This window comes from Bufo bufo, chromosome 2 (genome assembly GCF_905171765.1).
Source record: "Bufo bufo chromosome 2, aBufBuf1.1, whole genome shotgun sequence".
Taxonomy (NCBI): domain Eukaryota; kingdom Metazoa; phylum Chordata; class Amphibia; order Anura; family Bufonidae; genus Bufo; species Bufo bufo.
Window position 1 is genome coordinate 330,690,506 of NC_053390.1, and position 72,089 is coordinate 330,762,594.

General features: G+C 43.6%; 3 protein-coding genes across 5 annotated transcripts; 1 reads left to right on the plus strand and 2 right to left on the minus strand.

The window, feature by feature from the left end:
- Positions 1-22,832: 22,832 nt before the first annotated feature.
- On the minus strand, positions 22,833-46,042 carry RMI1 (RecQ mediated genome instability 1). 2 transcript variants are annotated; one of them, XM_040417026.1, is made up of 2 exons: positions 45,910-46,042; positions 22,833-24,843 (listed from the first exon to the last, which is right to left on the minus strand). In XM_040417026.1, the coding sequence occupies exon 2, from the start codon at positions 24,833-24,835 to the stop codon at positions 23,294-23,296; it is 1,542 nt and encodes a 513-aa protein (XP_040272960.1). In that variant the 5' UTR covers positions 24,836-24,843; positions 45,910-46,042; the 3' UTR covers positions 22,833-23,293. The 2 variants fall into 2 exon arrangements, with proteins under 2 accessions (XP_040272960.1, XP_040272959.1); XM_040417025.1 differs by lacking the exon at positions 45,910-46,042 and adding an exon at positions 45,468-45,558.
- LOC120989122 lies at positions 36,570-45,759 on the minus strand. Its single transcript, XM_040417029.1, has 3 exons — positions 45,684-45,759; positions 38,325-38,642; positions 36,570-37,552 (listed from the first exon to the last, which is right to left on the minus strand). The coding sequence occupies exons 2-3, from the start codon at positions 38,639-38,641 to the stop codon at positions 36,667-36,669; spliced, it is 1,203 nt and encodes a 400-aa protein (XP_040272963.1). The 5' UTR covers position 38,642; positions 45,684-45,759; the 3' UTR covers positions 36,570-36,666.
- HNRNPK (heterogeneous nuclear ribonucleoprotein K) lies at positions 45,916-57,697 on the plus strand. Of its 2 annotated transcripts, XM_040417027.1 has the most exons (15): positions 45,919-46,051; positions 50,493-50,577; positions 50,682-50,779; positions 50,865-50,921; positions 51,794-51,837; positions 52,617-52,689; positions 52,765-52,878; positions 53,048-53,176; positions 53,259-53,566; positions 53,708-53,744; positions 54,097-54,112; positions 54,224-54,288; positions 54,389-54,558; positions 55,234-55,312; positions 56,659-57,697. In XM_040417027.1, the coding sequence occupies exons 2-14, from the start codon at positions 50,523-50,525 to the stop codon at positions 55,271-55,273; spliced, it is 1,206 nt and encodes a 401-aa protein (XP_040272961.1). In that variant the 5' UTR covers positions 45,919-46,051; positions 50,493-50,522; the 3' UTR covers positions 55,274-55,312; positions 56,659-57,697. The 2 variants fall into 2 exon arrangements, with proteins under 2 accessions (XP_040272962.1, XP_040272961.1); XM_040417028.1 differs by lacking the exons at positions 55,234-55,312; positions 56,659-57,697 and adding an exon at positions 55,335-55,465 and having other exon boundaries at positions 45,916-46,051.
- The last annotated feature ends 14,392 nt before the right edge of the window (positions 57,698-72,089 follow it).

Sequence of the window (72,089 nt, forward strand, 5' to 3'; positions counted from 1 at the left end):
GAGTATATCTGGCTGCTACAGTTCTGAACCCTGAGGCGCACCATGTACTAAATCACACAAAGCAGTTTTTTGACTGGTGCGTCACCCCATGGGTTGCCTGTGCCATCGTGGATTAAAGGGACCTGAGAAGACAGAGTTTCCCTTGGAACTGTATTAGGCCTTCCTGTATTTGCAGTCCCCCTTTTTTCATCCACTAGTCCCTTTCCTCCTTCCCCGCCTGGTTCTGTAAGGTCTTAAGAACTTCCAGGGAGACAGGAGGAGTTATTTCAGGGACCTGAACTGTGTCCACTAAGGCAGGGGTGTATCTAGGCAATTTGGCAGCCATTGTTGCCTCCTGATCTGCCTTGGCTTTTCCCTTTGACTCCTCTGAGTCTGTTTTACAGTAACCTTTGTTTTTATCACCGCCACCGAAGTAGGCAACATGAGGGCTTCCATCAGAGACCTCACTGCTTCCCCATTTTAATGGACTATACCTGGAATCAGCGTAAATGTTGGCTGATTTTTTCCTCTGCGTATCTGCAAGCCATCTCCAGACCCCTTAGCTCCGCTTCTTGGGCAGACATGTGTGGTGGTAAGGACTATGCTTTTTAGTGTCATGTTTAATCACCACTGCCCAACCTGTGTAGTACCTGCCATCCTGACCATACCTTGATCCACCCACAAAGAGCACATGATCTGGATTATCTAATAGCTGATTTGCCAAATCCCGCTGTCCCTTGTGACATTATCTGCAAACAGTCATGAGCCTCTTCCTCTGGATCTGAAAGAAAGTTTAAGTGCCCTAACTCTTCCCTCCCCCCTTGCTCCAGAGGCAACATGTGTGGCTGGATCCAAAATATTACATCTTCGACATTTCAGGCGTCATATGAATATCCTTTGTCAATAAAAACACATTACATTAATCAAATAAAGTGGATGATCATCCAGCAACACAATAATATCCCTGATAGGCACAATATTTTTATGAATAGGTTGATGGAACAAATTACAATAGCTGGAATTCTGTAATAGAGAAACAATTCTATCCTATATAATAAAAGCGCAGTGTCAGTGCGGTGTCCTTGTGTGTGTCACCACTTTTGCACTGGGCATGCGCGGAATCCAATCAGGACACATTGCTCCACACAGACACAGCGCTACACACAAGTTTCCCTGCAGCCTGACTGCGCAGCACCCCTCTCCCCCTTTCAGGATGACAGAGCGGCAGTGGGCAGGGTGTTAGCTATAATGTCCAGCTAACACTCTGCTTGAAACGGCCGACATTGGTGCTGGCACCGATGACGGTCGTTTAACCACCTCAGCTCCCCTAGCTTAAACACCCTTAATGACCAGACCACTTTTTACAATTCTGCACTACACTACTTTCACGGTTTATTGCACGGTCATACAACTTACCACCCAAATGAATTTTACCTCCTTTTCTTCTCACTAATAGAGCTTTCATTTGGTGGTATTTCATTGCTGCTGACATCTTAACTTTTTTTGTTATTAATCGAAATTGACCGAAATTTTTTCAAAAAAATGACATTTTTCACTTTCAGTTGTAAAATTTTTCAAATAAAACTACATTTCTATATAAATTTTTCTCTAAATTTATTGTTCTACATGTCTTTGATAAAAAAAAATGCAATAAGTGTATATTTATTGGTTTGCGCAAAAGTTATAGCGTTTACAAACTATGGTACAAAAATGTGAATTTCCGCATTTTGAAGCAGCTCTGACTTTCTGAGCACCTGTCATGTTTCCTGAGGTTCTACAATGGCCAGACAGTAGAAACACCCCATAAATGACCCCATTTCGGAAAGTAGACACCCTAAGGTATTCGCTGATGGGCATAGTGAGTTCATCGAAGTTTTTATTTTTTGTCACAAGTTAGCGGAAAATTATGATTTATTTTTTTTTCTTACAAAGTCTCATATTCCACTAACTTGTGACAAAAAATAAAAACTTCCATGAACTCACTATGCCCATCACGAAATACCTTGGGGTGTCTTCTTTCCAAAATGGGGTCACTTGTAGGGTATTTATACTGCCCTGGCATTTTAGGGGCCCTAATGCATGAGAAGTAGTTTGAAATCCAAATGTGTAAAAAATGCCCTGTGAAATCCTAAAGGTGCTCTTTAGAATTTAGGCCCCTTTGCCCACCTAGGCTGCAAAAAAGTGTCACACATGTGGTATCGCCATACTCAGGAGAAGTAGGGCAATGTGTTTTGGGTTGTCTTTTTACATATACCCATGCTGGGTGAGAGAAATATCTCTCTAAAAGACAACTTTGCCCATTTTTTTTATACAAAGTTGTCATTTGACAGAGATATTTATCTCACCCAGCATGGGTATATGTAAAAAGACACCCCAAAACACATTGCCCTACTTCTCCTGAGTACGGCGATACCACATGTGTGACACTTTTTTGCAGCCTAGGTGGGCAAAGGGGCCCAAATTCTAAAGAGCACCTTTAGGATTTCACAGGGCATTTTTAACACATTTGGATTTCAAACTACTTCTCACGCATTAGGGCCCCTAAAATGCCAGGGCAGTATAAATACCCCACAAGTGACCCCATTTTGGAAAGAAGACACCCCAAGGTATTCCGTGAGGGGCATGGCGAGTTCCTCAAAAAAAAAATTTTGGCACAAGTTAGCGGAAAATGATGATTTTTTTTATTTATTTATTTTTCTGACAAAGTCTCATATTCCACTAACTTGTGACAAAAAATAAAAACTTCCATGAACTCACTATGCCCATCACAAAATACCTTGGGGTGTCTTCTTTCCAAAATGGGGTCACTTGTGGGGTATTTATACTGCCCTGGCATTTTAGGGGTCCTAATGCGTGAGAAGTAGTTTGAAATCCAAATGTGTAAAAAATGCCCTGTGAAATCCTAAAGGTGCTCTTTAGAATTTAGGCCCCTTTGCCCACCTAGGCAATTCGCATCGATTAATGTGGATGAAAAAATCTCTGCCAAAAAAAAAAAAGGAGGGGAAAGGCGTCTGCCAGGACATAGGAGCTCCGCCCAACATCCAAACCCACTCAGCCCGTATGCCCTGGCAAACCCGATTTCTCCATTCACATCAATCGATGTGGATGAATAAATCATTGCCGGGATTTTTTTATATATATTTTTTTATATACAAAGTGTTTGCCAAAGCATATGAACACCGCCCCTCAGCTCATAAGCCTCGGCAAACGTATCTTTTTTACTGAAGAGGAGAAATCTCATCTTGCAGCGCCGCATACACCGACTTTTGTGTAATCTGACAGCAGCGCAATGCTTCTGTCAGAATGCACATCAGTGCTGCAGCTGGTTCATCGGTTGGTCCACCTAGAAGGTAAAAAAAAAAAAAAAAAAACAGGCCGCAACACAATCAATTTATTAACATTAACTTTATAACATTTGAAACAGAACATTAACTTTTAAAAACTTTTTGGAACTTTTGGAACATTAACTTTTTTGCTTACCTGTGATTTTTTTTTACCTTTTATAGGACAAACCTCTCCTTCCCCATGGGACAATGTGCAAAGCGCAAATCGCCCAGAGATGTGGCGAAGTACATTATGCACTTTGTCCCAGGTGAAAGGAGAGGTTTGCAGCAGCTGTGAGTGAAAGGGCCCTAAGAGCCCTGTGTAACGCAATCCCTATGCTAAGTGTACCTGTGTGTGGTACTTCCGGAAACACTCCCCTAAGCATAGAGCAGGGTGGTCAGGGCAGTCAGGAAAGAAATAGCGGGTGTCACGCCTTATTCCACTCCTGCTACGGACACAACATTTTTTTTGGGGTGGCGGTTGGTTTGAGGTACCAGCAACGACACTGGGGAAATGTCGCTCGTGTAGACGGCTCACTACACTGGTGGTTGGGGCCACGGAACCTCCTGGATACAGGAGGTTCTCGATGATCTCTTCCTGAAATTTGAGGAAGGATCTTGTTCTCCCAGCCTTATTGTAGAGAACAAAACTATTGTACATCGCCAATTAAATTAAATATACAGACACCTTCTTATACCAGCGTCTGGTTCTGCGGGAAAGTAAATAAGGAGCCAACATCTGGTCATTGAAGTCCACCCCTCCCATAAGCAAATTATAGTCGTGGACCGAGAGGGGCTTTTCAATGACACGGGTTGCTCGTTCTATTTGGATTGTCGTGTCTGCGTGAATGGAGGAGAGCATGTAAACGTCACGCTTGTCTCTCCATTTCACCGCAAGAAGTTCTTCGTTACATAAGGCCGCCCTCTCCCCCCTTGCAAGACGGGTGGTAACGAGCCATTGGGGGAAGCCCCAGCGACTAGGTCGCGCGGTGCCACAGCAGCCATTCTGTTCTAAAAACAAATGCCTGAAGAGGGGCACACTTATGTAAAAATTGTCCACATAAAGATGGTACCCCTTGCCAAATAAGGGTGACACCAAGTCCCAGACTGTCTTCCCACTGCTCCCCAGGTAGTCAGGGCAACCGACCGGCTCCAGGGTCTGATCTTTACCCTCATAGACTCGAAATTTGTGCGTATAGCCTGTGGCCCTTTCACAGAGCTTATACAAATTGACCCTATACCGGGCGCACTTGCTTGGGATGTATTGTTTGAAGCCAAGGCGCCCGGTAAAATGTATAAGGGACTCGTCTATGCAGATGTTTTGCTCAGGGGTATACAAATCTGCAAATTTGGTGTTAAAGTAGTCTATGAGGGGCCGAATTTTGTGGAGCCGGTCAAAAGCTGGGTGGCCTCTGGGACGAGAGGTGCTGTTGTCGCTAAAGTGCAGGAAACGCAGGATGGTCTCAAATCGTGTCCTGGACATGGCAGCAGAGAAAATGGGCATGTGATGAATTGGGTTCGTGGACCAATATGACCGCAATTCATGCATTTTTGTCAGGCCCATGTTGAGGAGAAGGCCCAGAAAAGTTTTAAATTCGGAAACTTGGACAGGTTTCCACCGGAAAGACTGGGCATAAAAGCTTCCCGGGTTGGTGGCTATAAATTGAGTGGCATACCGATTTGTTTCTGCCACGACTAAGTCCAAGAGCTCCGCAGTCAAGAACAGCTCAAAAAACCCCAGTGCTGATCCTATCTGTCTCAACCCGAACTCCAGACTGGGCGGTGAAAGGGGGAACTACTGGTGCGGCTGAAGTTGGGGGCTGCCAATCAGGGTTTGCCAGCACCTCAGGGACTCTACGGGCCTGTCTGTGCGGTCGCTGCGACGGGGGAACTAATGCACGTGCCACCGTACCAGCTTCAACTGCCCTTCTGGTGCTCGCCACTTCACCATGTTCTACGGAAGTGCTGGTACTAGGTCCAGGATGGGCTGCGCTGCTGGTGTATGCCTCACCACATAATCCAACAGCGCCCGCCCCACTCTGCTGCCCTGTGCAACCTGTGGTCTAGCAACATGGGGCCGGGTACGCATGGTGGTATCAGGGACCTCAACCTCATCGTCCGAACTTTGGGTCAGACTGCCACTGCTTTCTTCAGGTTCGTATTCTGACCCGCTGGATTCGTCAGATGAGGTTTCCTATTCCTCATCCGACTGGGTCAGAATCCTGTAGGCCTCTTCAGATGAATACCCCTTATTTGCCATTTGTCAACTAAATTTAGGGGGTATTCCCTGAGACTACCCAAGAAAAAAAGCAAACCTGTCTTACAAATGGGAGGCTAGCGAAGTACCGGAAGCCGCTGTGATTGCTAAAAAAATATCAAAACTGATTTTTTTTTATCGCCGCAGCGCTTGTAAAAAGTGATTGTGCAGTGATAAAAAAAATATATATATTTTTTGTCACTGCGGCGGGGTGGGCGTGGGTGAACGCACGTGTGGGCGACCGATCAGGCAAACACTGCGTTTTGGGTGGAGGGCGAACTAAGGTAACACTAATACTATTATAGATCTGACTGTGATCAGTTCTGATCACTTACAGATACTATAAAAGTACCAATGCTGATTAGCGTACGCTAATCAGCGAATCAGTGACTGCGGTGCGGTGGGCTGGGCCCTGACCGACGCTAACTACCTAACAAAGGGGCCTAAACTAACCTAAAACCTAACAGTCAATACTAGTGGAAAAAAAAGTGATCACTTTTTTCCCTTTCACTAGTGATTGACAGGGGGTTAATGGGGGTGATGGGGGGTGATCTGGGGCTAAGTGTAGTGTTTGGTGTGTACTCACAGTGATGTCTGCTCCTCTGCTGGGACCAACCGACGAAAAGGACCAGCAGAGGAGCACAGAAGCCATTTAACACCTTATATTTATAAATATAAGGTGTTAAATGGCTTCTGATTCGATTTTTTAAAAGTCACCAACCTGCCAGCGATGATCATTGGCTGGCAGGCTGGTGACGACCTTCTGATGCAACGATTCCCGGCCCGCACTGCGCATGTGCGGGCCGGCTCTGCCCGAAATCTCGCGTCTTGCGAGAGGACGCGCCGACGCGTCCAGGAGGAATAACAGGGCCGCCGCCAGGACGCAATCCTGCGTGCGGCGGTCCTGAGGAGGTTAACCCCTTCCATGCCGTGGTCCTTAGGGACCGCTGTATGGAGGGGCTAAGCATCGGGCTGCTGCTCTGCTGTGGCAGCGGCCCGATGCTTGAAGGGTAAATTGAGGGAGGGATCTCCCTTCCCATCGGGTCGCTGAGCGAAGGAGATGCAGAGCACGCAGCAACCCCCCTACACCCACCCCCCTTTCAGGATGGCAGAGTGGGAGCGGGAAGAGTGTTAGCTGTAATGTCCAGCTAACACTCTGCTTGAAACGGTCGACATCGGTGCTGGGACTGCTGTCTGGAAGGGGCTAACCATCGGGCCGCTGCTCTGCCCTGCCCTTTTTACATAAAACTGTATATCAGTCCTGCTCTATAACTTGTTGTCTGCAGATTACATTGCATTTTCATGGTGACTGATTCATTTTAATTATTAACTCTGCAGCAATGACCTGATTTGATTCCCCCTCTCCTGGTCCTGGCAGCTCTACTTTCTCGTGTCGGTGCCATGCTTGAAAGACTTGCCTAGCTAATGAATTGAGCCAGACCGCCAGCCCCTTTCAAGCACGTCACTGACACAGAGAACGAGAAAAAGCCCCCTGTCTGTGTTCTAACAGCATAAGCGGTCCTGCAGATTTCATAATTAAAGTACATTAGAAAGTTCAGTTCACTCTTATTTGAAAAACATCCAAGTTATATTTTAACCACTAATTCTTCATAGCTTCAAGATCTCTGTTTTTCGTCATTGAACTAGACAATGGATGAAAACCTTTCCTGCTGACATGTTGCTCACATAGCTGCATGGCCATTAAAGGGGTTATCTAGGAATTGATAATGATGCCCTATCCTCTGGCAACTCCGCTGGTGAGCACAGCGCTGTACATTGAACAGCAGCTGTGCTCGCTAGCGCAGCTCAGTCCCATTGACTTAAATCGGGATGAGCTGCAACTAGGCCATATGACCGATCTACGGTGATGTCACATGGCCTACGAAGAGGCTGAGGCGCTCAAGGAGCGTCGGCCTCTTCTAATAGATGATCGGCAGGGGTCCTGGATGTCGGGATCCCACGATCTGATATTGAAAACCTATTCAGAGAATAGGACATCAATATAAACTTCCGCGTAACCCCTTTAACAAAATAGACACAAATGTTCACTCATGATTCTTGCCCTTGTGTGAGCAGGACAAAGTCTATATAGATTTTTATTCTATGAAAGAATAAAGGTCTCCATTCAGTAACTGCAAGCAGAGATTTAACTGAAGAAGTAAAGGTATTTTCCGGGTCAGATTGGCGGGAGTCCGATTGCAGGAACCCTGCCAATCAGCTGTTTGAGGTGGCCGTGGTGCTCCTGTGAGCACTGCCGCCTCCTTGCAGCTTACCAAGCTGCCCCCAACAAACCTGCTGATCAGTGGAGGTGTTGTGAGTCGGCACCTGCCAATCTGATATTGATGATCTATCCTGAGGAAAAGCCATCAATACCAAAATCTTGGAAAACCCCTTTAATACAAAGGGTATATTTGAATATACTTTTTCTTATACAATTTATATATTTACTGAAACCGGAATACCTCTTTAGTTTAATGATCAGTGGTAATAATTACAGTATCTCACATATTTTATTATATCTTTTCATGGGACAACACTGAAGATATGACACTTTGATACAATGTAAAGTAGTCAGTGTACAGCTTGTATAACCGTGTAAATGTTGTGTGCCCTCAAAATAACTCACACAGCCATTAATGTCTAAACCACTGGCAACAAAAGTGAGTACATCCCTAAGTGAAAATGGCCAAATTGTGCCCAATTAGCCATTTTCCCTCCCAGTGTCATGTGACTCGTTAGTGTTACAAGGTCTCAGGTGTGAATGGGGAGCAGATATGTTAAGTGTTTTATCGCTCTCATACTGGTCACTGGAAGTTCAACATGGCACCTGATGGCAAAGAACTCTCTGAGGATATGAAAAAAAGAATTGTACATAAAGATGACTTAGGTCTGTGATGGCTAACTTCTGGCACTCCAGCTGTGGTAAAACTACAACTCCCAAGGTGCACACTTGCTTGGCCGTTCACAGCACTCCATAGAAATGAATGGATCATGCTGGGAGTCGTAGTTTCACCACAGCTTGAGTGCCGGAGGTTAGCCATCACTGGCATAGGCTATAAGAAGATTGCCAGCACCCTGAAACTGAGCTGCAGCATGGTGGCCAAGACCAAAAAGCAGTTTAACAAGACAGGTTCCACTCAGAACAGGCCTCGCCATGGTTGACCAAAGAAGTTAAGTGCACTTGCTCAGCGTCATATCCAGAGGTTGTGTTTTCAAAGTAGGTGCTCAGAACAATACGCCGCACACTGCATCAAATTGGACTGCATGGCTGTCGTCCCAGAAGGAAGCCTCTTCTAAAGATGATGCACAAGAAAGCCTGCAAACTGTTTGCTGAAGACAAGCAGACTAAGGACATGGATTACTAGAACCATGTCCTGTGGTCTGATAAGACCAAGAGAAACTTATTTGGCTCAGATGGTGTCAAGCAAGTGTGCCAGCAACCAGGTGAGGAGTATAAAGACAAGAGTGTCTTACCTACAGTCAAGCATGGTGGTGGGAGTGTCATGGTTTGGGGCTGCATGAGTGCTGCCGGCTGTGGGGAGCAACAGTTCATTGAGGGAACCATGAATACCAACATGTACTGTGACATACTGAAGCAGAGCATGATCCCCTCCCTTCGGAAACTGGGCCGCAGGGCAGTATTCCAACATGATAAGGACGCCAAACACCTCCAAGACGACCACGGTCTTGCTAAAGAAACTAAGGGTAAAGGAGCTGAACTGGCCAAGGATGTCTCCAGACCTAAACCCTACTGAGCATCTGTGCGGTATCCTCAAACGGAAGGTGGAGGAGCACAAGGTCTAACATCCACCAGCTCTGTGATGTCGTCATGGAGGAGTAGAAGAGGCTTCCAGTGGCAACATGTGAAGCTCTAGTGAACTCCATGCCCAAGACAGTTAAGGCAGTGCTGGAAAATAATGGTGGCCACACAAAATATTGTCACTTTGGGCACAATTTGGCCATTTTCACTTAGGAGTGTACTCACTTTTGTTGCCAGAGGTTTAGACATTAATGGCTGTGTGTTGAGTTATTTTGACGGCACACAAGATTTACACTGTTATACAAGCTGTACACTGACTACTTTACATTATATCAAAGTGTCATATTTTCGGTGTTGTCCCATAAAAGATCTATTAAAATATTTGCAAAAATGAGAGGAGTGTACTCACCTTTGTGAGACACTGTATAAAAAAACATATACAGAGGGCTCTAGACTAACTCTTTGACTCTTAGCCCTCAGTTACTAGATGTGATTTAGATAGAATTACAGCCATGGCCATAAAATGTAATATCTGTTATCTAAGTAAGAGTACAGGAGTACAGTATTGCATATGAAATACAGGCTAATTATTCTAAAAGCATTAATCAATTTGGTAAGAACCCTTCAGCTGTAATACCATCTCATTACAGTGGTCACAGTCGAGCTCATGAGAACAGTATATAGTTGTTAAAAAAAGAAAAAAGTATATTTTAAAAAAAGTATCTTCGTCTCATTGGTTATTTCCAAAAAAAAACATTTAGAAGTGCTTGGAACTGAAAGGGATGGTAAATACATTTTTTAGACTGAAAGCTGAAGTGGATTGATTAGGAACAATTTTGTTCTGTTTTATACAATAAAGAGAGATGAACTATACCGTGCCCTGAGCCAATTTGCAGAGCAACCTCTCCTCGCTAATTGCTGCTAGACAAATGTAGAAGCACACTCTTATGTAAGTAGAGAAATCCATTTACCAAACCATGACATTTAACTAGAGAACACAAAAGGTGGATTTTTTCCATTACTCTTCGTATTAGCCCAGCTACATTCCACCTGTGACCCTAGTTTTATAAGTACCATGCTTTTCTATACAATTCCATATTTATATTTACTAGGAAAAGTGCTCGGATTGTAAAACATTAAGAAAACCCACTTAGTACCATAACCAAACTCATTAGTTCCCAATAATGGTCCAAAATGTAGAAGCCATATTAAATTTAGTACAACATTCCAGTCAATCTTCCGCAAGAGGCAACTATTGTACTTTTGAACCAATGCTTATGAAGATGATGCTTACAAGGACATTTCACATATCTCTGGGCTCCCCATTACAGAACTTTACAGACGTGTATGCGCCCTTGCACTAACTCTGATGTCGTATAAAGGCATACAGAGCTGTTTTTTTCTGTTGGATTTTTTTATGGACAAAATAACGTGGTCATAAAAGGCAGGCAGTCGACCACATGTACCACAGAAACATTCTACACGGGGGAGCCAAATGTGTGGATGTAATCGGCTATATAAAGCAAACATTTATAAAGAAAAAATGGTGCACTACAATGGAAAATGCAATTGACAATATATGGCTAAACCCCCACACTGATATTAAAATGAGACTTTTGCCAATATATTCTTATATCAAGAACATACCGAAGCTCGCGCACCCCGTCAAGGTCTCTCAAAGTGGCACGGGACCTAACGCTAACCTACCTGTGCCATATGAGCAATTACGGATAGGGGCATAGATTCCGACACACAGCCAACAACTCCGAGTTGCCTCCAGTGTGAAATCACACATACAATGGGAGGAGGCTGTGAGTCCCACCGATCACCGGCTCATGTGCACCTGAATGTTACCATTAAATCAAAATCCAGGCACATTCAAAACTGGAGTTGCCACACCTCCAGGTACACATAAGACAAAATAACGTGGTAATAAAAGGCAGAAAGATACTCAAAACCCCATATGCTGTTGGGCATATATTTGGATTTGGTTCCCCCATGTAGGATGTTTCTGTGGTACATGTGGTCCGCTGCCAGCATCCGCCATTGTATGCATTATTGCTGGGGATTTCTGTTCGGATCACATGTGCAGTATTTGCTCCCCCGATTATATATGCGCAACAGCATATGGGGTTTTGAGCATCTTTCTACCTTTTATGACATTATTATGTTATTTTGTCTGTACATGCATGCCTAGAGGTTGGATTTTTTTATGGAAAGAAAATATTGCTCCATCAGATGGTATATCATGAAGCCTCTGGGAAGCACTTTTACTAATGTGAGTGCACACAAAATGGGACAAAATATGGCAAAATACTGGCACATGTAGCTTTGAAAAAATAGCCAGTGCGCCTAGTTTGCCAATGAGGTGTGGCTTGTCACAAGGGGTTGGAAAGAGGTGTGACTTAAAGTGCAACATTTTGCGCCAAACTTGCAGTGCAATTCTGGTGTAAATTTCTAACTCAAAGTAAGCCCACCAATAGCTGGTAAGAAGTTAACAAAAGTGTCTAGCCCTGAACATTTTATCATCCAGCCTGAGTCCCTGTGATAAATCTGGCGCATTTTTAGAGTAAACCTACTTCAATTTATAGGTGGTATAAACTTAGACTAGCTTTTTTGGCGTATAAATCTGGTGCAGGACTTACGATACTCCAAATTTACAAAGGTCCATGCGCCAGAATAGTAAATTAGTCTAACATTAAGATAGTGATTAAGTACGACACTATTAGTATATCTGTACTAAGGTGGCCCTGCCATCATTTACGCAATGACAACTCTACGGCAGCTATGAGCTTGTGATTTCAGTTAGGGCCTATTCACACGACCGTATGAACGGATCCGTACCTGTTCTGCAATTTTGAGGAAGGTCTGCGGATCCATTCATTTCTAACTGCCCTCAAAAGATGCGGACAGCACACTGTGTGCTGTCCGCATCAGTTATTCCGTACCGCGGCTACGCAAAAATAAACCTCTATGTCCAATATTTGTCCGCAGAAAACGTTCCGTGTACCCACACAAGTCTATGGGTCCGCAAAAATGCTGATTACTATGGAAATATTTCCATATGTAATCTGCATTTATGCGGATCGATATCCGCAATTTTATTTACCCAGCCCCAAATAAAAATTGATACTTTATCAGACAGGTCTGTCTAGACAAAATCAGACAGAGAAAATCCATTTTGTCAGATGGCAGACATGGCTTTCTCTGTAGAGCGTATGATTGTGCTCATCCAGGAAAGAGTGGAACTTTTGGACACTCCTTCCGAATTGTACCACGACCGTGTCCGTAAGGATAGGTCGTGGTACGAATTGGCAGAAATACTGATGCCAGACGAGTGGGCAAAGGGAGATGCCAAAGTCCATAAAAGAATTGGTAAGTAAACTTAAAACTTTAATATTTCTAGATTTATTTTTTACATTAAAATAGGGTTTATGATGAACAGAGACACTTGCGCTGCCATTAGGTATATCTCTGAGGCTGATGTTATCACCTTGTTTGCTGCTGCCTAGTATTGGGGTGAGTGTCCAACCTGCTCTCACCGATAATGGATGGCTGATAGCTATATATATATGTATAGGGCAGCGCGCTAGGTGAGAGTTAGAGCAAGAAGCGTCTCATCAGATCTATACAGCGCTTCCTGGAACAGCGGCTATTCATCAGATAACAGGTAGAGATCTCATAATTAGTGTCCTGTGTATATACATGTAATAATCCTCACCCTCCCATACCCTCTCTGTATGCCAGCGCCGGTATTATATACATATATATATATATATATATATATAAAATAGGGTTTAGGTTGTCTAGCATGTGCAGCATCCTCAGAGAAGTTTGCAAACTTCTCTGAGCATCCTGCTCTTATTTTCTAAGTGCACGAGCATGATGTCAGTTTTATCTAGTCTACATGTATGTAGGTTATAGCATGTACAGCAAACTTCTCTGAGCATGCTGCACATGCTAAATACTACATTAAAATAAAATTCACACAAAAATGTACAAAATTAAATAATTGGTTTTTAGTTATTTTTTTCACAGTAAAAAATCTTAAGACAAGATGGCATTCCTGCCGGGATCAGTTTAGAAGACAAGAAACTGCCCGGAAAGGGCGAAGTGGGGATAGTGGTGGGAAAAAAAGAAAAAACCTTATCTCTACACTCAAGTTTCTAAAACCAATATTTGAATTTAGACCGTAAGTTTTTTTGCAGGAAGATGAACCTGCAGAAAGCCAGTCAGCAGAGAGTATGTTGGTCATGCCCCCACAGGAGTCCTCCTCTCCGGCACCAACTTCTCCTATGCCTGCTACTCCACTGGCCTGTTTCGGGATCAAATACTGGAGACCTGGTAGACAGTCAGGTTCGAGTATTTATCCCGAAACAGGCCTGAGTGTCAGGAGGACTCGATAATGTTGGGAATGGGGCCTTTTTTACAAAGGGTCCCAAGATCTCGCCAACATATGTGTGTGGATTCAGTCACAGCGGTATTGGAGCTTTTTGCAGGCCCTCAAATGCCTATGCATTATGCTTATAATTTTCTTAATGATGCCAGGAAACAACTGCATTTACCAGCTGCTTCAGCCTATGTATCAGGGTAAAAGGGCTACACAGGTCTTCCCTGATGCCTCTACCTCTTCAACAGAACCATATTCCTTCTCCCGTGACCTTTATGAATTATAATTTTTTTATGTTAAATAAATATATATATATTTTTAAATAAATAAAATAGTATCTATTTCTTTATTAAAATTTGTATTTTAAAAAAGCATACTAACGTGTTACAAACGCTAGTGCAGGGGTATGCAAGCTCTGGCACTGCATCTGTGGTGATACTAAGACTCCCAGCATACTCCATTAATTTCTATGTTGGTCTGTAAACAGCAAACAAGTTTCCATTTTGGGAGTTTTAATTTAACCACAGCTGTAGTGCCAGAGGTTAGCCATCACAGCTTTAGTACATACCTTACACACTGCAGTTGGGGTCAGGCATTGACTTCCTTGATAGACACCTATGGGGCATTAGGCCCCTTTCACACCGGCGAGAATTCCCTGCGGGTGATATGAGTGAGGTGAACGCATTGCACCTGCACTGAATCCTGACCCATTCACTTTAAATGGGGCTGTGCAGATGAGCGTTGATTTTCACGCATCACTTGTGCTTAGCGTGAAATTCGCAGCATGTTCTATAATCTGCGTTTTTCATGCAACCCAGGCCCCATAGAAATTATTTGGAGATGTGGACGCGCATGCACAGTGCTATCCCATTCACTTTTATTGGCACAGCCGGGAGCTCTGCCTGGTGGTGGCCGGACCCCTGGAAACACAGGGATCACCAGCCACAAATGTCCCCATTCCGTTCTCCTTGTTGCTGCGCTATCAATGGAATAGCATAAAGTATGTTTCTGTATTCTAATTATGAGTTATTAGTCAGTTTTTTCCAAAATTATTAAATGAAAAATGTAATTTTTAATTTTTTTTTTAAACTAAGCTCGCAAGCCCACATCAAGGGTCCTCATTCTCTTGCAAGTCCCTAATCTAATCTAACAATATGAGAACTAACAAACTAAAAATTTATCTACGAGTACCACGAATGCTGTTCAGCTGCCATGATAAGGCCCCCTCTCTACTAATGAAGTAATCAGCAAAGAATTCTCGAACTGCTTGTCCAGCAGATCCAGGTCTTCCATGTTGATTATGGTCTAATCCAACAGATGCGATTGTCGTAAAAGGGGCCACTTCAGGTTCGGAGGGTGCATCATGAATCGTGGTGAAGTTGTGCAAAATCACACATGCCTGTATCACCAGGGTAGCATTTTGCGGACTCTTTTGCAAGGATGACATGAACACACTCCATTTATTGGACAGTATTCCAAAAGCACATTCAACATATCGACGTGCACGAGACCGACGATAATTGAATACGCGCTTTCTGTCATCCAAATCGCGTCTAGGAAAAGCTTGCATTACATGTAGAGATAATGCAAACCCTTCGTCTGCCACGATTACAAATGGAGCGGCTGAAGCAGAAGATCCGGTTAGTCGTCTGGGCTCTGGCAAGGCAAGTTGTTCGGCGCAAAGCCGTTCACCCATTCTAGAAGAACAGAAGATGCGGGCGTCTGCTGTGCTTTCATAGGCCCCAATATCAACAATAATAAATCTATAATTACTGTCAACTAAGGCCAACAGCACTACAGAAAAATGTTGCTTGAAATTAAAATATTGGGACCCTGAGTGAGGCGGTTTCTTAACACGTATGTGTTTGCCCCTATGCAGTTTGGAAACTGCGCAGATTGATAAAACCCATCAGATATTCTAAGCCAATCTTCTGCCTTGGGTTGGGGCATCACCGCATCTTCGAGTCGCTGCCAGATAAGTTGACATGTGTGACAGACAATCCCAGATATAGTTGAGATTCCCAGCAGATACTCATAATGCAAGGAGGCAAAAGAGTTCCCAGTTGCAAGGAACCTGTGAAGAGAAAAAATACATTTATAACTTCCAAATTTTTTTAATCAAAAATATTTTAGTTATAATTAAGGATAGACTAATAAACTTACCTCAACGTGACTAGAAGTCTTTCTTCAGGTGAAATGCTGCGCCTCATGTTTGTGTCCTGGAAGGTAAGTCCAGAACGGAGAGACGCGAGCAACATATCAAAAGTAGCTACTGACATACGCCAATAACTAGGGGTGCACCGAAATGAAAATTCTGGTTCGAAACCGAAACCGAAAATTCAGGATGCCCTTGACCGAAAACCGAAACTGCCTTTTTGCCCAAATACTTTTAAAATACTTTTTTTTTTTAATGATTTTATTAATAATTATTTTTCATGAATGAAATTCATCTGTGGGTGGCGCTGTTATGGAGGGGGGGATATGTGCACTGTTATGGGCATAACAGTGCACAGATCCCTTTCCCCATAACAGTGCACAGATCCCTTTCCCCATAACAGTGCACAGATCCCCCCTCCCCATAGCAGTGCCATAGACCGATCCCCCTACCCATAACAGCCCCGGCCCTGCTGCTCACAGCAGACTAATCACTCACTGCATCTTTATTTTACCTTACAATCGTGACGCTCCAGTAACAACTCTGCAGGCAGAGCGGAGGGCGGCGTAACGTCACTTACTCACGTGACGCACCTGCTCCGCCCACTTTATGAATGAAGGAGGCGGAGCAGGCGCGTCACGTGAGTAAGTGACGTTACGCCGCCCTCCGCTCTGCCTGCAGAGTTGTTACTGGAGCGTCACGATTGTAAGGTAAAATAAAGATGCAGTGACTTAAAGTAAACCGCCCGCCCGGCGCGGGTGACAAATCCCACAAATCCCAAACCCCATATTTTCTGCCGATATGTACCAATATCGGCAGAAATGGATTAGGCCCATTTTCGGCCGATATTTTCGGCCGCCGGAATTTCGGTGCACCCCTACCAATAACCCTGAAATTTATCAGGGTGCTGCCGCAAGTCGAAGTACAAGGTGTGAAAGTGGCCCTTCTGTAGGCGCTGGGAGACAATGGAATGAAACCACCGCCTCCTCTTCGGTTCTTCAGACAGCGTAGCTGGCTGCCGTCCAAATCTCAGAGAAACTAGCCAGTACAGAAGAACCTCTCGTTCATTAGCCATGATACACAAGAAATATAGCCCAAAACCGATGCCGACCCAGCACGTTTCACACTAAGCTCTCTGTGCAATCAAAGCCAGACAAAATGGCGCTAATGCAATCTTATTTTATATACATCACATTTTTTTTATTCAACACAAATCTTTATATAAAATGTAAAATACACCTTCCTTTTTTATTACGGAAGAACGGATCCGCAAAGCTTTACGGTCGTGTGAATGGGCCCTTAGGCACATGGACTGTGCCAATTCATGAATTAAGCACATACCCTGGTGATGCAGGAGACATCAAAGACTGGCATAAAATGCTGGTCTTTGATAAATCCCGCCTTAGTTCCTCTAGGTCCAGGAATAAAGCCTCCAAAGAAATAAGGTGTAATGAAAGTTTTGGGGCTGTTCAGTTTTTTTGACCTGCTTCATACCGCTGTCCAACAGCTGGGAGACATTGGCAGGATTCTTACAACGTACACCGACGAGCAGTCCCACTGTATTATAACATGTAACTGAAGCAATACTCTTAATAACAATACATGAGGGAACTGCTATTTTATATATTCTGAAAGTAGCTCGAAACCATATCTTCACTTATTGGCATCCCTGATGATTTTTAAACAATGCATTATAATATTCCTGCCTCTTCACAATATTATCTCCAGCAGGGACGGTATAATTTAGCCATATTATGTTCTGTCACTTCCACATTAGCAGGAAGTGAGGACCTGCTGAGTAATAACCTTCTAACGAAATGCAGCCACCAGCAATAATTATATTCGGAACTTTATTAACAGCTAGGTCTTCAAACCTGAAGCATCGCCGCTTATTTGTCTTTTAGAAAACCAATACAAAATCAATTATACAACTTACCAGTATAAATATCATTTGAACAAAAAGCCAAACTCTGGAGAAGAGATGCGTTTGGTTCATATTAAAATTGAGTATTACTGTATAGTTTTAGTGCTTCAGTGACCAGGAAACAGGATTTTTAGGGAGTTTTCCCAAAACCTTTTCCACAACAAATTGTACTTTTAATGGTTCCATTGAAAGGGTTTGTCTGGGTTCAGCTAGGACCCCGACATATCCCCTTCTTCCCCCAACTCAGCCCCTCTGACATAAGCATCGGCTCATTTCATGCTCCGATGCTCCCCCTTGCCCTGCGCTGTTTATATTTTTAACACTGCTAGATGGGGGCTTCCGCCTAGCAGTGTTCCCAGTGCCATCACTGACACTGATGGGCGGGCTTTAGCGCTGCCCTAGTGCCGGTGACGTCACCGGGTTCACTGCTAGGCAGAAGCCTCTGCCTAGCAGTCCCCATGGAGAGCCCTGTACGTCACTGGATCTCCAGAAAAAGCCCTTGCCCTGCGCAATTCAGTGCAGGGCAAGGGAGAGCATGATATGCTCCGATGCTCATCTCAGAGGGGCTGAGTAGGGGAAGAAGGGGATATGTAATAATAATGTAATTAATGTTCCATATAATGTACTATGGTACTTTAAATGGCAGCTGTTTGTACCTACACTGTGTGCACAATTATAAGGAAAGGTCAATTTTTAGGATTAATTTTATTATTAAACTACAGTGCTGTCGGTCAATCCAAAATTTGCAAACATTTCGAAAATTCTGTATTCACATTCTCATTAAGGGGTATTGTGTGCAGACGGCTGCAACAACAAAATGAGAAAAGTGAAAGGGTCTGACTACTATCTGAATGCACTGTAAGTAGTGTATAGCTAGTATTGGATTACATTATGTATATGATATACTTATGTACTGTCTATTGGATTTTGTGGTTCATGTGATTCCATGCATTATACTGTATTTTCTCTATGTATAGATGTTTTAGAGAAAGGGTGCTGTCTCTATTATCCTTCAGCCCCCTGTGAATGTAGGGTGTCAATGCCTTTACATGGCAGTCAGGAAGCTAGTGAAGGCCCCCCAGGTTTGCCAGAGGCAAGGCCTAATAGACTGCCTGTCAGTTTTCTACTGACGGAATAATACTCTGTACCACATAAGAAATAGTGTATTATCAATGTGAACAAATGATAACATGGCAAAGGCCACTTGTGGGATTAATAAGTGGTAAAAAGAAGAATTAGTTTTATAAAAAAAAATCTTACCTGAAAAAAGTTTTTAAATGGATTTTTTTTTTATAAAAACCCTCTACATCACCACATCTTTAATGACTAGAACTACACAATGATAACATAATTGATCCCACACAGTGAATGCCTTAAAAAAAACACTGAAAAGGCCAGAAATGCTCTCATAATTACCCCAAAATGGTACCAATGAAAACTTCCAAGTTGTCCAGCAAAAATCAAGCCCTCACATAGCTTTGTGCAAAGAAAAATACAAAAAGGTATGGCTCTTGGATTGTGGTAATGCAAACATTTATTTTTATTCAAAAACAGGGTTTTATTTAAGACCCCCAACCAAATCAGACCCTCATTCCTCATCAGACCTAAGATCAGATCTCAGATCAGACATAAACCTGCTCCAAACAACACTGCCACTCACCGATCCAGTGTGCTCTTCCTGAACTCACTGCTCTCTGGTCTTCTGCCGGCGCCGTGCTGCACCGTGACCTGACACTGGACTGCATCAGGTCGTAGTCCACGCTTACCTTCACTATGTCCTGGCGCTGTATGCAGTCAGGACACACCACAGCACTGGCAAAGGACCTTGGAGCTGTGAGTACAACCAGAACCAGGAGTACTATATTCACTGCTCCCTGGCCCTATTGTGGAATTATTCACTTCATAAAGATGCACAGCCATTATTCCCTCACTTTTGGGGGAAAAACTACGGTGTCTTATGGAGCGAAAAATACAGTGTATATACAGTGCCTTGCAAATGTATTCACTCCCCTTGACTTTTTTCATATTTTGGTGCCTCACAACCTGGAATTAACATGGATTGTTTGAGGTTAATTTACAGATCATTCCCACAACTTTGAAGATGTTATTTTTTTTTTTATTGTGAAGCAAACAACAAATAAGACAAAATAACAGAAAAAGTCAATGTGCATAACTATTCACCCCCCTAAAGTCAATACTTTGTAGAGCCACCTTTTGCGGCAATCACAGCTCCAAGTCACTTTGGATAAGTCTCTATGAGCTTGCCACATCTTACCACTGGGATTTTTGCCCATTCCTCCTTGCAAAACTGCTCCAGCTCCTTCAGGTTGGTTGGTTGGTTTGTGCTTGTGAACAGCAATCTTTACGTCTGACCACAGATTTTCTATTGGATTGAAATCTGTGCTTTGACTAGTCCATTCCAACAGATTTACATGTTTCCCCTTAAACCACTCAAGTGTTGTATTAGCAGTGTGTTTGGGGTCATTGTCCTGCAGGAAGGTGAACCTCCGTCCTAGCCTCAAATCACTCACAGAGTGGTACAGGTTTTGCTCAAGAATATCCCTGTATTTAGCACCATCCATCTTTCCCTCAACTCTGACCAGTTTCCCAGTCCCATCCCCACAGCATGATGCTGCCACCACCATGTTTCACTGTGGGGATGGTGTTCTTTGGGTGATGTGATGTGTTGGGTTTGCACCAGACATAGGGTTTTCTTTGATGGCCGAAAAGTTCAATTTTAGTCTCATCAGACCAGAGCACCTTCCTCCATACATTTTGGGAGTCTCCCACATGCCTTTTTGCAAGCTCACAACGTGCCTTTTTGTTTTTTGCTGAAAGTAATGGCTTTCTTCTGGCCACTCTGCCATAAAGCCCAACTCTATGGAGCATACGGCTCGTGGTCGTCCTATGTACAGATACTCCAGTCTCTGCACTTCCTCCAGGGTTACCTTAGGTCTCTGTGCTGCCTCTCTGATTAGTGCCCTCCTTGCCCGGTCTGTGAGTATTGGTGGGTGGCCGTCTCTTGGCAGGTTTGCTGTTGTGCCATGTTCCTTCCATTTGGTTATGATAGATTTGATGGTGCTCCTGGGGATCATCAAAGATTTGGATATTTTTTTTTTATATCCTAACCCTGACTTGTACTTCTCAACAACATTGTCCCTTACTTGTTTAGAGAGTTCCTTGGTCTACATGGCAGTGTTTGGTTAGTGATGCCTCTTGTTTAGGTGCTGCAGCCTCTGGGGCCTTTCAAAAAAGGTGTGTATATGTAATAACTGATCATGTGACACTTAGATTGCACACAGGTGGACATAATTTCTCTAATTATGTGACTTCTGAAGGTAATTGGTTGCACCAGAGTTTTTTATGGGCTTCCCAACAAAGGGGGTGAATACATACGCACATGCCAATTTTCTGTTTTCTATTTCTAAACAATAGTTTTATTTATATATTTTTCTTTTGTGTTCTGATCCATCACATAAAATTCAGATTAACAAAACATTGAATTTAAGGCTGTAATGTAACAAAATACGAAAAAAGTCAAGGGGTGAATACTTTTGCAAGGCACTGTATGTGGTGTTTCTGTAATCATACTGACCCAGAAAATAAAAATATCCCACACAATTAATGCAATAAAAATAAGTTATAAAATGGTAGAATAGTTTTTTGCTTATTTGCCACCCAAAAAGGGAAAAAAAGCAATCAATCAATCTTATGTACCCCAAAATGGTAAAATGAAAACTACAAGTCGTTGTGCAAAAATCAAGCTCTATGGGTGTTGTGATGCAAAAACATTTTCTTTAAGGGGTTTTAATGTGCAAAAGTATTTAAACATAAACTATATATAGCTGATACCACTGTAATTATAGGGGTTATCCAATCCTATAAAATGTCCCCCCCATGTGCCGGGCCCCTCACAGTCAATATACTTACCCCGCTCCCCTCCTGGTCCCCGTACCGTCGCTGCTGCTTTTCCCCGTGCACTGATGAAAACATCGGGTGTCGAAGGAGGGGGGTTAGCCAATGGCAGGCGGGGACAAGCCTCCCTAGCGTCACCGCGATGCTAGGAAGGCTTGTCCCCGTCACCGCCTGCCATGTTTTCATCTGCGCACGGGGAGAAGCAGCAGCGGCGGCGCAAAGAGCGGGGAGCCAGGTAAGTATATTCAGGGGGGCCTGGCATATAGGGGGACAACCCCTTTAACTGTACTGACCAAGAGAATAACATGTTATTTATGCTGCAAAACGAACATCACAAATTGTAAAATGCAAAAGTGCTATTACTGTTAATCAATGAGCTATGTGTATCCCAAAAATAGTGCCGTAAAAAACTGCAACTTGTCCTACAAAAAAAGAAGCCCTACATTAACAGAAAAATAATAATAGCTCTTGGAATGTCAATGAAAAAAAGCAAAAAAATTAAAATTAATAAATAATAAGTAAGGTCCAAAACAGGCCAGTTATTAAGAGGTTGAAGAGTCCGACAGATACAAACTTGAGAACGTAATATAAAAATACTTTAATCAGTCAAACATGAAGACTCAAAAACGGCACAACATAAACGTAAGCATTCTAAATCTAGCAAACCATAGGAATTTGAACAATATATAATACATACATGAATAAAAAATAAGCGGAGCACAAACCAGATTTAGCCTGGGCATATTACAAGCGGATGACATTTTCTATTAGCTTAATGTGTATTGTTCTTTCATATCCATTGTTCTTTTAAATGATTGAGAACATTCCATATGTCAAACCCGTTAGGCTTCTTGATTTCAAAAGAGACAAGATCGCTGTGTACTTTTCAAGTAGGTAATTAGCCATAGCCCATGGGACAACTCTACATGTACGGTCATTAAAACAAGCACTAAGGGTCCATGCACACAAAAATATTTTTTTGTCCGCACCCAATTTTTGGCGGGTCAAATGTGGACCCATTTACTTTAATAGGGCTGCAAAAGAAGTGGACAGCACATTGTGTCCGCATTCGTTTGCACGTTCCGTGTCACCCGCAAAAATATAGAACATGTCCTATTTTTGTCCTTAATGCGGACAAGGATAGGACTATTCTATTATGGGCCGGACAGTCCATTCCACAAAATGCGGAACACACAGGGCTGGTATCCTTGTTTTGAAAATCTGCAAATTGCAGACCACAAAAATGGTTACGGCCGTGTGCATGAGCCCTAAGTGCACATCAGTTATAAAATAACACAGTAAATCTCGCATTTTGCCACCTGAGGGAAAGCAGTATATAAAAATTCAGCCTCAATGTCACTCCAAGGGCTCTCTTACCAATGATCTTGCAGGAACTTGTAAGACAAGGCTATTTTGATACAAAAGTAATAGAAGACATCCAGGTACTCATTAATAGGTCTGCATCGAATAGTAATTTCCAACATATTCAACGCAACATTCTTTACAACTTATTTTTACATTTGTTTTACAAAGAGGCACACTTAGCCATACGAACGGCCAATTAAATGGGGAAGATGCAGTCAATACGTCTTACTGATTCAGGCGTCTCCTTAAACTTACACTAATTTCTTCGCTGACATCTTGTAATTCAAGCACATTGGCTTCAGATGTTGTAGGGTTGTATGAAACAGTCATTATCCCACAGAAATCGGTCAGCATCCTCTGACACTTCTGAAGACCATCTAAAAGTTTATTCTGCTGGCTAGGATCCTTTTTAAGCCTTTTCATTTCACTCACCGAAAACCCTATAAGTTTTGTGAGGACTTCATTACTGAAGTCAACATCTAGGTATCCCGTGCCATCAGATATCTTGGCTTTGATGCTCCAGATGCCACTACTACTGGTAAGATTTCCATTTAAAGTCACAATAAAGGACTTTAACTTCACACATTTGACTTCAGTGTTTAGGCAAGTCAATACAGTTGACAAGTAGGTAAATGGGGGACGATTTAGTTGACCAAACGCTACTTCAGACACCGATGTTTGATAAGAAGATGGAGAATTGGTAGTAATGGCCGTAGAATTAACTGTTCTTGCAGATGAATTGTTGGTGATCCTGGGCTGTACCACCGCCATCTCTTCTAATTCTCTCAGAATTTCTTCTTCTAAAAATAAATCGTCATCTAAATCATAAATTTCTTCTGCATTACTTGCTTGGACAGTTTCACTGGAGGCTATGATCGGTGCATGTCTAATATTTGAAACTTGTGTTTGTTGGTGTTCCATGTATGAGAGGGCTGAACTGTGATCTGAACTCTCACTTCTACTGTAGTAGCCACTTTCAGGAACTGTATTATTGTTGATTGTGAACTCTTCATTCTCATTAAGACTGGCCAGTAGATCTTCATCTGATAAGTCTATAGCTTGCGCAATTGTCTCTTGTGGACGTGCTGTAACTTGATTTTGCACCGGTGTTCGCTGTGGCAAAGGCTCTTCTTCCACGCCAATCAACCTTGAAAGAACTTTACCTTGTGCATATTCTGCCACCAGAGCTTCCACTTCGCCTCCAAGAACTTTTACGTTTTCTGGTTTAAGGAGAAGTACACCTAGACGACAAAATATGGTACCCTGTAACAGTATCTTTGTTCCTGGTGGAAGTCCAGCATGAAGCACTGGTACAGTTTGGTATTCCATTCCCTGAATGTTTTGAACTCCATCCGTTAACTGTAGCATGAGCATTCGAGATGGTTTTGATTCCCATGAATGCTGTGTTGCTTGTGTCGTAGCTGTAACCTGGTCATTTGCATTTTCCCTTCCTTTCAGTTTCTGCAGTTGGGAATATGCAGGTAGGCTAACGTCCACTAGGGAATCTATCTGTATTGCAAAGAACCCACTTAGTTCAAATTTTAGAGAATCCGAGACACCTGCTGGTAGAACTTGAAATTCCAAGTCTCTTAAATCAGTAAGAAGCCATTGCTCGAAAACCTGTTTATTTACTTCAGCCTGGGAGAGAGACGAACCCCCATTTTCTTCTTGAATCCAGTTAATGCAAGCTTCTAACCAGGGATCTGGAACTGTAATATGCCAGGTTGACGACAACCATGTCTTCAGTCTGATAGCGCATGTACTCATTTTGAAACCTAAGGAGAAAAAAAAGAAGCTTTTTTCACAAATTTTACACAACCAAAATAATACACTGATATTGCTTAAAGTATTGAAAAGTGTGTTTCATCTTTAAAGGGGTTATCCAACCCCTGAAATGCCCCCCATATCCCTGGGCCCCTCACACAGAATGCACTTACCTCGCTCCCCGGCACCTGCATCGCTTCTGATTACTCGATTGAATAGAGTAATTCGACACAAAAAAATCATTGATGCCAATTTTTCTGCATCGAGGATTCGTTTGTGTTATGTGACCACGGAGCGGCTGTGAAGCGCTTGCTATTACTTACTGTTCCGTGGTCACCCGCCGGCCAGTACCGCACTGGATCCTGACACATCGTCAGGTCATAGTGCACGTAAGCGCTCACTATGACCCGACGCTGTGTGACGTCAGGATCCAGTGCAGAGCGCGGAGAAGAAGAGGAAGGAGCTGTGGATCGCCGCCCCTACAGGAAAGGTACGTATTTTATTTCACTGGTGCTGGGGACATGGCACTGAAGGGGGACAGCCGGCAATGGATGACATGGAGGGGCTGATCTGATGGTACTGGGGGACCTGGAGGGGCTGATCTGATGGCACTGGTGGAACTGGAGGGGCTGATCTGATGGCACTGGGGGACATGGAGGGGCTGATCTGGTGGCACTGGGGGACATGGAAGGGCTGATCTGGTGGCACTGGGGGACATGGAAGGGCTGATCTGGTGGCACTGGGGGACATGGAGGGGCTGATCTGGTGGCACTGGGGGACATGGAGGGGCTGATCTGGTGGCACTGGGGGACATGGAGGGGCTGATCTGGTGGCACTGGGGGACATGGAGGGGCTGATCTGGTGGCACTGGGGGACAGGGAGGGGCTGATCTGGTGGCACGGGGGGACATGGAGGGGCTGATCTGGTGGCACTGGGGGACATGGAGGGGCTGATCTGGTGGCACTGGGGGACATGGAGGGGCTGATCTGGTGGCACTGGGGGACATGGAGGGGCTGATCTGGTGGCACTGGGGGACATGGAGGGGCTGATCTGGTGGCACTGGGGGACATGGAGGGGCTGATCTGGTGGCACTGGGGGACATGGAGGGGCTGATCTGGTGGCACTGAGGGACATGGAGGGGCTGATGGCACTGGGGGAGTGGATCTGAAGGCACTGAGGTGAGGAAGAGCTGAAGGCACTGGGGTGGAGGAGAGCTGATGGCTGTGGGGGATAGTGGAGCTGATGGCACTGGGGAAACTGATGCACTTGGGCTGATCGCACAGAGGTGAACGAAGGGTGTTGGGGACTGATGGCAGGGGGTCTGAGTTTCATTTTTTCTTATTAATTACTCGATTAATCGTAAAAAATAATCGATAGAATACTCGATTACTGAAATAATCGTTTAGGCTACTTTTACACTTGCGGCAGTGTGATCCGGCGGGCAGTTCAGTCGTCAGAACTGCCCGCCGGATCCGCCGATGTGCCGCTGACTGAAAGCATTTGTGAGACGGATCTGGATGCGGATCCGTCTCACAAATGCATTGCAAGGACGGATCTGTCTCTCCGCTTGTCATGCGGACAGTCGGATCCGTCTTGCATGCGCAGGCCGGAAGGACGGATCCGGCATTCCGAATTCCAGATCCGGCACTAATACATTCCTATGGGAAAAAATGCCGGATCTGGCATTCAGGCATGTCTTAAGTTTTTTTCGCCGGAGATAAAACCGTAGCATGCTACAGTTTTCTCTTTTGCCGGATCAGTGAAAATTACTGAACTGAAGACATCCTGATGCATCCTGAACGGATTACTCTCCATTCAGAATGAATGGGGATATGCCTGATCAGTTCTTTTCCGGTATAGACCCCCCTGTGACGGAACTCTATGCCGGAAAAGAAAAACGCTAGTGTGAAAGTACCCTTACTGCCGCCCTACTTCTGAGCCCACACGGCTATCGCTGCATCTCCCCTGCTGCGCGGATAAAAATATCTGGCTTTGGCGGGGTGGTAGTGCTGGGTCAGCAAATAACCCTGGGTCAAGGCTGTGAGAGGTGCCTGGATTTATGGACACGGTTGACCTCACTAAGCTACACTTCTCGTAACTTGTGAAAAGCAGAACGAACTGTGCTACAGTAATTCCGCAACTCTCGTTCACTTAAAAGCATAGCACAGGGAGTTCAGCTTTTACCTTAAACCTAGTCACCTCACACAGCCTGGATATGTTGGTCAGCGGGACAGGGTCATTCTAAAGATAGGTGTGCAGTCTCACATCTGGGAACCATACTTTTATCAGGGTCATATCCTGTGAACACGTCAAAAATGTCAGAGATGAGAATCCCCTTGAAATAGGTTTCTATTTCCATGTGCCTCCGGGTCCATGACACAAAAGACAGGGCATGTCCTATCTATGTGGATCGCAGACCCATTGACTTCAGTGCGGGAAGCACAAGGCCGGTGTCTGTATTTTGCGGATCACGGCTGTGTCAATGAACCCTAAAGAAGTGGCTCCATAGCAATGTTCTAAAACGGTTATTAGGGTTAAACAGGACAAGATTTGGTTATCTGCACCATTTAGTCAAGGCTCCTTTACCCCAACCCCCATCAGATGCATTCCTAAAGCAGAAGATATCTACATACATTTGACTACACAAAGACACGTTTACACCTAGGAGAACCATTGTTGCCTGCTGCCTTCAATATGAATAGGCAAACCCTCGAAATGCAAACCTAAATAACAGAGCAAGCGATACCGGCTGTGCAAGGTGTTCAATAAACAGAGACCCTAGATAAAAAAAAATCTTGCACTAAAGCCAATTTCACACAAGCATTTTTGCAAACAGACAGCATCTAGACCGAACCCTGGACCATTCATTTTAATGGGTATATGCACATGAGCATTGTTTTTCACTGACCATCTGTCCGTTCAGGAAAAAAATAATAAAAAAAATCGCAGCTTGTTTTATATTCATCCGTTTTTCATGCGGGACTGCTCCATTCAAGTCAATGGGTGTCATTTACTAAGGCTTTTTATGGTGGTCCTAAGATTCCCCTCTGCGTCTCGTCATAAATTAGGCGCATCTATAGCAGAGAAAAAACACTCCACTCCCCTGAGTCTTTCACCAACATTTACGCCTGCCGTAAATGTCCGTAAATTTTTCAGGGCGAAAACTTACATCATTACAATTAATACATGCACACGGGGCCGTGGAGTTGGGAAAGTTCGGATACCTGCTCACCGCTGCGGTTGCGAGGGCGAGCAGGTAATCAATGAGAGAAGGCAGCACTCGCATGGCGCACACCTTCTCTCCAACAGCTGACCAGCGGGGGTGCCCTGTGTTGGACCCCCCCGCCGATCTGATACTGATGATCAATCCTGAGTATAGGTCACCAATAAAAATACTGATTATTAACATTTCTAAACTTTTCTAAATATGTATATAAAAGTCAATTAATTACACAATATAAATAAGCTGTAGTCGTAATAAGTACATTTCTACCGACTCCACCCAAACCTAGCTTCAAGCCCCACTCCACGACTGACGCCACAGACCTTCATATACAAGCTCATTTCCCAACAACAATTTGGTGATCCAGTTCCATAGGGAACGGACTCTTTCACAAGGCCTCTTTCACACGACCGTATGGCTTTTTCAGTATTTTGCTCTGTTTTGTTTCCGTTCCGTTTTTCCGTATGGCATACACAGTATACAGTAATTACGGTACATAGAATAAATTGGGCTGGGCATAAAATTTTCAATGGATGGTTCCGCAAAAACGGAACGGATACGGAAGACATACGGATGCATTACCGTAGGTATTCCGTTTTTTTTGCGGACCCATTGACTTGAATGGAGCCACGGAACGTGATTTGCGGGCAATAATAGGACATGTTCTATCTTTCAACGGAACGGAAAAAAAGGAAATGGAATGCATACGGTCGTGTGAAAGAGGCCTAAAGGAAATGTGTCACCAGAAATTGCATCTCCCAGTTAAAACCAGATAGTGACATCTAAACTGTTTTTATTTGCTGAACATTATTATGGAGGCCACCATCTTGTCTGAGCTGTTCTTAACAGCATTTACACAGCATTAAAAACAACTGCTGTAGACACAGTGGTCAGGAGGGGACCTCATTGACCTCCACAGGAGATTTCTGGGCCTTCTCTGAATAGATAAGCTTTGACTATGACCTATTGTGAATGGTCTTATCATTACTGCAGTTACATATTATTCTAAAGCTGCCCGTACAGTGATCTGCACACAAGAAGTGGTGCCTATCAGGCTTAGGCTACTTTCACACTCACGTTTGGTACGGATCCGTCTTGAGCACCATTGAAAAGCCAATGGAGGACGGATCCGTTTTCGAATTATGTCAGTGAAAACGGATCCGTCCCCATTGACTTACATTGTGTGCCAGGATGGATTCGTTTGGCTCAGTTTCGTCAGGCAGCGTTTTGGTGTCCGCCTCCAGAGCGGAATGGTGACTGATCGGAGGCAAACTGATGCATTCTGAGCGGATCCTTTTCCATTCAGAATGCATTAGGGAAAAACTGATCCGTTTTGGACCGCTTGTGAGAGCCCATGACGGATATCACAAACTGAAAGCCAAAACGCCAGTGTGAAAGTAGCCTTAATGGCCAGTGCAAAAACTCCAGGATTTTATGTTTTTTGTTCAAATATAGGTATTGACGTGGAAAATTAAAAATATCAAAAATTCTTTAAAAATATGTTAAACATGTAAATGTGAATTAAACAAGAGGTCATTTTCTGATGACACATTCCCTTTAAAGGTGTGTTCAGACATGTGGACTTTGTCACCCGGAGGATTTGCATCCTTGCATTACTAATTTTTCAGTTGCATATGAATGAGGCGTTGAGAACCCATTCACTGGCATTGTATTGTAATTGTGTGGTGGATTTTCAAGGCGGAATTTGCACTGAAAATCAACAACAAACGTGCCATGACCACTGAAGCTTATACACCGACAGTACCGTCTCTCCATTAAAATGAAAGAAAACATACTTCACCTGGAAAACTTTTTGGGGCATACACTCGTATTGAAAGACCTCATGGATTATGCTTTGTGAAGGTTTACCAATGTACTTATGTAACGTTTTATGACAAAGGGACACCCTCGGGCAATTACACACGGGCGGAATTGTGTTAAACATCAACCATGGTGATACTTAGAAAAAACAAAATCTTCCTATTCTCTTATAATAAGATGCAGACTGCACACTACAATCATGGTCGCAATGGCGACTGGAAGACTTAGGACTCATGCACACGAATGTGCGCGTTCCGCAAACAGCAGGTCCGCAATATACAGGCACTGGACGTGTGTGCTCCATATCACGGATGCGGACCCATTCACTTGAATGGGTGCGCAATCCGCAAGATACGGCGTGGAGTCACAGAACGGAAGCACTATGGAGCACTTCCGTGGGATTTTGATCTGTACCTCCGGACCACAAAAAAAAAAAAAGAAAGTTCTATTTTTTTACGGTGCTGACTGAATCTTGTGAATGTGTCCGCATCCGCAAATGGCCGATGCCCGTGCATTGCGGGTCGCTATTTGCGGTCTGCCCTACGGGCACAGATCGTACACGTTCGTGTGCATGAGCCCTTAGAGTACGTTTACACGTTGCAGATTTGATTTTCTGTCGCTAAATTGTGTGTGGAAAGTCCACTCCGCTTTACAATGCCAGCAAAGTGAATGAGATTTTACTTAGGGATCACGCACACAACCATATATTCAATACACTTGCAATCCACATTTTTTTACGGATTAAATACAGACACATTCATTTCCGTGAGGCTGCACACAGATGACATCCGTCTCGCTATAAAGATACATGTTCCATTCTTGTCCATTTTGCGGACAAGAATATTTTTACAATAGAGCAGAAGGCACATAGCCGGTATCCGTGTTTTGTGTAGATCTGCGGACCGCAAACACATATAGTCGTGTACATGAGGCCGTAAACCTCATCCATGCGCTGCAGAAGAAATACACAGCAAAAATTTACCTGCAGGGTGGATTTGAAATATGCAGCGTGTCAATTTATGCTGTGGATTCACATTGCAGATTTCTCCCTTTGCAACGGAAAGACTGAAATCGGCGTCAAAACAGAAGCATTATATTTAGCGCGCTTCATTTTTTTTGCTGCTTTTAAATAGAGCGGTGGTCAGGCATTTCCCCTAGGTAGCTCTGCAAGGGGAGGCAACCAGTCCTGCTGATATCCTTAGGCCCCCTGCACACGAACGTGTTTCCCCCCCCTTGGTCGTGCTGCGGCCCGCAAAATGCGGGGCCGCAATGCACGAACACAGTCCGTGGGACAGCCACAGCGGATCGCTGACCCATTCACTTGAATGGGTCCGCGATCCGGCCGTTCCGCAAAAAGATAGGACATGTTCTATCTTTTTGCGGAACGGAAGTACGGGATGAAACCCCACGGAAGCACTCCGTAGTGCTTCTGTAGGGTTCCGTTCCGTACCATTCCGCATCTCCAGATTTGCGGACCCATTCAAGTGAATGGGTCCGCATCCGTGATGCGGAATGCCCATGGAACGGCACCTGTGTATTGCGGATCCGCAATACGGCAACGGGAAGCACACGTTTGTGTGCAGGGGGCCTAAGGCTGGAGTCACACGTGACGGAAAAATCTGTTGCATGTTTTGCTGCGTTTCAACAGCATAAGGCCTCATGCACACGGCCCTTGGGTGGCCCGCAAACAGCGGGTCGGCAATCCACGGTCCCTGGCCTTGTGCACCCCGCATCACGGATGCGGACCCATTCACTTGAATGGGTCCGCAATTCCGGAGATGCGGAACGGAGTCACGGAACAGAACACCGGAAGCACTACGGAGTGCTTCCGTGGTGTTTCTTTCCATTGTTCTGCACCGCAAATAAATAGGACATGTCATATTTTTTTGCGGTGCGGACAGACCACAGACCCATTCAAGTTGAATGGGTCCGGCCTGCTGCACAGGTGCTGCCGTGTGCATGCGGCCTAAACCGCATTAAAAAAACACGCAACAAAAGTGCACAGAATATATGCAGGTTTTGCTACGGAAAAGCCAGCAGATTTCACTTCTGCATTGAGAAGGGTGAAATCTGCTGCGCAAATTGACATGTTGCGGATTTCAAATCCACAATATCGCAGCTTTTTTTGTTTCACTCAGCGTGTGGATGAGAATTCTGAAATTCTCATCCACTTTGCTGGTGCTGTACAACGTTGTGGATCTGCGGCACGCAAATCCGCAGCTAATTGGTCACGTGTGACCTCGGCCTAAGGCAGACTGCTGGCAGCCATTTTAAACCATTGCCGGAGAACCCCTTTAAAGAAACAAAAATATATTTAACATGAACAAGCACTGCTTTCCTACCATCTGTTCATGGGTGCGTTTTGCACGCAGTCTGCGGCTTGTACGAATCAGCGATTATACAGTACCTGTGTGTGGGAGGCGTAATAAAGATCTACCATCTATTCTGTTCTTACTACATGATGAGATGTCATCGTTTCTCCATCATGTCGGAAACCCTTCTTGGTGACATTTGCTAGGGGCGTTTCTTCATGTGTACCAGAGCCAAGGCTACTGCTGCAGTCCTTGTTGCAATGGCAACCAGAGCAAAATGCCAGGCAGAGGGAGGAGGGCAGAAGCTACTAGATGGCGATGATTAAGGTCACAGCATTACGGGGACATTATTTGATCAGCAGCTGTAATCTGTTGACAGGGCAGACTCTTACAGATGGGGACAGGTGCAAGATGGCCTCATACAGCTACGAGTAGGGGACAGACAAGATGTGAAAAGGAGTCAGAGCTGGAGACACAGGCTACCTATCTGCCGAGCGTTACTAAGGAATACATTAAAGGGACTCTGCTCTAGACACAGTAAACACCTAACCCATCAGCAGTGCCCTACAAGTCCGCACGAATGGAGGAGCACCTCTTCCATCCATACGGGGGATATAGGACTCCCATGGTAAGGATTAGAGAGGCTCCCAACCAATAAGCTTCTATCCTCTGGATAGACACTACATTTTGGACAGTTAAAATCTTGACACAACCCCTTTAAAGGAAACGTGTCACATTGTTATGTTTAACCTATTTTGAAAGAAATTTTGGTGACATTTTTAGTTTTCCATTTCAATATCTATATTTAGAAAGAAAAAAGAAAAAGCGTAAAATCCTGCAGTTTTCACACTGGCCACTAAGCCTAATAATAGGCGCCACTTCTTAGTCTGTACAGATCACTTTACTGCTGTTATCATCACAGGCAGGATTACAATGACAGATATCACCTCTGTGTATAGATAAGACAGGATCCACCATTCACAACAGGTGCTGTCACAGCTTATCTGCTCCCTCCTGACCTCTGCACAGGTCACAGAGCATGCCCAGAAAACTCTCCCATAGAAGTCAGTGAGTTCTCTCCTGCCTATTGTGTCTATAGCCCATGGTGGCTGCTGTAAAACATCTCTCTAAGGCCTCCTGCTGTACACGACCGTATGGCTTTTGCAGTGTTTTTTGCGGTCCGTTTTTCACGGATCCGTTGTTCCGTTTCTGTTTCCGTTCTTCCATATGGCATATATAGTATAGTAATTACATAGAAAAAATTGGGCTGGGCATAAAAATTTCAATAGATGGTTCCACAAAAACGGAACGGATACGGAAGACATACGGAGTACATTCCGTTTTTTTTTTGCGGAACCATTGAAATGAATGGTTCCGTATACGGACCGTATATGGAACGCAAAAAACGGCGTGTAAACAGAAGAAAAAAACGCTTGTGTGCAGGAGGCCTAAATGCTAAGAACAGCTTCGGCAAGATGGCCGCCTGTATAATAAAGTTCAGGAAACAGAATAAATAAATCTACAATCAGAAAATAACAGGTTACTATCTGGTTTTAACTGGCAGATAAAAGTCTGTAACAGAGGAAACAAGGCCTGTGGGTTTTTTGCGGATCCTTTGTGACAATGCCTACTCTTGTCTGCAAAATGGACAATAGGACATGTGCAGATGCAGACAGCATACGTTGTGCCGTCTGCATTTTTTGCAGCCCCATAGAAATGAATGGGTCCGCATCCGATTTGCAAAAAATGCAGATCAGATGCGGAGCAAAAACACAGCCATGTGAATAGGGCCTTAGGCAAATTCCCGCTGCTACATCTCTAAATTCCAGGGTTGTCCACTACTTTTCTGTCATCATCCCAAGCCTCATTCACACGTCCGTGATTTCCATCAGTGATTGACCTCATGCACATGACCGTGGTGTGTTTTGCGGTCCGCAAATCGCTGATCCGCAAAACACAGATGGCGTCCGTGCGCGTTCCGCAATTTGCGGAACGGCACGGACAGCCTTCAATATAAATGCCTATTCTTGTCCACAAAGCACGGACAAGAATAGGACGCGTTATATTTTTTTTAGCGGGGCCGCAGAACGGAGCAACGGATGAGGACAGCGCACTGAGTGCTGTTCCGCATCTTGACCCAAACAACAGCCGTGTGCATGAGGCCAGGGCTGGAGCCTCCACAGACATAAGGTATAAGGAAAGATATAAAGATATATATATATGTCAGCTATAAAGATGTAGTAAATAAAAATCACCACAAAGTTGTTGTTTTTTTGTGGTGTTCTTTGCATTTCTACAATTTAACAAAAAGCAGCATGATCTTTGGTGTGGATTTTTTCAGGTGCTTTTCCATTTGGCATCTCTATAGGAGTTGAAACCAAAAGTGTAGAAATAAAGAAGCCACAATAAAAAGAAAAAAAAAAAAAGTACTTTTTTATTTAATTTTTTTTAACCCTGGTGCTCGCAAATTATTAAAGCTGTGATTGGTTGCTATGGGCAATAAACTTTTTTGGCGAGTTTCATAAATCTGCTCCACGTTATGAACTCGGCTATTTGGTTATACCATGCTTCCTGCTAACAACTATCCCATGGGTTCTCTGGGATATAGATATTCATGACGTATACTCGCTCCGCACCACCACCGATCTGCTGTTTCGTGCAGCTGCTGGCAACTATACAGTGGATGCAACCAGAATTACAATTTTCTGCCCACTGTGTAGTTTCTGGCATCGGTGATGATACTGATAAACTATACTCAATATTTAAGTACCAGAAAACCCTTCAATGGATTCTGCTGGGGTCTGTCGAGAATTCTGAATAGCCTAAGGGCCCTATTAAACCTGCAGATGAAGCAGGCGATCGTCAGGAGGGAAACGTTCCTTCCCAGCAATCCCCTGCTAGCTAGAAGAGGAGACCGCTGCTATTACATGCAGTGATCTCCTCCTCAGTATGGGGAGGAGTGATCGCTAATGCCATCACTGAATCACAGCAGAGTGTGATTACACGGCCAACGACAAACGAGGATTATTAAACCTGCCAAACCATGACTAACGAGCGCTCACACGAATGCTCGTTAGCCATAATCTGAACGATTATCTTCAGGTGTAATAGGACCTTAAGGCTCTGTTCACAATAGACATAGCTTTTTATTCCCTCATGACCTCTGATGGATCCATTTTCCAACAGATCCAAACACTGATGGACATATTAACCCTTTTTACGACAAGAATATACGATTATGCTCTAGACTACACTATTTACACAAAATATTACTGTATGTTTAATGGAAATCCCCAAACTCAAGTGTGAACAGAGTCTCACTTGGGAATGAAACAATTAGCTATTTTAGCTTTTTCGAAATGTTAGATTTTTAAGGATGTTAAAAGGAAAAAAAATACCCAATAAATCTGTGGCTAAATCGTGTTACACTGCCTAAGGATTTCAATCTACGCTTTGCAAAAGGTGAAACTTGCAGTACAAATCGGCAACATAAACTGACGTGCTGCAAATTACACCGCTGCATTAGTGGTAGAGCCGACACCACGCGCACTCCCATTTCCCTGCTGTGTGCCCGTGAACCAGCAATGTAAGGCTACTCTCACACCAGCGGTCTTTGCGGATCCGTTATGGATCTGCAAAAACCCTTACGTTACAATAATACAACCGCATGCGTCCGTCATGAACGGATCCGGTTGTATTATGTCTTCTATAGACATGACGGATCCGCTTTCTATTGTGTCAGAGAACCACATCACGGACAGAAAAACGCTACTTGCAGCGTTATCCTGTCCGTGATGGGGACGCAACCAAACGGAACACATTCTGGTGCACTCTGTTTCATTTAGTTTTGTCCCCATTGACAATGAATGGGAACAAAACTGAAGCGTTTTCTTCTGCTATTGAAATCTTTTGACGGATCTCAATAGCGGACTTGAAAACGCTAGTGTGAAAGTAGCCTTATGCGTAGAAGACTCCTTTCCATTATGAGCGCACACTTAGGAGTCCTCTTTATGTATCGCATGACCGGTCGGCAAGCGCACAGGGGGGAAATAAGGGTGTATATAGATACAAATCCTGAGCTGTACTAGTCATGCATTAGGGAAGTAAGGCCGAGTTCACACCAGTTATTTCCATCAGTTATTGTGAGCCAAGCCTAGTCAGAGATCAGGTATGATGGAAAGATTTCCACCTGACCCACACCGGGTTTTGGCTCACAATAACTGATGGAAATAACTGAAGTGTGAACTCGGCCTAAACTGGGCCCCTCCATAAACCACGCTGCAGATTATTTTACTAATTTTACTATTTTATCTAATTAAAGAACACATAGGTGAGTAAAATAACAAAGAAACCATGCAGTCCTTCTGAACGTGATGTGCAACCATATTTTATTCAACAAAACTTAAATTAAGAACTTTTTTTTAAAATAAAAAACACACAGATCACAACACAGAAGTTAAATCCGTAACACCCCCAGTTCACTGCCCACCGGATGAAAGCTGCCAGGGAACGGCGCCCTCAGGCGACATGAAGTAATCGGCAAACATGTCCCTGACCTGGGGCGCAGACACATCGGGCATTTCATGAAAACAGTCGCTGGCTCTCTCTATGACGGGCGTGCTCTCCTCAACATCAGCAGCCTCGTGGACATGCAGATAATTATGTAGAATACAGCATGCCTTTATGAGCGATTCTACCAGGTCAACATCCAGCTGTAATGCCCTCAGGAGCACCCTCCACTTGCTGCCGAGGATGCCAAATGCACACTGAACATAGTGTTGTGCCCGGGAGAGTCTATTATTGTAGATACGTCTCCTAGCGTCCAGTCCTCGCTTAGGGAATGGCTTCAGCACATTGGTGGTCACTGCAAAAGCCTCATCTGCCACGATGACAAAGGGCAGCGGAGATCCTGTAGATCCAGGAAGAGGTCTAGGGTTGGGCAGGGACAACTGAGATGTCAGAATCTGTTGTCCCGCTCGAGTTGCTCTTAAGACCCTAGGGTCTGCTTGGCTCGCATCAGCCACGGTATGTACAGCTACAAAATGGTATCGACTGTCGGCCAATGCCAGCAATACCACCGAAAAGTATTTCTTAAGGCTGTAGGGCCTGGACCCTTTTTTTGGCGGCATCCTGACCCGAATGTGCTTCCCGCCTAAGGCCCCCACACAGTTAGGAAATTGCGTGGTTACTTCAAAATGGGAAGCGATGTCCAGCCAAGTCTCCGCGGTAGGGGTGGGCATTACGGTGGGTCGCAGTCTCTCCCAAATGAGGTCGCATGTTGCTCTAACTATTCCCGCAATGGTGAATTTGCTGAGTAAAAATTCTACATGAAGTGACTCAAAAGAATTGCCGGTCGCCAGGAATCTGAAGGAAAAAATAAAATAAAAAATACACATATAGTAATTGTTTACACAGTCATTTTCACTAAAAGCTTTAAAAAAAATAAAAAAAATAAAGCTTAACTTAAAGGAGTTTTTCAGTATTTAAATATTGATGAGGCCATCAATATCAAATCCTGGGGGGTCTGACACCTATTACTCCCACCAATCAGCTTAGCGGTGAGGGTGTCAGACACTCCCAGGTTATCTAGACACTAGAAAACCTCTTTGAGGTCTCATGCACAGACTGTATTTTGGGTCCACATCCGATCTGCGTTTTTATTGTGGACCCAATCATTTCTATAGTTCCATACTGCGCATAACAATAGGCAGTTCTATTAGGAAAACGCGGTTGGTAACCGGAGCTTGGGGACTGAAGAATTCATATGGTCAAGTACATGAGGCCTTAAAAAGTTTTTTTCTAGAGGAGTCATTTAATAAAAAAATAAAATAGTTGGAATGAGTTTAAAAAAAATAACCACTTCTTGGTGGATCAACCTATCACCAGCTGACACCGGGCACTGCCATGGTCAGTGATTGGCTGAGTATTCAATACAATAAATTTCTTGTGTTTCATGCCCGAGAACAGGAAGTGGAGTAAAGGAGGGGCGCAGTGTAAAAGCAGTGGTGGGGATCGGAGAGTGGAGCGTTTATTAATATTTTAACTCATTCCAACCCTGTTCTTAAATTAAATGATTCCTCTTGAAAACTCCTGTAGTATTAGCCAATCTCAAATATCAGTTATAAAATGTGCTTACCGCAGGGTGATCAACAGCAGCTCCTCAGGCAGTATGCTATGCCTAGAATTCGTATCCTGCATGGTCAGACCTGAGCGCAACTCCTCCAGAAGCTTGTCAAACGTTTGGATCGAAACCCTACAGAATTGGGAGAACTTCTCAGGATGTCGTCTGAGGTCCTGGTAGAGGGTAGCAAGGTGACCCCTCGGGGACACATTAGGATACACCTGAAGTCTGGGGGTCCTCGGCTCCTCCTCAATGGCTCGCTGTCTCCTTAACATTCTACTTAAAAGCCATGCCAGGAGCACCCTATGGGTGGGTGACATAGACAAAGCCATCCTGCAATAAAAAGGCAACTGCTGTAGGCACCTGGTCAGCAATGAGAACTCCAATGGCACCTCCGGCACATGCCCAGAGATACTGAACAGTAAGGAGGTGCTGGGATAGGACGTCCACATCGCTGTGTTGTGAAAGTATTTTATTATGCATATTTTGAAGGGAGTCTGTCCTTGCCCTGGACCTTTTGTAAGTCACCGGAGCTCTCCTATGGGCATTTTCAAATATACCTTACTGTCCTAATCACTGTTTTCTAGACCCCCAAAAACAGCTTTACAGTTATGCTAATGAGGTGTAAAGCGCCCAAGAGGCAGTACTTATCGGTAACTGGAGGCCAGCAGCACCCATCAGAACGGAGCCCCGCCACCATCTAGACTAGGCGATGTCATCATGAGGCCGCTGCAAATCTCGCACAAACGGACCTCTCCTTTACAGGTGCAGTGGCTTCAACAGATGAAACGAATACTACTGGCGCACGCACACTTCAGTTGTTGAAGTACTGCCTCTTGGGCGCTATACACCTCATTAGCATAGCTATAATAACCTGTTTTTGGGGCGGGCGGGGGGCTCTACAAAATAATAATTAGGACAGAAAGATATATTTAAAAATGCCAATAGGAGCTGCAGTGCCATACAAACTGTTACGGTAAAAGGCGGCACTGCTGGGATTTTTTGCAGTCTCATTCATTTCTGTGGATCACCGCTGCTCTGGTATACTGGCCACGGCCAGCAGTGGCATGTAGCCTTACCCTTACAAACAGTCCAGGGTGGCGACAGACTCACTTTAAATACAGGTGAAACTCGAAAAATTAGAATATAGTGCAAAGTTCATTTATTTCAGTAATGCAACTTAAAGGGTGAAACTAACATATGAGAGACTCATTACATGCAAAGCGAGAGATTTCAAGCCTTTATTTGTTATAGTTTGGATGATTATGGCTTATAGCTTATGAAACCCCAAAGTCACAGGGGGTATGGATTATTAGCTGACTAGAGTGTGACACTTTGAGCCTAGAATATTGAACCTTTTCACAAAATTCCAATTTTAAGCTGCATTAATGCAATTCCTTTTAAGTTGCATTACTGAAATAAATGGACTTTTGCACGATATTCTAATTTTTCGAGTTTCACCTGTATGTGTGGGGACGGGTGAATACTTCTGTTAGGCAAAATACAAAAACGCTATTCAAAAAGGTTTCTGTCTTTCCTGTATAAAAACATTTGCCGCGAAATTGCTGGAGGAAACCCTTTTACAGGAATGGTAAAAGGATGGCATTCAAACAAATCTCATCCACACACTGCGTAAATTTACAATGCAAATTACTTCAACGTGGATTCATGGAGAGTCTTGCCATGGATCACATGTGGATGTACCATAAAAGTACCCCCCCCCCCACCAAAATAATTTGGCGCACCAGATGACATTTTTAGATCGAGAAGACACATTTCACAGATTTGCCAGTGTTTTAGATGCAACTTTATAACCTTCAAAATCTTCGACAAAACCAGGTGTAAACTGAATTAAAATAAAAAATAAAATAAAAAAATGGGCCATTGGGGCTCATGTACCAAAAACTAGCCTTTCCCATGCCAGACTAGGTAAACAGCCCCCTGGAGGAAAATATGACCAATTTATTAAGGGGAGCAGGCCCCGGAATGAATTTGTCACACCATCTGCTATCCAGCTAGGAGCAGTTTTCTGGCGTAAAATACTGTAAATGTGTTGAGCTGTGGTGGCCCTCCGGCTCCTCCTTCTGCTAAGCACCGCCCGCACATTTAAAAAGTGGTGGAAAACATACAAGGTTGCAAAATGTCCAAATTTTGCAACTTTTGATGACAAAAAGCTGGTGTAAATGACATCACATCACAGGCAGGCCATACCCATCACACATGACATCCACTAACAGAAACCTGAAGCTAGTCATACACAGACCAACTCTATTCCACCGTACACACGCACATTTATTACAACACGGCGCGGTATGGGTATAGCTGATTTTTACCTTGCGTTTATGGGGTTCTCCTGGAATGATTTAAAAATGGCCACCAGAAACCTGCTCTAGAATGTGAGCAGGACTGGATGCAGAGATGTCTACAGTGGTGAGGTGGCAGGGCCTCACTACAATGCTCTACAATAGATGGTAATAATGTGATCCTGCCTACGATATGCCATCATGGCTGAGCAGCCGGACAGGAAAACTCATCAATATGTAGTACTAGCTGAAGGACCCGGCTTCGCTCGGGTATATTTCATCTATTTTATTTAATGTGTGTGTCGTTAAAAGATATCAACACTGTCCACTATAACACCAATGTCCCATTGGGCACAACATACTCAAAAAACGCATCTTCACAAAGAAAAACGAATACCAAACAAAATTGCGATTTTTACCAATTCCAGACCAGATTTTGCGGTCTCCTGAAAGGGATAAAAAATGGATCATAGGAAGTTGGGATGTGACCACTGAGGAAGGGGAAAGAGATCCCCGAAACGCGTTTGGTGCTACCAAGTACATTCCCAACAGGACATCCTCACTGGAAGCCCGTGCGATAATACTCCGACACATATAAAAATTGGAGCACTCCAAAACAGAAAGAAAAAGTTCGGAAGATCAGCCACCCAAATCGGTCAGTACAAGTCCACTTCTTGCGAGTACAAATCCAGGTCACATGACCAGACTCGAGATTTTGGCATAGCGATCGAGAGGCAGCAGTAGCGCACGAGCAAAGTGAGACGCCGAACATTTGGATCGCGGAAGGTACAAAGTTACCGTCAGTAAAAACCGGATGCCCTTTATGCTTATGTCGGATACTTACCGAATACTGGAGAACGATTTGTTGTCACACTATATATAAGAAAACAAGCCCAATATACGGTCAAAGAAGACCGACATAGACACAGGAAGTATATTGATTGGACAAATCATATCATAACTTCAGGATCTGTCGGGATCGATTCAGAACTGTTTCATTATTTTCCATCTAGGAATTCTGGTTTCCCCTTTTCTCTGGACGTTTTTTGGATACATTTTATTGGATTTTTTAGATGTGTATTTCTTATTATCTTTTAGCTATTTTAATTATTGTTGAGATTTGCTGCAGCAATTATTAAGCCTTGGATTAAGATTGGTTTCAGTATATGTGACATATTAAATATTGTGAATTATTCAGAGAATACAGCTACGACTGATATTTAACTCATACGGAGGAGTGCCAATATCGCAGGAACAGCACGTCCTCAGCTCTGCAAGTGGCAGTACCCAGTGTTGCTCACATTCTAGGACAGGTTGCTGGCGGCCATTTAAAATAATTCCCGGGAACCCCTTTAAGAGTCTGTTCACATCTCATCTTTATGTCTATAAGGCTCTGTTCACATTCTGCACAGTGAAGCTGATGGACACCAGCAGCCCCCACTGGCTTATGATGGTTTTAGTCCAGTTCCTGAGTGGTCTGCCATTCTGACAGGAAATATAATGCTGCACACAGACGAGGCCGGGAGAGAGACTATGGGGAGGAAAAAATGGCACTTTGTACTTCACTAGAGCTCCTATATTTCAAGCCTCTGTGGCTTTCCCAGAAGTTAGTCGTATGGTTTACTTTTCACGCGTTGTTTGGAGCATGGCTTGCACAGGAGCAGCTTAAGATTCCATTGTGCTTCACCTGTATGGTCTAAACACCGCATCTCAAAACCTCAGCAAACCGGTTTTTGATGGGGTCTTTACTGTGTTATACCAATGAGGCGCGCACTTGTTTCGTTGGTCTGCATTGTTAATAGCCGTGCAGCCATTAAAGGGGTTGTCTCACTTCAGCCAATAGCATTTATCATATAGATAAAGTTACTACAAGGCACTTACTAAGGTATTGTGATTGTCCATATTGCTTCCTTTACTGGCTGGATTCATTTTTCCATCACATTATACACTGCTCGTTTCCATGGCTACGACCACCCTGTAATGCAGCAGCGGTGGCCGTGCTTGCACGCTGCAGAAAAAAGAATCAGCCTAAAGACACTCCCTTGGCCCTGGCCACCAGAGAGGCCTGCACTTTTTCCTATAGTGTATAAGCACGGCCACTACTGCTGGATTGCAGGGTGGTCGTAACCATAGAAACGAGCAGTGTATAATGTGATGGAAAAATGAATCCAGTCAGGAATATATGGACAATCACAATACATTAGTAAGTGCCTTGTATTAACTTTCTCTACATGATAAATGCCATTTGCTGATGTGGCACATCCAATCTTGCACAGCCACTAACAATGTAGACCAACTGAACAGTGTGTTCCTCAATGGTTAACAGCCATTTGTGGCCCATAAGGCTGCACGTCACAACCATGATACAACCGCACCATGTGGTCATACCCTCTTTCACGCGGACTGCTCGTCAGGACAATGATGAGTGTACGTAGAAAAGCTGGTTCCCAACAACTGTCCCATGTAAAGGTGCTGCCCATCACCCACGTCATCATTTAGTGATCCTATCTTTTGTTTAGCACCCAAAATCATTACTTCTAGACAGCAAATCGCCAACAGGCCTGTACTGCCCACAAACGACCATTACGTATGGGGATGAATGATCACAGTAGAGATCGTTCATCCCTATACTGAAGAGATGCTTACTGCATGTAAATGCAGCTTCCCACTCTGCATAGTGATTGTTCCCTATAATTGCCAGAGAATCGACGCATGTAAATTAGGGTCTTAGGGTACTTTTACACTTGCGTTGTGAAGATCCGGCAGACACTGCCTGTCGTCCCTGGAAATCCGTGTGCAAACGGATAGCATTTGTAGACTGATCCGGATCTGTCTAACAAATGCATTGAAACACCGGATCCGTCTCTCCGATGTCACCCGGAATTTTTATTTTTTTTGCATTTTTAAAGGTCTACGCTTGGTGCTGGATCCGGCATTAATGCGTTTCAATGCAAAATAATTCCGGATCTGGCATTCCGGCAAGTGTTCTGGAATTTTGGACGGAGAAAATACCGCGGCATGCTGCGGTATTTTCTCCGTGCAAATACCGCAAGAGGGGCTGAACTGATGCATACTGAACAGATTGCTCTCCATTCAGAATGCATGGGGATAAAACTGATCAGTTATTTCCGGTATTGAGCCCCTAGGACAGAACTCAATACCGGAAAAGAATAACGCTAGTGTGAAAGTACCCTTAGAGGAGTTGGCCCATGTCAGATATTGATGGCATGTCACTAGGATATGCTATCAATATCATATGGAGCGGGTTCCACCTCTGGGACCTGCGCCTGTCTCCAAACACGAGCCCTGAGTGAACGGAGAGCTACCGCTCATGGTGGCCACCACTCCATTCCCCACTATGCGACTTCTGAAAATAGCCGAAAACCAGCTCCACACCGGTGAATGGAGGGGGTGGCTGAGCTTGCGTGGTGCGCTCTCTATTCACCGCCAATGGACTTCCAAAGCAGCTGAGCGCGCTCACTTTACGGTTTTCAGAACTCATATAGTGAAGACTGGAGCGCACACTGCACGCGTCCAGTTCATTTAGGAGGCCACGTTCTGGAGATATGCCATCAGTAGGGTTGACCAAAGCGAGCTTCAGATGCTTAATCCGAAGTCGCTTCGTTCAAAACTTCTGAATAATACTGTACAGAGATCCGTCTCCCCTACAGTATTAGAATGTATGGGCTCCAATGAGCTGAAGTACGTTGTTCACGAAGTCGCACATTGATTTTTAAAGTGGAAAACCACTTTGAAACCGAACTCGGACTCGGTTCTGACTAGTAACTCGTGTGGTCAACTACTGAAGTTATTCAACAAAGTCACGCGCGACTTCATAAATCACTTACTTCGGCTCATCAGAGCCCATACATTTTAGTACTGTACAGAGACGAATCTCCGTACAGTATTATTCCAAAGTTTTGAACAAAGCGACTTCGGATTAAGCTTCCGAAACTCGCTTCGCTCAACTCTAGCCATCAGTATCAGAGATGGGAATAGCCCTATACACATTAGTTATTGGCCGAAGGCTTGTTTAGTGGACAGCTCTCTCTCCAGCCAAGCATGCATGTTTCCTGAATGAGGAGGAAGAGCTTACCACCCCGAGAACAAAAGGATAGGGCAGCTAAGACCCAACTGCCCAATCCCTACCTCCCCCGACATAAGTCAGAAGGCATACACATAAGATGAAATCAGCCAACCGGACAGCTGGGACCCCACCGATCCTGGGGAGGGGTACCATGTCCCCAGAATGATATGCCCTGCTACTTCATCCATTCTCTATGGAAATGCCAGAAACAGTAGCGTACAGCGCGCAGCTATTTCCAGCAGTCCCATGGAGACTGAGTAGAGGATCAGGCGCATGCTCGGCTGGGATCAGTGGGGGTCCCAGCAGTCAGTTATCCCCTACCCTTTAATACTTAGCACAGCCCCTTTAAGGGTTCATTCACACAGGGCAGAATTATGTGGCGGTCACGTACGGTACGGAGGCACAGAGAGAATGGGTCATGCGTCTGCATATGGCGGCCCTATGGTCAGTGTCCGTGCATTGCAGACCACATAAGTGTGCATGAGCCCTAAACCATAGGCTTGATGTGGAAACACTTAGGTCTGAGGGGAGGGCTGATTTTCAGTCGCAGAAACAAATCTGCACAGTGTGAACTGACCCTTATGAATGGTAACTGCAGGCACAGCAGCAAGGTGCCAACCCTCTATGGAAGACTGTTCACATTGCCTAGTTCATATCTCGATCAGCGATTCTGTTGCGTTACCGGCCATGAGGTCGGATCAGAACAAATATGGGTCGCCTGGACCTAGCCCGGGTAGCCCCGCTTTATGTCACATGAAGCACACTCACCCGCTGGCTCACACGAGGCGCCAGCACACTACTGCAGTCCGCGGATTGGGCTAAACGGCCGCAGGCAGCGCGGGAATCGTCACAGATCGCGAGATTTTACCCCATTCCCTTCCCCTCCCCCCCACCTATTGTCTAGGCAACCGGCCGGAGGGACTGTTCTTCTGTGTTGTTCCTACCCTGATGCATTACGCATAGGTAACCGAGAAGCCCCCTTACCGGGCAATATCAACTTCTTTTGTTTGCTTGGTCACATAACGTCTTATTAGACGTTACAGTCCGTGCCTTTTGCACGTCTGATAAGCGCCTGAGTGTGTACGTGCCCCACGTTACTAAGGGCTGCTTTCATTTCCTTCGCTTTGCCAGGATTTCCATTCAACCAAGCTTGCGCAGTACATTGCCCTGTTGGAAGAGGTGGGCGTGGTTAACATTGATTGGCTTCTACCTCAGCCAATCCAGTCAGCCCTCTTAGTGACCATCCAATAGCAGTTGGAGAAGAGAGCTGTACGCTTATCAGTTCTGTAGGTTGCATCCTGTGCTTTCGTCTTGTGCTTCGGCCGCGCTAGTGGAGGGAGCTCGGGAGCGAGGTAAGGAAACGCGGGGGGAAGGTGCGGTGTAGACACGGGGTTTTGTGCGGTGTGTGCGTCACAGTCAGCACCTGGTGTGGCCGATAGAAGCCTGACGCAGAGCTCGTGTTCAACCGTGTACGTTTATCGGCGAAGGAGCGGATAGCGTCTCTCGGGCAGGGCTGTGGTGACGCCGCGGAGAGCGGGGGTCGTTACCAGGCGTATTCCAGCCCGCCTTATGCCGTCTTTCTATTCCCTCAGTTTACCGGGTGTTCGGTTACCCCCAGTGTAGCCGTGAAGGGCGGGGCCGGTGCATTGTGGGTAACCGTTTATCTCCCGGTTTGCACGGCTAAGAGTTATGAGGCCGGGTTATTAGGCGGGCTTTGTACGTCTCGCAGCCGCCATGCTGTCTACCCGTCTTCTCTCAGTCACAAAATGGCTGGTGGCGGAAGCTTGCGGCTGAGGGGCGGGGCGGCCGTGGCCGGTGTCCTGTAGTCTGCGAGCGAGCAGACAAAGGAAGGAGCGCAGTGTGTGCTGCGGGCAACCCATTGTCCTCGTGGCCGTGCCCCACAACAGCTGCTATCCCTTATGGCTTTTACCACGGCCCCTTATGCCGCCGGGGCTTTTACCACGGCCCCTTATGCCGCCGGGGCTTTTACCACGGCCCCTTATGCCGCCGGGGCTTTTACCACGGCCCCTTATGCCGCCGGGGCTTTTACCACGGCCCCTTATGCCGCCGGGGCTTTTACCACGGCCCCTTATGCCGCCGGGGCTTTTACCACGGCCCCTTATGCCGCCGGGGCTTTTACCACGGCCCCTTATGCCGCCGGGGCTTTTACCACGGCCCCTTATGCCGCCGGGGCTTTTACCACGGCCCCTTATGCCGCCGGGGCTTTTACCACGGCCCCTTATGCCGCCGGGGCGTTTACCACGGCCCCTTATGCCGCCGGGGCTTTTACCACGGCCCCTGCAATGGCCGCCATTCTTTGTCAGTTACTTTACATTGTGCATATGGGATCTGGATCCCAGATAACACTCTACAGTATGAAAATGAATTCTGTATTAGCGGTGCAGCGGAATACATGTATTTTTTTTCTCCTGTTTTCAGCCCTTTAAAGGAAACCTGTCATCACTTTCCAAGCCTGTTTATCCACTCACTTTTCTATCAATCCTTTTTTAACACCTTAATAATTGTTCATTCAGAATTGATTTTAATATCAGTTCAGAGAAAAACCTAAAATGTTCCCACCATATATGTAAATGCACCTTAGGCTTCGTTCACATCGGCGTTCAGCCTTTCCGTTCTCCTGCTCCGTTATAGCAGCAGGAGAACGGAAAGGACGGATTCGGCTCATAACTGAGCTGAACGGAACCTAAGGACCCCATAGACTATAATGGGGTCCGTCCTGTGTCCGCTCAGAAGATTTTGGAGTGGAGACTAAAGTCCTGCGCGCATAACATTTGTCTCTGCTCCAAAATCGTCTTCTGAGCGGAAACCTAACGGACCCCATTATAGTCTATGGGGTCCTTAGGTTCCGTTCGGCTCAGTTATGTGCGGAATCCGTCCTTTCCGTTCTGCTCCTATAACTGAGCAGGGAAACGGGAAGGCTGAACGGCGATGTGAACTCACTCAGACTTAAACGAGTCCTGTCTCCTCCATGCTTCAGAGAGGAGTCCGGCGTTCTGACTCTTGGGGTGCCGCCAGCCCACAAACAAATAAGACATGCCCTTATCTCCACCCCTTCTCTTCCAAGTCTCGCAGCACAGTATACCTTAGGCTACTTTCTCACTCGTTTGGTGCGGGTCCGTCATGGATCTGCACAAACGCATCCATTCAGATAATACAACCGCATGCACACAGGACAGCTTCAACATAGCCTAGATCAGTGATGGCTAGCCTCCGGCACTCCAGCTGTGGTAAAACTACAATTCCCAAGATGGACACTTGCTTGGCTGTTCTCAGAGCTCCATAGAAATTAATGGAGCATGCTGGGAGTCGTAGTTTCACCACAGCTGGAGTGCCGGAGGTTAGCCATCACTGGCCTAGATGGATCTGTCATGAACTCCATTGAAAGTCAATGGAGGACTGATCTGTTTTCTATTGTCGGTGAAAACGGATCCGTCCCCATTGACTTGCAGTGTGTGTCAGGATGGATCCATCTTGCTCCGCACCACATGGCAGACAGAAAGACGCTGCGGGCAGCGTTTTGGTGTCTGTCTTCAAAGCGAAATGGAGACTGAACTGATGCATTCAGAGCGGATCGTTATCCATTCAGAATGCAAACTGATCCGTTTTGGACCCCTTCTGAGAGCCCTGAACGGATCTCACAAACAGCCATGATGCGAGTGTGAAAGTACTTGGAGGTGTTAAAAAAAAATATACTAGGGGTGGGGGGGTGGAGAACTCTAAGGGTGCCCATGATTCTTAGGCCTCAAGCACACCACCGCTGTTTTGGTCCGCATCCAAGCTGCAGTTTTTGCGGCTCGGGTGCGGACCCATTCACTTCAATGGGGCCACAAAAGATGCAGACAGCACTCTGTGTGCTGTCCGCAAAAAAAATATAACCTGTCCTATTGTCCGTTTTGCGGACAATAGGCAGTTATATTAATGGCTGTCCGTGACATTCTGCAAATTGCAGAACGCACACGGACGCCACCCGTGTTTTGTGGACCACAAAACACACAACGGTCGTGTGCATGTAGCCTTATGGTTAAAACCGGTGACAGGTTCCCTTTAAGGCTAAATGCACACGATCAGGATTGTGTGTGGAAGATCTGCCCTGTGGGTCATGTACATTGTATTTTATGAGAATTTGGAGTTCTCTTGCTCACAATGCAGATTTTTTTCAGTCCGGCTTTTGACCTGCGGTGTGGATTTTAAAATCTGCAGCATGTCAATTTATATTATTTTACCTGACCGGATTTTTCTATTCACTTCAATAGGGAGAATAAAATCCACATCAAATGCGCATGTAAGGCTGAGTTCATACGATCGTGTCCGGATGCGTTGCGGCAAACCCGCGCGAGTAGGTACCGAATTGCAGTCAGTTTTGACTGCGATTGCGTTCCGTTCAGTTTTTATCGCGCGGGTGCAATGCGTTTTGCACGTGCGTGATAAACTGACTGTGGTACCCAGACCCGAACTTCTTCACTGGTTTGGGTTCGGTGTTGTGTAGATGTTATTATTTTCCCTTATAACATGGTTATAAGGGAAAATAATAGCATTCTTAATACAGAAGGCTTAGTAGGAGGTCAATTGAGGGTTAAAAAATAATTAAACTGTCACCACCTTCTCTTGATCGCGTAGCTGCCTGTCTCAGCTGCCGGCTAAAGGACCTGTGGTGACGTCAGATCACATGATCCATCCACCCATTAAAGAATGCTATTATTTTCCCTTATAACCATGTTATAAGGGAAAATAATACAATGAATAAACTGTCATCTTAGCAACCATGCATGAAAATCGCACCGCATCCGCACTTGATTGCGGACGCTTGCGATTTTCACTCAGCCCCATTCACTTCTTTGGGGCCTCCGTTGCCTGTGATGCGTGAAAATCCCAGCTCGTGTGCACAGCCCCATAGAAATGAATAGGTCCAGATTCAGTGCGGGTGCAATGCGTTCACCACCCGCGCTGAATCTCGCCCGTGTGAACTCAGCCTAAATCTGCACCAACTGATGCGGATTGACCACACAGATTTCCCCCCGAACACCTGTGGATTTCGGTGCATTTACCCTTAGAGTACCTACAAACTTAGGGCAGGTTGTCCAACAGAATTTTTTCACGTCTAACGTTTTGATGCGGTATCGCCAACCCCCGATACGAGTTCAAACAACTGACGTTGCTGATTTCATAGTCTGCGCTGCAGGGCAATTTCAGCTCCAGATATTTGTCATCTCGTTCATGTTGCTGGTACGGTATTAAGCGGAGGTTTTCTCACAATCGCTGATCGCACACTGACCATGTGACTAAGGCTTTAGGGTACGGATTATGTTCCCCATTTCTGTGCCCCAGCAGAGCGCTCATGTACACCTTACTGCTTTTCGCTGTAAATTGACCTGCTTAGCAGATTTCCAAATCCACAGCATTTCAATTATGTTTGCCCTTTTAGCTGTGAGTTTTGCCCTTTTCAAATGAAGGGTGAGATCGGCATCAAATCCACATCAAAAACTGTAATTGTAAATTTGTGTGAGGGGGAGTCTGCGTCTAGTTCATGCTTGTATCTCCATGGTCACATACCTGTGAGTGGCTGGAACCATCCGAATTGCAAATGAGTTGTAGATCTAGGCAGGTTCTCATAGGTCAGTGGGCTGGGGGAGGAGTCATGACTTTGCCCCACCCCCTGCTGTGCATGTCTTATAACCTGGATGGCCTGTTTAGGGTCTGTCAGTCTTTTCTCTTTGATCAGCAATATGTCTGTGGTGGAGAGCACCTTGGTGATGACCTCTTGTCTCTACACAGATAGCTGCCACCACCTTATCAGTTCATTTAATGAAGATGGAGACAGAGCAGGAAGAGGTTGAATTCACTAACACAGAGACCAACGGTGAGATGCCACCCGGCACCATGTAGCCACTTGCTGTCTTGACTCGTATGTGCCAGATGCAGATCTCCATTCGTACTGATTTTAATGCGGTTAACTTTCTATAGGAAAACGTCCAGCAGAAGACATGGAGGAGGAACAGGCTTTCAAGAGATCCAGAAACACAGATATGATGGTTGAATTGCGCATTCTGCTCCAGAGCAAAGTATGTTCCTGACCTGCCGGATGTACATCTGTCCCCTTGTGTTCACTAGTAGCAGTAACTTATGTGCTATTTTCTGTCTCTTCAGAATGCCGGTGCAGTTATCGGGAAAGGGGGAAAAAATATAAAAGCACTTCGGACAGACGTGAGTGTTTCCAAACAAATCCTGGCTCCGGGTTTTGCTTTTTAGTCAGTAGTGTATCCACACTGTCCAGACAGTGCATTGTATGACCACATTACACTTAGCTAGATTTGTTCTGTGACTACAGCTTCTAGTTTGCCATAAGGATAGAATAGGTTAATGTAAATACTTTCTTTAGCTAGAATAACTTTAATGGAATGAATGGCTAGTTACCGTACAGTTTAGCATCATGCTTAAGTGGGCTGACTCGTGGTGACACTTACATAATACCTCTGACATGGCACCGTGTGCCATTCACAATCTTTAGCATTTTTATTTTGTACTTACCCGTTCTTTCAGTATCACATTTGCCACATCTTTTAAGTGAAATTCCAAGAGGAATAGTGTGTGCTTTCGGTCTCCATTTGAGAGCTGTTCTAATCTTGTCAGATCCTTCCTATTCTACATGTAAATGAGGGAATGTGTCTACACCCACGAGCCAGCCTGCTAGAGCTGTATGATATCAGATTGCCTACTATAGAGTTAAACTGCAGTCAGCTTAAAGTTCCAAATTGTGTGATTTCACTGTGCCTTAATACCATTACGTTAATTGAAAATTGAGTCTAGTTTTGTATTAAATTAAAATGTATTGCTTTTCCCCCCCTTTTCCCTCTCCTTGTTTTTTTGGCCACATATCTCCGTTGCCCATGTACTGGATCGTCTTACCCCTGCGTTGCCCATCATGGTGGCCCATCTACCCCTGAACGCCCATGTGAAAACCCTGGTTGGCTATGCCCAAAAATGTGCTCGTTGCCCAACGGGCACTATTCCTGCCATCTTCTGATTGAATGCCCATGCCCAATGCCAACATCCACGAACGCCAATGACCAATGCAGTACAATGCCAGTGTTTCAGTCCCAGACAGCAGTGGCCCCGAGCGGTATGTCCCAACAGTTTATGCCTCACTGCCTGATTAGAAAGAGAAATGTATTATAACCTGCCTTTTAATATGATTAGTTTCCCCTACATAGTGATATTTTCTGTCTTGTTTTCCCATTGAATTTTCTTTCTTTCTTTTCTTTCTTTTTTTTTTCTTCTTTCCTCACTGATCTTTACATAAGTTAGTCTTTGGACCCACTAATTTCGATATGAGGGAAGCAAACGTTGCATATTTCCACTGTACATTTATTTTGAGTGGTTTCTGTCTTCGTGGCCCGCCTGATTCCTGCAGCATTGCCTGTCTCATTGTCTATTACTCCTCTCCTAATTAGGTGCTAACTCTTAATCACTATCACTTCACATTTGTTGCTTATTGTCATTTTAATTTTCTTCTCTTCAACGCTCATTGATATTTCCAGTATCTGAAGGTGTTTCATCCATACAGTATCCACCAATTGCATTTTCCAGCTCTCCCTGTAGTGCTCCAGTTTCATTCAGATAGCAAGGGTGTCCTGAATTAGTGGTGACGGGGAATGTGATCATTCACTTGTTTCCAGTTCTGTGCCTCTTTATGCCCGCTTTTATCTAAATCCTTCCAGAATCCCTTTCCCTCACCAGCATCTAAACGTTTACTGCCCAGTCACGTTCAACTGAAGGAAAAAAATGCAAGAAAGCACATGTGCATGTGTACATAGTTATATATATATTAAGATCCTTATCACTACAGATGTGAAAGCTTTGGTAACATGTTTTTTTTCTTATGTCGTGTGTGTTGTGCAGTATATTAAGTATCAGTGCAGACATTGAAACGATTGGAGAAATCCTGAAGAAAATCATTCCAACATTAGAAGAGGTATGTGTGCCTTTTTAGTTTATAATACATTGATCTTATATTTAGGAACTTGATTGACGTTACCTGTCTTTGCAGTACCAGCACTATAAGGGAAACGACTTTGACTGCGAGCTGAGGCTGCTAATCCACCAGTCTCTTGCAGGAGGCATCATTGGTGTCAAAGGCGCAAAGATCAAGGAACTTCGAGAGGTATGTATGGAGATAGAGAGATGTATATCTCTATATTTGTGTGCCTTCTGAAAATGAAGTGTGCATATGCTATGATGTATCGACTACAGATTGTACTAGGATTGTATTAGTTTTGGGTATGCTTATCACCAAACTGACTTTACCTGTTGCCCTGTTTTTTCCTTTCTAGAACACACAAACTACAATTAAACTATTCCAGGAGTGTTGCCCCCATTCTACAGATCGTGTTGTGCTCATTGGAGGAAAACCAGATAGAGTGGTGGAGTGCATCAAAGTAATCCTCGACCTCATATCTGAGGTAAGCATAGCTAGCTTGTTTGCCTTTGTGTGTTTAAGGAAATCCTCTTTGGGTTTTTGTCTAATTTACTGTTCTGTTTCAGTCTCCAATCAAAGGAAGAGCACAGCCCTATGACCCCAACTTCTACGATGAAACATACGATTATGGTGGTTTTACAATGATGTTTGATGACAGACGAGGACGTCCTATGGGGTTCCCTATGCATGCTAGAGGTGGTTTTGATCGAATGCCTCCAGGACCAGGTGGTAGACCAATGCCACAGTCGAGAAGAGATTATGATGATATGAGCCCAAGGCGGGGGCCCCTCCCACCTCCTCCGGGTCGTGGAGGCAGAGGTGGCAGTAGAGCTCGCAATCTTCCACTTCCACCACCCCCACCACCAAGAGGAGGGTAAGAATGTGATTGCTTATAAATGCAGGGTTTGCAAAAAAAACTTATAGTTAAGCAGTGATTGTTTGTATTCATGTTCTTATTTTGATGTGTTTGCTTGCTAAATGCTTTGGTTATACTTAAGACTTTTGTTTTTTCTAGTGACAGGAGAGGGAGACCTGACCATTATGATGGAATGGTAAGTGTTACTACTTTGTGTAACTCGGTTGCAGGTTCCCATTGGGCTTCCAGGTTTTTTTTTTTTTTTGTTCTGTTCCCAATATTTTGTAGAGTAATATATAACCCCTCCCCAGTTCTTATTTTGTTCACACAGCCCAAATAAAGAAATAAAGTAAATTTCTGTAATCGCAGTAAGCTTACAATTGCCCTGCCACCTGGCTGCTCATTTACATATAGCCAAACATGTAATCTTAAATGGTTGGTGTAGCCAGGCATGTTTGATTACACGTGATCTGTGTTAGAAACTGCATTTATTTATGGCTGGTGTTAGGTTTGTGAGTAACATTGTTTGTTTCTGTTCTTGTTTCCAGGGTGGCTCTGGTTATGGTAAGTGAACATTTTTTATTTTATTTACTTTTGCAAACCTTTCTTGAGGGTACATTTGTTTGTGTAACTTTGTTCCACTGCCTTTTTTTTATTCTGTATTTTTGTTTTTAGGTCGGGGATCCTACGGGGATATAGGTGGCCCTGTCATAACCACTCAAGTAACTATTCCAAAAGATGTAAGTGCACCCTGTGTTTAATATTCTTGTAAACCTTTATAATATCAGCACCAGGTCACTTTTCCTTAATTGTTTAAATACACTTTTTTTATTTATAAAGCTGGCAGGCTCTATCATTGGAAAGGGAGGTCAAAGGATCAAACAAATTCGCCATGAATCTGGTGCATCTATCAAAATTGATGAACCATTGGAAGGATCAGATGACCGAATCATCACAATTATAGGCACCCAAGACCAGATACAGAATGCACAATATCTGCTTCAGAACAGGCAAGTTGTGGACTTCTCATCCTGCATGGTTCTAAGACATAACTGTTAGGTTAATGGTGTCTAATAGCTGTGTACAACTCTAATTCCTTTTGTCCTTTTTCAGATTTTCTGCCTTCTTTTATCTGTCCTTTTTTTTATATTACTAAAAATCAAGGGTGCCTTTAAACTAATTCTGCTTAATGAAATTAACAGCTCAACTTTCTGCCGTGAAACGACTGCTAAAGATTTGTTAAATGAACACTATTAATGTGCCTGTAGATAAATATTAGAAGAAATCAGTGGATGTTGGTTTAGTTCTGTGTGGAAGACTAGTGATTTTGTTGTTTTTAGTTAACAGCATTGACAACAAATCACGGTCTGCCATATGGCACAGACCATGCCTCTACAGGACAAGTTACAGTCGTTTTGATTGGATGCAGTAATGCAGCGTTTCACATCTTTCTATTTACTAACCACTACTTTAATTTTTACTTGAATTGGCTTAATACTATAGCGTGTTTTGGGTTATTTGCCTTGTAATCCTCACTAACTTATGCATATTAATTGTGCTTTATTAACTTGCGTGTTGGCATTTTGTTTTGGGGGGGGGGGGGGGGGGGGGGGTTTATAATTTTTTTTTTTTTTTAAGGTTTGTGTTCTTACAGGTTCTAATGCAAGATTTTCTTTTTTTTATAGTGTGAAGCAGTATTCTGAAGATTATTCTTATGGGTTTTGACTTCTAAACATTGAGAGGCACATGCTCAAGGGTTCTAATGTAAGATTCTCTTTTTTTATAGTGTGAAGCAGTATTCTGGCAAGTTTTTCTAAGACTAGTGAAGAATGAAGGAATCCTGCATCTTTTGTTTTTCTTTATCTTCGCTTCTGATAAAAAAAAAAATAATAATATTAATAAAAACATTCCTCTGCTTCCTAGGTGTAATACATTTCAGGTGTAGAAAGTGGTGGTTGATATATAATCTAGCTCTTCGGCATGAGAGAATGTCTTATAGCAGTGCAGTCTGGGATCAGATGCAGCATGAGTGGGGTGCATTTGAAAGCCATTTCTATTTATCAGCCTGAAGATATGGATGGTTTACTTACTGTATATATGTTAAGGAGGAGCAAATGGTAATCCCTATCCACTGAACAGTGGCAATAGCTGTTTTGTACGTAATTTTAACTACTTTTAAATTTAGTGAACTGTGGGGTTTGTTCTAGAATTGCTTTCACTGTCTGATGCCCTTATGCAGGGTCTCCCCACTTTGTTCTTGAACATGAAAGTTTTTAGTGTTAATTTGCATGAAGTACACACTCTCTGGTTTCTCTTTTACAGGACTCTGTAACAGACCACATTAATGAAGAAGAGGAAAGTGTACAGTGAGCAGTGACGAAAATGTAGTTCTCCTTTGCACTTGTTCTCATTTTACTATTATTTCTATTCTCACAATAAAACTGTTTTAAGGAAACAAAGTTCCATGGTGTGTTTTATCAAATGGTTTTCAAATCTAAATGGGTATTTAGCAATTTATCTCAAAAGAGAATTTGTATGCAGACTTTTAATTTTTTTTATTCCCACTGTTTTGTTTTTTTTTGTTTTTTTTTTTTGATATATCGTTTCTTGTGCTGTAGATTTCTCCTTTTATGTATTTTTTTCCGGACTTGGTTGTCTATTGATCACAATCCAAAACGCCTAATATTTTATCTCCCCATTTGGATTTGAAAAAAAAAAAAAAAGCTGGACAAGTGCAAGTAGCGCTTATTTTTCCACTGCCCGTGTACAACTTTCTTCTTTGGACAGTGTGCCTCATACAGAGTAGTGGAAATGATATGATCTCTTCCATTGAAAGGTTATAATATAGCTAGTTTTAGTTATTTGTGTAGCTTGGATGTGGGTTTCTGCTGACACTTCAGATCTAGCATTAGAGGTTGCTCTTACCTGCAAGGTGTTTCTGGCAATCTGCATGAACAGCAGTGTAATAATGTTACACTTTGGAAAGCTTGCCTAATTGGTAGTAGATTTTCAGTGACTTTACATTTTAATTCAATGGTCTTGGGTTCACCCGTCTGCTATGTTTTTAAATGTATTATATATCAGGAACAAAATATGAATTTCTTTTTCAGGCTTAAGTGGATTCCAAAATATTTTGTTTAGAACAGCTCCAATGAAAAAAAACCTGGAATGCTTTCTTCCCCCTCCCCTCTTTCGTTGCTTTTGGATTACAAAGATCTGGATCACCGGATGCGTTTATTAGTAGTAACCAGCAGCGCTAAGAATCCACAAACAGCGGAGAATGCTCCACCTCAAAGAGAATTGTACAGAATTAGAGCTGAATGAATATATCTGCTTTATGTTAAAGATTTATTGTGTTTTTTGTTTTTTTTTCCTTAATTCAGTTATTACATGGAGAATGAAACTCCACTGAAGCATTTCTGTGCAAATCTTACTGGGATAACTGTTAATATTTGAGCAGCTAATTTTTTTTTTTTGTTTGTTTTTCTCCCCCCCCCCCCCCCCCCCCCCCCTAATGTACTAATTCCAAGACCTGTTTTCTTTACCTGCTTTGTCTGTTTAGAAATTGGGGGATTGTGTTCGCTGTAACAATGTGCAGACTGTACACACTGCTGTTTTTAATCACTTTTACATTGGTATGTTGTAACTGAAATTAGTCACCTGTGTAGTGTAGATATGACCAGCTGTGCGCTCAGTTTTTATTACTATAATTAAAGTTTAAAGGATTTTTTTTATTCCTTAGATGTAGCCAATTGAGCAGTGAATACTTTGTGACGGAACAAAACGGCATTTAAAGTAGCCATTGTCTTTTGCTTTTTGTCAGTTTGGAAATGTCATGTAGGCTAGGGGAATTTACCTATTTTTGTTCTCTAAAACTTGGGTGCTTGATAGTTTACTCTACTCTAACCTGCTAAGTTCCCATTTATTTGGTATGCAAATAAAAGTTTTTGCATCTGTACCAATCTTTGCATGGTGGCTACAAACAATGCAGAAAATGTCTAATAAAAAAACCCTCTTCAGTAAACAATTGCTTGCATAATCTGGGCCACTCATGTTTAGCACAGTAGATGTTTGTCATGTGCTGACTTTTATCTTTGTCCCTCAATTTACATTTTGTTTCAATTAATGTGCACAATTTAGTAAGACAAATCTGCTTGTTTTTAAGCGTATTCTTTAAAGCTTGTTTGGCAGCTCCTATTAAACCATGGCTGCACTTCAGATATTTTAAGAGAATTCTGTTAGATGGAATCCATCTCCATTCAGGATCTTAATCAGATTTATGCTTTACAGTATCTCTATCTATGAATAGAGAAATCTGTGATAAGCCTGCAGCAAAGTCCGCATGAGATGCATGCAGATTTTGCATTGCAAAATGCATATATTGACACGATGCAGATTTAAAATATTGTGAAGGTATAAACACATTCACCCACAGTGCACAGAATGCAAGAATCAATAGGAACTAGAGTTTGGGGAAATTTGTAATTTTACATACTAAGTTTCTAGGGGAAGTAACCTATTATGTTTTGGATTTCTTTGTGTAACATATATTTCACTGCTGCAGAACTGCATTATTTAGATATAACCTATCAATGGAAACCGCTAATAGTGGTAATGTTTGGTCTCTCAATTAAGGGGATCTGTCACTAGGGACCTTCCTATCCAACTGTTTGCATAGACATATAGCTGTGGGTCACATGCTTAAGATTTCTTTTCGTTGATCTGTTTTTCCGTTTCAAGAAATGGACACAAGAAGTGAAGTTTGGGTGCAACAGTAACACTTGTGATGCAGTAATTGCACTGTGCCTAATTTGCATATAGAAAAAGTATAAATAGCTCATTCACATGTCAGTGCTTTCTATCAGTGACTGAGCCAAAACCAGGAGCGGAGGGTACACAGATATATAAATATATAATATATCTATCTCTATATCACTGATTTGTGAACAAGGCAAAACTTGGGCATGGTACCTTTTTTTAAAGGGGTTGTCTTGGCACATCGCTAGGATATGCCCCCATTGTCTTATAGGTGTGTCTCCCACCGCTTGGACCTGCGCCTATAATCGAGAACGAAGCCCCGCAAGTAAAGCAGGGCGCATGTGCAGCCGCCCTCCATTCATTTTCTATGGGGCTGCCGAAAGTAGCAGAGCGCTGTCTTGGCTATTTCCGTCAGCCCCATAAAATGAATGGGAGTGGAGGCCTCCCTCATTCACTTCTATGGGGAAGCCGACTTGGTGGTGGCGGCCAGACCGGAGTCCTCCAGCCACCACCGTTCTCTATATAGCTGGGACCTGCACCTGTAAGACAATGGGAGCATATCCCATTTGTTCAGTAAGTTTCCATCCACTGCACAACTGATTTGTAGGGGGTCAGTTAACTTGCACCTCCAATCAGATATTCATGGTCTGCCTGAGGATAGGACATTAATAGTAAAATTCTGGACAGCCTCTTTACAATTGATGTTGGATACATCTAAAGAAGTAAAATATTTGCTCTGTACCCCCCAAGATTACTGGTAAAGCTCCCAAGATTGTCCTCTGAGCACGGAAGAAGCAGCATGATGCTTGTGTCACACAAGTGCTCTAAAGAGATTGGCTTGAATGTTTGCAATTTGTTAAAGGGGTTTTCTGGGATTTACTTATTGATGACTCCTCAATATGAGATTGGCTGTATGAAGTGCACTGTGAACATGTAGGCCTCTTTCTTGGCCATGTTATGCCACTTTCATGAGTCACATGGTCCAGGTGCAGCTTGGCTCCATTCTAGTGGCCTCCTCAAACAGCTGATCTTGCATTCCCGTCTCTCATATTAATGATTTATCTCATGCAAATCCTGGAGAACTTCTTTAATGTAAAATTTATTTTTCCAGAAAAACAAATGCGAAGTTGACACAAACCTGATATTTTTATTTTTTTGTATGAATAAGCCCCATAAAGGAATGTGTCCCTTGGAGAACAGAACACACTAAAATAAAAAAAAATGGAAATACTATGGCACATTCAGATGTATGTTGAAGTGGTTGCCAAGGCGTTTGGTATCATATTAAAGACCTAACTAAGATTTAAGGTGAAGCTGAACAAAGATGCAATAGAGTGCTAGTAGCACTTTATGGCGGTCACTTTGGAGAAACTGCAACAAATCTGAACATTAGCACGGTCTGGAAGATGGGAATTGTGTGTTCTAAAGTCTTACATATTGGACATAAAAAACAATTGAAGAGTTTGTAAGATTTATATAGGGAATTGTGTGGAAGGAGATCAGTCATTTTTTGTCTTCACAAACTAGTCAGCATAGATCATTAATATCTGGTCAATTGGGGGTCCTACGTTCCCACTGATCAGCTGTTCCTTGCAGGTGCTGGAAGCACAGCTCGATTCAAAATGTAGTGGCCATGCCTAATTACTGCAGCCCAGCTCCAGCTGTGATTCTGGCTCTATTCAAAGTGATAGTTCTGGGTGCAGCTTATCAGTGGGGTGCCACTGAACAGATATTGATTGCCTATTCTGAGGATAGGTTAATATCAGGAGTCTAGTAACACCTTTTAAGAGACCATCTGAAAATGGAAGGGATCAAGGGAAAATTTGAGGGATTTAGATGTTTTGAATATTAAAACAATTTCTAAAGTATTGCCGGAATACAGTACCACAGATGTGAACCTACCTTTAGGGTGCATTCACACGACCGTGAGTGTTTTGCGGTCTGCAAATCATGTATACCGGCCGTGTGCGTTCCGCAATTTGCAGACCGCACATGGCCAGCGCTATATAGAGAATGCCTAAGCTTGTCCTCGGTTGCAGGCAAGAACAGGATATGTTCTGTTCCGTGGCCCCGCAAAAATGATAGAACAGATGCGGGGACAGCACACGGTGTGCTGTCCGCATCTTTTGCGGCCCCATTGAAATGAATAGGTCCGCACCTGTTCCGCAAATTTGTGGAACGGATACAGATCCGTTTATACCCTTAGGGAGACAGTCATCCACCTTAAAGTATGTTCCCCAAAACAAGGAGCGGAGCGGAGCTCTGCTGTGTTAGAATTCATTAATAAGTGGTTCTTCCTTATTAATCCAGCACAATAATGGGGTATTTCTGCCAATGTATACTAGTAGGACAGATAGAATTTTTAATTAATCACTAATTAAGTAGAGCAACCTGAGCCTACATAATCTAGTCCCTTTTACTCCATGAGCTGAAAGCTTGTCCTGCTGTTAGGACTGAGAGTAAACTGATGTAGAAATTAGTGCTTTCTTACTTCCTAAGCAGCAAAGTAATGGAGAGTTAGCATGCAGTAACCCCATAAGAAGGGCTCTCGAGTGGCTGAACTCAAAATAGACTACTCAAGTACTGTGTCCTCTAAATACTGGAAATTCAACATAACGGCCCTGATTGATAGGACCTGCACTGCCAGAGGCACAGGCCTTCTCCGTGCATTGGAATTACATTTATGGCAGCGCTGAGCTGCTGTAGATTGAATTTATTTACACCAGTATCTGGCGGGAAAAAATGAATTAGCTGAGGCTGGCGGCCACGCCCCCTTCATTTTTTGTAGAGGTTCTAAAATGCTAGAAAAGTTGCAAATTCGGTGGATTTGCAACTTTTCTAAGGCAAAAGGGGAATTCTGATTTTCCCCATAGTATGAGCTCCAAGATGCACACCAAATCTGATTCAGGAGTGAGTTTAAAGGCTATAGACCACATTTGGAGTAATTTTTTAGGATTGCATTTTACTTATTTGGGGCTAAAAATCATTTTTGCATTTGGTCTTTATTAGAATTTTCAGCAGTTTTTGTGATACATGGGTCACTTTCTATTTACAGATGATTGCTCATGTATAGCACTTATCTCTGATCTTGTGACCAAATGAACACTTTTTATGGCTAAATTATCAAATTGGTAAGAATGTGGCTTAAATGAGTGTTCAGGAGGTCAGAGATGGGAGTAAACAGAAATTGACAGTGTGCAAATAGACAGAAATTTAACCCCTGTATCACAAAAGCTGCTAAAAATAAAGATCAATTGCAAAATGTATTTATTTTTAGCCCAAAATTTGTATAATTCAATAAAAATAAATTGCCCCAAAAGTATTCTTAACCTTTTATTAGCCTTAACCTTTTATAAGAGATGGACAGTGCTCTAGTAGAGGGTGCTGTAACTACACTAGGTGTTGTGAACAAAGGAAGACAGTCTAATGGCAGACATAAAAAAACTCATCATAGGTAAGTGCAGTTAGATTCCTGCACTATGCCCTACATATCCTGATACTTCGTTTATAGTGTCTGGACCCATGAAAGGTGCTCTTTTAAAGAGGACCTTTCACTACAATAAAAAAGCTAAACTAAGCATACGGACATGGATACCTGCGCCCAGGGATCTCCCTGCACTTACTATTATCCCTGGGCGCCGCTCCGTTCTCCCGGTATAGGCTCCGGTATCTTCAGATTTTTGGCTCAACTGGGAGGAGCCTGCCGGCGTCTCCTCCCAGGATGTAGCTCTGGCCAATCGCAGTGCTCAGCTCATAGCCTGAGATGTTTTTTTTTTTTTCTCAGGTTATGAGCTGAGCGCTGCGATTGGCCAGCACTCCAGTTGAGCTGAAAATCTGAAGATACCGGAGCCTATACCGGGAGAACGGAGCGGCGCCCAGGGATAATAGTAAGTGCAGGGAGATCCCTGGGCGCCGCTCTCCATGTCTGTATGCTTAGTTTAGATTTTTTATTGTAGTGAAAGGTCCTCTTTAAGGTAGATAAACTTAGTCCTTTTCCAAATCCTTACTGCAGAAAATCTGAGTGGTTAATAATCTGTGGTTTGGATCTGTGTACTACTTGAGTAGAATACCTAGCTGGCCAGATTGGCTTGACTTTTTGGTGGATTGAGACCTGCCTGTGACAAGGTCTTTATGACTATAATATAAAGGCCTCGAGATTCTCTTCAGTTCTTGGCAGACTTGAGTGCTGTAGACGCACACAATCTGCACTAGTGGAAGTCTTCAGTTACACCCTTGACTCATCTGAATGAGTAGGAATAGAATGATCTTTTGGTGGATTGAGACCCAGAGTGTGAGAAGGTCTTTATGACTGTATCAGTGAGGCCTCTAGATAGTAATACAGACTAAAATATCTTAATGACTTGGCAGCTATGAGTGCCCTAGATACACAATCTGCACTGGATGAAGTCTCAGTAACACCCTTGACTCATCTGAATGAGTTGGGAACATCATGATGTCTTCAGCCAGAACATTATGATAGCTGTCACCATGGCCTTGTCTTTAATCAATACAATAGGTATAAAGGAAAACGTAGGCCAGCCTGAGCATTCAAGGAATGGAACTACCAAAGTAATGTCCTCCTGATAAAGGGAAAGGAATGCTTTCACCTTGGCATTTAACCTGGTTGCCATTAGATCACATTCTGGTAATCTACAGGGTGGGCCATTTATATGGATACACCTTAATAAAATGGTAATGGTTGGTGATATTAACTTCCTGTTTGTGGCACATTAGTATATGTGAGGGGGGGAAACTTTTCAAGATGGGTGGTGACCATGGTGGCCATTTTGAAGTCAGCCATTTTGAATCCAACTTTTGTTTTTTCAATAGGAAGTGGGTCATGTGACACATCAAACTTATTGGTAATTTCACAAGAAAAACAATGGTGTGCGTGGTTTTAACATAACTTTATACTTTCATGAGTTATTTACAAGTTTCTGACCACTTATAAAATGTGTTCAATGTGCTACCCATTGTGTTGGATTGTCAATGCAACCCTCTTCTCCCACTCTTCACACACTGATCGCAACACCGCAGGAGAAATGCTAGCACAGGCTTCCAGTATCCGTAGTTTCAGGTGCTGCACATCTCGTATAATCTGAAGGCAATCGTCTATGCTGTGAAGATACGAGATGTGCAGCACCTGAAACTACGGATACTGGAAGCCTGTGCTAGCATTTCTCCTGCGGTGTTGCTATCAGTGGGAGAAGAGGGTTGCATTGACAATCCAACACAATGGGCAGCACATTGAACACATTTTATAAGTGGTCAGAAACTTGTAAATAACTCATGAAAGAATAAAGTTACGTTAAAACAAAGCACACCATTGTTTTTCTTGTGAAATTCCCAATAAGTTTGATGTGTCACATGACCCTCTTCCTATTGAAAAAAAAAAAGTTGGATTCAAAATGGTCACCACCCATCTTGAAAAGTTTCCCCCCTCATATATACTAATGTGCCATAAACAGGAAGTTAATATCACCAACCATTCCCATTTTATTAAGGTGTATCCATATAAATGGCCCACCCTGTAGTGAAGATCTCTGGATTCAGAGACCATTCTCCCCGGAGTAATAGACCTTGATTCTGCCATTTGACAACAGTGTTGAGGGAGCCTCAAATAAGCCCAACAGATAGATAGGTGAGGTTCAGTTCTGTCCATGCCATGATCTTTTCCCGCTTCCTCAAGAATGGGTTCTGATTAGGTGCCACCCTACTTGTTGATATACAGCGTTCATGTCATGTCTGGCCTTACACAGACTACTTCCCCCTGGATGTGCATGGTGAGTGACGGCATCTCCTACAGTTTTACAATCCTTGAAGTTTGTGGATGTAGACCTTTCAAGAGCCCATGGACTATATGCCCTGTCAACTACAATCCTCATTCTAGATGAGAGACATTAGTCAAAAGGAACCCGGCTGGATCACTTGGCTCTTTTGAGTTATGTTTCTATAGGCTCAGGATCTCTAGCGAGCATGAGTCCCAAAGGGTTCAAAAAGCTGCTGCTGACATGAGACCTAAAACCTTCTGCTGCCAAGATACTTTCCGTGCAAGCAAGAGGAAAGGAGATAAATATCTCTAGGTAATCTATTCTAAAAGATTACGAACATATTTATACTGGATAGAATGACCTATACCATGTTCCATTCTAATGTCCAACCAAAATATTGGAGAACCTTGATCGCAGTTTCAAGATGGTGTTTACTGGCTAATGAATTAGGTATGGAATCAAAGTTATATCCCATGTTCCTTAAAGAGGCAACTATAGCAGACACCATCTTATCTAACCTATCTAAAGTGAAATCGAATTGTCTCCACTATGGATATCTTCTTTCTGAAGAAGTCATTGAAGAAACTGAGGTTGATACATATTCTTTATACCTGAAGTCTTAGGAACCACAATTACAGGGTAATAAGATTTTAATGTTCTCTCTGGAGTAGGACCACCTTAGCTCAGTCTAGACTGCACAGCCATCCCAACTGAACTTGTTAGGGCTTTAGAGGCTCTTGATCAGCCTCTCTGGGCCCCTGTCTGCTTTGATATTGACTTCAGGAACTAAGGGGATATGTTCCAAACTTGGATGACCTATATTTACCCTAAAGGACTGTAGTAATGATTTTTGTTTCATAGCAGATAACAAGGGTCGCCACAATTGTATCCAGCTCTGAAGAGTTTACCCGACTCACCCTACCATTATCTGTAACCTACAATCTAAGCCCTAGAGGACAGCACTTTACCTGTGGTAATCAACATCATTGTCAGGAACTTTGCCATATTCCTGTGCACGACTGTTCCAGGAGGGTTGCCATGCTGACCAGCCAAGTCCCAGATGAGTTAGGTGGGGGATTTGAGTCAGGCACTTTCTGATTATATGCTGTCGGGGTGAGTTGGACCAAACCTTGTAGCAGCGGGCACCCAGAAAAATCACTGTGACTGCTTGGAGTGCTGTTCCCCTTCTTTCTGATTGTCAGTGCCTGCCATTTTTTTCCTTGCTCCTGTTTTTTCTGTGCATGCAGAACAGTGCTGCATTTCTGTTGTACCTTCATCTGTATTAAAAATTGGCTTGTTCCTGGATTAACCCCTTGCTTACTGATTAGGCTTCCGCTCATTCTCCTGACTTACATGCCAGTGGAAGGCCTTGTTCACATCTACGTTTGTGGATCCAGCAGGCTGTTCGACACAGACATTTGCCAGATCCTCTACTTCAATGCTGGATTTCGCGATGTTCATTTTTCAGCATAAAAATATAATAAGGGCTCATTCAGACAACTGTATCTGCATTGGGGTCCACAAATTGCGGATCCGCAAAACATGGATACTAGCCTTTTCCGCAATAAACCTAAAGGTGTCAGCCCTTTACAGAGTGATGAGAGGGGAGTTGCAGAGAGTGATGGACAAAAGGAAAGCTATTAAATATATTCACTGAGGAAAATAAACTGTCAGATGAAATTCAGAGTGTAAAAGTAAATTCCCCATTAAGGCCTCTCACACGACCGTATGGCCTTTTCAGTGTTTTGCGGTCTGTTTTTTACGGATCTGTTCCGTTTTTTGTTTCTGTTCCGTTTTTCCGTATGGCATATACAGTAATTACATAGAAAAAATTGGGCTGGGCATAGCATTTTCAATAGATGGTTCCGCAAAAACGGAACGGATACAGATGCATTTCCGTATGTGTTCCGTTTTTTTTGCTGACCCATTGACTTGAATGGAGCCACGGAACGTGATTTGCGGGCAATAATAGGACATGTTCTATCATTCAACGGAAATACGGAATGCATACGGAGTACATTCCGTTTTTTTTGCGGAACCATTGAAATTAATGGTTCCATATACAGAATGCAAAAAACGGCCCATAAACGGGAGGGGAAAAAAACGGTTGTGTGAAAGAGGTCTAAAAGTGCCCTGTCTGACCCAGGAAGATGTGCAGCGGTGTCTTAAAAAGATTAAAATAGAGACAAATTGCCAGGACCAGATGGCATAACACCCCTGTATCCTTAGAGAAGGAAGTAATGTCATAGCCAGACGCTTATTTATGATATTTAAGGACTCTATATTGACAGGGAGTGTTCCACAGAATTGGCGCCTAGCAAATGTGGTGCCAGTATTTAAAAAGGGGTCAAAAACAGAGCCCGGAAACTATAGGCCGGTAAGTTTAACATCTGTTGTGGGTAAACTGAAGGTTTTCTAAGAGATGCTATCTTGGAGTATCACAATGAAAATAAACAAATAACGCCATATCTGCATGGCTTCATGAGGGACCAGTCATGTCAAACTAATTTAATCAGTTTCTATGAGGAGGTAAGTTCTAGACTTGATCGTGGCGAACCAATGGATGTCATATACCTTGCCATCTCCAAAGCATTTGATACTGTACCACATAAAAGGTTACAACTGCAAAAAAGGGGGTCAGTCAGCACATCTCAATGTACATGTGAATGCCGCCATGGCTAGAAACAGTAAGAATCTCCAATTTCCAATATAAGCGTAGCATTAGCACCAGAATAATTTCTATAACTATGGCATTATTGTACTTTATTTGTGTTTGCAGAGTGCTGCTGCATTGTGTTTTTTTCTTCACATAAAAGGTTAGTATATAAAATAAGAATGCTTGGACTGGGAGAAAATGTACAGTATGTGGGTAAGTAACTGGCTCAGTGACAGAAAACAGTACATACTCAGATTGGGTCACAGTCACTAGTGGGGTGCCACAGGGGTCAGTATTGGGCCCTATTCTCTTTAATATATTTATTAATGATCTTGTAGAAGGCTTGCACAGTAAAATATAAATTTTTGCAGATGACACTAAACTGTGTAAAGTAATTAACACAGAAGAGGACAGTATACAGCTACAGTTGGATCTGGATAGATTGGAGACTTGGAAAGAGTAGTGGCAGATGAGGTTTAACACTGACAAATGTAAGGTTATGCACATGGGAAGGAATAATGCAAGTCATCCGTACATACTAAATGGTAAAACCCTGGGTAACACTGACATGGAAAAGGACTTAGGAATTTTAGTGGACAGCAAATAACTAGAAACCAGTGCCAGGCTAGCTGCTGTGAAGGCCAATAAGATAATCGGTTGCATCAAAAGGGGCATAGATACAAATCACTAGTCAGACCACACATGGAGTACTGTGTACAGTTCTGGGCTCCTGTGAACAAGACAGACATAGCAGTGCTGGAGAGGGCAACTAAAGCAATAACTGGAATGGGTGGACTACAGTACCCAGACAGATAATCAAAATTAGGGCTATTCAGTTAAGAAAAAAAAGACGACTGAGGGGAAATCTAATAACCATATAAATACATCAGGGGTCAATACAGAGATTTCTCCCATCATAAATTTTTACCCAGGACTGTGACAAGAGGACATCCTCTATGTCTAGAGGATAGGAGCATCTTCACAGATTCAGAAACCATATAGGGTTAATGTAACACCCTTATACACCTCCCAGTGTAATCTAGGAAGTCCACCATAATGAGTAAAAATCAGAAATACGAAGCAAACAAGCAAAGCAAACCAAGTGTCCATAAGTGTGGAGGGGGCTAGATGTCCTTTTATAGGCTCAGAGTGCTCTACTTACCATTATTGGGATATTAACTGGATTAAAACCACAGCAGCCTCCAAATCCACTTTCCTTTAGATTTGGGGGCCAAAATACAAGAGCGCATGATGGACTGCTCAGATTTTTCTCCAATTTGAGGACATCTGACTATCCAAATGGTTCCAGGTCCCTTATACAAATAGATCCATGGTCAACAGAATACGGTAGACTGAATCTTGGACCTCCCGTCCTTGAGATGTTGCCACCACCTGAGAGATTAGCAAGATTAATAGGACAGGCAGCACTTGTCCAACCTGGAAGGATTGGTATTCCATAGGGATAGAATTTCTCTCTGCAGTGGCCACAGATGCTAGAGGGCCTAAGAAACTCCTTCCCAATGATGCCCAATACTTAATTAAAGTTCTGGTGGTAACTATACGGGGAACTGATATGAAACTCGCCTCGAGGGATGTAGCAGCAAAACCATGGACTCGGAGTCTATGACAAATCTAAGGGATTGGATCCTGTTGGCAGAAATTTTGTTGGATCTCTCCCAATTTATCAACCCACCAAGGTACTGAAGAAAGTTGATCGTAATCTGGAGATGAGACTGCAACCGCTGTCTGGATGAAGCCTTTATTAGTCAGTCGTCAAATTATGGAGCAGCCACCAGCTTTGTGACTGTATAAGGGGCTGAGGACAATCCAAAGGGAAAAAATGTTCAATGCAGATGTCCGAGCTCTTTCCAAAAACAGTTTTTCATTAGAATTTCTTGTCGGCAGCATAAATAGGAAAATACAAGCAGGCATGTTTTAGATTAAGGGACACTATAAAATCTCTGTTCTAGAATGGCAATGTGCGGTGGAAGAGAGGTGGAATTTTTATCATAGACTGAACAATATTCAGAACCTATATGTCTGTGATAATTTCTTTGCAGACATAAAGGAAAACAAACACCCACCACGGGAAGGTCTAAGGCTATGGGAAGAGTGGCGTGAAAAAAAAAAAAATCAGACTTTTTGGGGTGTTTGTCCTTGAGAGTGTTTGTCTTTGAGAGTGCCTATCTTTGTACTGAGATCTAGAGGGTTCACTCAATACACACCAGACGACACAGTGTGTTTGTCGATTTTATCCCCCTTTCTCCCATCCTGCAGAGGACATTTGAGGAAATAAAACATTAAAGTTATTACAAAACACTTCACGACCTACAAAGTATGGCAGAGGAGAAGGCAGCTTTAAGAAATAAAGCATGTGACAAAAAATCACTCCGAATAGAAAGGCTCTAAGACACCTAGAAACTGGTTGTGCTAAAAGAGATAGCAGCCCAGGCTCAGGGTCAAAGAAGGTGGAGACTCTACCATCACAGAATGTTGTATTACAATAATATACACTACTCACAAAAAGTTAGAGATATTTGGCTTTCGAGTGAAATTTATATAAAACGGAAAAAGTTCATGCTACAGTGATATATTATGAAAGTAGGGCATTTAAGTAGAAACATGCAATGGTGATTTCCTCATCTCAAACAAGTTATTGAAACAAAAGCCAATAACAATGGTGGGTATACCCGCACAAAAAATGTCAGTATCAATAACTTGTTATGTGGCCCTGAGCATCAATTACAGCACGACAATGATGTCTCATGCTGTTCACAAGTCGACTTCTTGTCTGCTAAGGCATGGCATCCCATTCCTCTTGAAGGGCGGCCCTCGGGTCATTGAAGTTCTGGGGTATAGAGTTACGAGTCTTTACACGGCGACTCAGCTGATCCCATAGGTTTTCAATGGGATTCAGGTCTGGAGAAAGTGCAGGCCACTTCATTTGAGGTACCCCAGTCTCCAGCAGCCGTTCCCTAATGATGCGACCTCAATGAGCTGATGCGTTGTTGTCTATGAAGATGAAATTAGACCTGTGTTTTTTATCTAGAGGCACAATGACTGGATTAATGTTATTCAAGTAGTATGGGCTTGTCACTGTACCATTCACAAAGTGTAGGGCATTTCTGTATTGACTAGACATACCTACCCAACACCTCCACCACCAAAGGCAAACAGTGGCTGATGCATAACGCTCTCCTTAACGTCTCAAACATCGTTGGTGGCCATAATTTCTGCTCAGCGTGAACCGACTTTCATCAGCACTGAGGCCCACTGATCCCTCATCCAGCATAGGTGCTCCCTGGCCCATGTAAGACGATGACATCTGTGCCTGGTGGTGTGGTCTGGTATGCTTGCAGGTCGTCTAGCACACAGACCACACTGATGTAAATGGATTCAAATGGTCTGACATGACACTTCACTTCCTCTCACCTCCCTTAAATGTGCATGGGGTTGTGTGGTGTTCATCATCTGGTTCCACAGGACATTGTTTACAATGAAGTGGTCATCAGTGTAGGATATGGCCAAAGGACGTCCACTTCTATGCCTTTCTGTGACTCTTCCAGTATCTCTGTTGCAACCTGCTGATGACACTCTAAGCTGAGGGGCCACTTCCGTCTGAGAAATCCTGCTTGAAACCTCACAATGGCGAAGTACTGTTGATCAATTGTTAGATGTCGTCTTGGTCTCATGATATCAAAATGTGAACAGCATGATTAGGAGGACTGTTTACCAATCGTAATTAAACACGGAAATTTATTGGGCAATTCATGGATCAAACACCTGTTGTGAATTTTGCCGTTAAGCTCCTTGTTGGAGAACAGCAAGTTGTGCAAAAAGTACTTAAACAGTGAACAGTTGGACATATACATTCAAAAGTTAAGAGAAGGTCACATTAAGTTTACTTGTAAAGGTTAGAGTGCATTTTAGGTTCATCCTGAAATTTCACCCACAAGCCAAATATTCCTAACTTTTTGTGAGTGGTATATATACATGTCAAACATAGTAAAGAACTCAAAAAATAAGCTTAGCAATACTGAGCAAAAAGGCAATACAACTTTTAAATTTTTTCCCTCTGGTCAGTTGATGCAGAAAAAGAAAAACTGCTTAGAGGAGGTCCTTAGAACTTTATTTTAAGCCAAAAACTGGCTTAATGCCATTTGTAAATGAAACCCGGCCCCAATGTTTAAAAAAAAAACACAAATTGTGCAGGTGGTCAAAAACTGCCTAAATAATCCGGGCATTTTCTTGATGGTGAAAAAATATATACTGTACATATAGATAAATGTATTAGAACACCTACAGGAGCTTCTATGGCATTCCTTTGTACATCAATAGGCATTAATATGGAGTTATCCCTCCCTTTGCAGCTAAAACAGCTTCTATTCTTCTCAGCAGCCTTTCTACAAGATTTTGGAGTGTGTCTGTGGGAATTTTTTCCCATTTTTCAAGACGAGCATTTGTGAGGTCAAGCACTGATGTTGATTGAGAGGGCCTGGCTCGCGATCTCTGTTCTAGTTCAACCCTAGGGTGTTTGTTATGGTTGAGATCAGAGCTCTGTATGAGCCAGTCAAGTTCTTCCACCCCAAGCTTACCCATCCATGTCTTTATGGACCGTGCTTTGCACAGTCATACTGGGACAGAAATAGGTCTTCCCCAAACTGTTCTCACAAAGCTGGAATACAATTGTCCAAAATATGTTGGTATGCTCAAGCATTAAAATTCCCCTTCACTGGAAGTAAGGGCTCTCGGTCAAAGCCTAAAAAACATTATTCCTCCTCCACCAAACTTTACCGTTGACACAATGCAATAAGGCAAGTGACATTCTTCTGGAATTTACTAAACACAGACTCGTCCATCAGACTGCCAAATGTAGAAACGTGATTAGTTACTCAAGAAAAAAAAGTTGAATAACCCCATGCATGCCATCACAAGAGAAAGGGCTTACTTGCATGGACCCACTTATTTTTCCCAAAGAAATGAAGGAACAACTGTTCTAAAATTCATACAGACTTGCAACAACCTACATAAATCAGCACATCCCATCGAACATCAAGCAGATGAAGAGTAAGAAAATCTGGTTCTGATTAACTGAGGAGGCCACTATGGGAATTACACTTGAAATGGTGCTATGCAGTGGGTGAGGACCCAGTGTAGCACTTGAACAGATTTAGCTTGGGGCTACTCTCAAGGCCATTATCTAAGTGCCCTCTTGGTATTCATCCTTTAACCCCTATACAGAGACTTCGCTGCAGGGGAACCACCAGGCTGTTACCTTTCAAAGTTGTCTCTGTTTAAGTGACTGCTGACCCACAGAGGCAGGGCCGGATTAAGAGCATGATGGGCCTGGTGCTGA

Coding starts and splice junctions, on each gene's coding strand:
- RMI1 (XM_040417026.1), bottom strand. CDS start 24,835: ATGAGTACATGCGCTATCAGACTGAAGACATGGTTGTCGTCAACCTGG.
- LOC120989122 (XM_040417029.1), bottom strand. CDS start 38,641: ATGGCTTTGTCTATGTCACCCACCCATAGGGTGCTCCTGGCATGGCTT. Junction 37,553..38,324: donor CTGCTGTTGATCACCCTGCG/GTAAGCACATTT, acceptor TTTTTCCTTCAG/ATTCCTGGCGACCGGCAATT.
- HNRNPK (XM_040417027.1), top strand. CDS start 50,523: ATGAAGATGGAGACAGAGCAGGAAGAGGTTGAATTCACTAACACAGAG. Junction 50,578..50,681: donor CACTAACACAGAGACCAACG/GTGAGATGCCAC, acceptor AACTTTCTATAG/GAAAACGTCCAGCAGAAGAC. Junction 50,922..51,793: donor TAAAAGCACTTCGGACAGAC/GTGAGTGTTTCC, acceptor TGACCAATGCAG/TACAATGCCAGTGTTTCAGT.